Source organism: Taurulus bubalis (genome assembly GCF_910589615.1).
Source record: "Taurulus bubalis genome assembly, chromosome: 12".
Lineage (NCBI taxonomy): Eukaryota > Metazoa > Chordata > Actinopteri > Perciformes > Cottidae > Taurulus > Taurulus bubalis.
In genome coordinates this window covers 10,943,069-11,015,157 of record NC_136600.1, presented here as the reverse complement: position 1 = coordinate 11,015,157, position 72,089 = coordinate 10,943,069, and the positions used below count along the sequence as shown (strand labels likewise).

At 42.2% G+C, this 72,089-nt stretch overlaps 2 protein-coding genes across 3 annotated transcripts; both read left to right on the top strand.

Moving 5' to 3' along the window:
• Positions 1–14,898: 14,898 nt before the first annotated feature.
• ube2e2 (ubiquitin-conjugating enzyme E2E 2) lies at positions 14,899–55,427 on the top strand. Of its 2 annotated transcripts, none has more exons than XM_079228089.1 (6): positions 14,899–14,965; positions 16,289–16,472; positions 17,469–17,519; positions 32,883–33,015; positions 36,146–36,293; positions 37,316–38,746. In XM_079228089.1, exons 2-6 carry the CDS (start codon positions 16,297–16,299, stop codon positions 37,411–37,413), a joined length of 606 nt encoding a protein of 201 aa, XP_079084215.1. In that variant the 5' UTR covers positions 14,899–14,965; positions 16,289–16,296; the 3' UTR covers positions 37,414–38,746. The 2 variants fall into 2 exon arrangements, with proteins under 2 accessions (XP_079084215.1, XP_079084214.1); XM_079228088.1 differs by lacking the exons at positions 14,899–14,965; positions 16,289–16,472; positions 17,469–17,519; ... (1 more) ...; positions 36,146–36,293; positions 37,316–38,746 and adding exons at positions 42,131–42,266; positions 43,696–43,879; positions 45,346–45,396; ... (1 more) ...; positions 54,167–54,314; positions 55,289–55,427.
• A 7,220-nt stretch (positions 55,428–62,647) lies between these two features.
• Positions 62,648–68,389, top strand: nr1d2a (nuclear receptor subfamily 1, group D, member 2a). The gene is made up of 8 exons (XM_079227042.1): positions 62,648–62,848; positions 64,800–65,018; positions 65,141–65,229; positions 65,331–65,475; positions 65,603–66,276; positions 66,396–66,581; positions 66,868–67,078; positions 67,215–68,389. Exons 1-8 carry the CDS (start codon positions 62,818–62,820, stop codon positions 67,412–67,414), a joined length of 1,755 nt encoding a protein of 584 aa, XP_079083168.1. The 5' UTR covers positions 62,648–62,817; the 3' UTR covers positions 67,415–68,389.
• The last annotated feature ends 3,700 nt before the right edge of the window (positions 68,390–72,089 follow it).

Genomic DNA, 72,089 nt, shown 5'->3' with positions numbered 1-72,089 from the left:
AAAGCAGATGAGTGCACACAGACTTTGACAGAGGCTGAGCAAAGGACGGCAAAAAAAGCTTACAAAACGTAAAAAAAAACCTTATTATTCATTTGTGGGCTCACAGAAACCCAAACACAACCATTTTAGCCCCTTCAAAATCCTCCCCCTTCTGGAATAGCGTTGTGTTCATGCATGTGCACGCCGTCTTTTGTTCGGCCTCCAGTTAGTTTGCAGTGATGTGCTTTAATTTTTCTATTGCTCCGCTCTCCTTCATATGGAAGCCCATTAATACTAGTAAAAGAAAAAAAACGATGAGATAAAAATAATCATAAAAAAAAAATAGTCATAATAACGAGATAGAAAGTCGAAATTTCGACTTTTGACATTATTATCTCATAATTTTGACTTTTTGTCGCATCATTCTTTTCTTTTACTGCAGACATGGGCTTCCATACATTGACGGCAATCGATTAACAACTTTTTACGGGACCTTAGAGAGTCATGGGAGCTGAATAGTACGATACACAATGTACACCATGTTTTTCCTAATTTGCGCCTGTCTTCGGTACGCCTCTATCGCTTACATGATGCGACGTCACAGTTTAGTTTTTGAGTTAGTGGTGAAGTCTCCCCTGCTGTCCAGAGGTCAGCAGCTAAACACACAGAGAGAAATCTCACTGTAACCTGAACAGAAACATTATCTCATCTGTTAACAGCACATCCTCCTCCCTTCTTCATACCACATTTATCTTTTATTGCCCCTGTATGTATACAGCCGTGTGTTTCAGCTCGCAGGGAATCCAAGCACACCATTAATCTCCGCCTGCCGCGCAGGGAAACAACCCACTATGCGAGCATTTCCAAAATACTCTCGCCTGCTTATTTAGATGGTGTCGTTAAGGCTGTGAAGATGATGCAAACGATGAGGCTGCGGCGTATTTGCAGAAAAAAAAGAAAAAGGAGCCGCAAACGGAGAGACGGGGAGGACGTCTGTGTGGGGATATTAACAGCGCCCCAGTGTGTGTGTGGGGGGGGGGGAGTATGAATAAATAACTACAAATAGCAGCAGCGCTCCTCGCTCTCAATTACAGTCACAGTTGCAGCTTTTATTATTGGCCTGTAAAAGCACCTGTGTTGCCAAAGTGTGAATAGGGAAAAATAATAAATAAATGAAGGATAACGAGAAACATATGTTAGTAACAGTTAAAAAAAAAAATGAAGATTGTACTAAAAGAAAATACACAACTATCACAATGTATATGTGTTCTACTTCAATACATCTAAAGTAGGAATCAACCTTCTGGAAAATGACCAAGGCACACATGAGGAGCAATCAGATGTGATTTTGTTGTTAATTGGAGAGGAGTTGTGTGTGGCACAACACGTTGATTGTGTTTGAATAGCCGCTGATTGATTGCAGCCTCGCTGCCGCCAAGCTGTGCATGCCTTGCTTCCCGTATAAGGAGAAAAAGAGAAATTAAAATATTGTGTTCCCACTTCGAGAACTGACACACTAAGCTTCTTCAGGCCCAGAAGTTTAGCCCCGACCGCAGGAGCTGAAACGACTCCATTGAAATACATTTCAAGTGGGTTTTGTAATGGAAAATGAGCAATGTGTAAAAGTAAAGCATCACGCTGGGTCAGAAATAACACTCACAGTGTTCACCTCCAATAGTGATTGCAGTAAGTAAAAGACATAAAGTAAAATCAACTTGTTTCAACTTTTACTCTCATGTTGTTTTTCTTGATTCAGCTCTGGGAAACTTTCTGAAACATGAGCTGCAGTTCGATGATGTATAATAATCTCACTCCTTATTGAGGGACTAATCCAAATAATTCAGGGTGAAAGTTGCTGAAGTGTTTGGTTTTGATTATTTTCCTGAGAGGGTTTAATGTGTATGGCAGTGTATATGCTCAGTAAAGCAATAAGCCATGAGAGCCTGTGATTCACAAGGTTTTAACAACAGCTAAGGGCCGTTATTAAATCCCTTAGTTGTTGTAAAATCACTGTGAATCACTGCCTCAAGTGGCTTACTGCTTTTATAAAACGGTTACTACATATACTGGGCAAGGTTCCATAAAATGAACACACCGCAACAAAGAAATGTGTTAATTTTTATTGTAAAAAAATATAAGACTCTTCGTTGTAGTTTGGGCGCCAGCGAGACTGAAAGGGGGACGATTCACATCGGCGACATCATGACATGAGTTCTCTTCACTCGAGGCCAGCGTCAGAACGTTTTTGTTCAGCGGTGCTTTGCACCTAAAGTGGTTGGTGTGGATTTTAGCGACGGCGTTCAACCTCCGCAGGCTCTCGAGTCGAACGTTAGGAGAATTCATGTTGCCGTTACGTTACAACCACATACGTATCCACTAGGGGTGGGAATCACCATAGGTCCCACGATTCGATTTTATCACGATACTTGGGTCCCGATTCGATACTATCACGATATTGCGATACATTGATTATTGCGATGTATTGAGTATTGCAATTTATTCCCTTTTTTCAACCGCAAATTGTCCCCTTTGTCAACATATTGTATCTAAGAAGATACCGTTTTCAGTCTGTTCATCTCACTTTCATAATTTTTATTGCAGCAAAATGTGATTGTCAAGCAGACAAACTGACCAACACTGTCATAAATATTGCACCTGACAAACTGAACTGTATTACAGTCTACATAGTCGCGTCATTCGAGCTGGACGCGCCGGAGAGGGGGCGGGGCTTATCTCTGTGCGAGCAGTTTTAATTAACCACTCTTTCTGCTTCATACTTGTTGTGGAAATCCCCAAAACGTTGTAACATCAAACGCCCTCGTGTCTGGGTTTATAATATTATCCGTAGCCGCAGGAAGTGCGTCTGAATGACGGCCGCTTCCAGCGCTGCTTGAGGACCCGTTTGATGCAGTTTAGTGCTTTTTTTCCAGCGGCGTGTGTCGTCCCATGTCGGCGCATGTCGACATGGGCGCATGTCGTCCCGTGTTTCGTGCAACAGCTATGCGAGCAGCGGCGCTATAAGTGACAGGAAGTCAAGACGTCTGATTTAAACACGGATGGCGCATTTCTAATTTCTTTCTCGAAAATCTCCATGTTTGTTTGTACCAACTTCCTACCATCACGCTGATCCGGGACCTCTGCTGACCTCACCAGAAAACAACACGGCACCATCTAGTGGGCTGAAAAAGCAATTGAATTTTATTTAGATTGTATATAAAAGTTTTGGTGCTTGAAAAATAAAATCGATACTATGCTGCTCCGCTTTACCGAGCTGCTGTCACTCTCCTGCGGCGGCATTTTTTGTCATTATAGCGTAGCTTCGGCCCGTTGCGACCAGGGCTCGACAACTTTTGTGGGTCTGCTACCGAGACTCTCATGTGATCCTTTCAGATTTCCTCAATGACACTCGTAGTCGATACTAGAGGTTGGAAGGAGATGTATATGTTTCCAAAATGTTACATTTCTCTGTTAAAACTTGTGCTGCTAACATTAGCACATTATTAACATGCATTAGCACTTATGTCTATTGAATGTATGCACATGCTGCTTTTGCTTTGTAATGCTTGTAACAGTGAATAAAAACCTAACCGGCTTTACAGGAACAGTGTTGTTTCTTAATTTCATTGTTTTTTAGCACGTTATCTCAAAGGTGTCCATCAGCGTTGGAAAAATCACTATTTTTTTCCCTTATTTAAAAAAAAAAACTGAACCCACTTTTTTCCTCTTTCTTTGACCTCTCTTTTTCTTTTCACAATCTAACCAGCATGCGGATGATATTCAGACTCCTGCTGCCGGTTTCACATCTCATTTCTGGACAACAGTTGGCAGTGGCAACGTGCAAAGAAGTGTGGCAATGCACCAACAAAGGAGGTATGATGGAGATGAAAAGGACTGACAAGATATGTAAACCTGTCTTTTCAAGAAAGCTCCACAGTGTATCTTTAACACAGTAAACTGACACTATAGAAGAAGAAGATACAACACATTATTAGAGGGCTCTCCTGTTAGAGACACTGGGGAAGATGCTTTTTGGTGGAGAATGGGGAGGTGAATGCAGATAAGTGCAGGATTCTCGAGGAGCTGACTGGACAGGACTTTGAGTTGAGTCACATTTTGGGGATGGAAAACACTTGAGTGTGTCAAGGAAGCAGAGAAATGGCAGCTGAAAGCAGTAAAGAGCTATTTTAAAGACTGACAGTAACAGTATAATGGTTTAATCAGAAGGGTTAGAGGAGTGGATCCTCAGATGACAGCACAGGAAATACGCGGCACTATGTCAAGAGCATGCACGTGAACTTTAACTGAGCTTTTAAAGTTCTGCTTGTTTGAAGTTGAATCCCTTTTGATGGTTGAATATGAGACTAAACTGCAGTGATGTAGCACAACAGATGTTTTTGCTGGGCTGGGACACTGGAGGACAGGGTCACTGGTTTGAATCCAACACCCAGCTGCTGCAGCAGAGATACAGCAGGCCGCCAGGGCTTGGGAACTCCTAGCTGTGGTTGTGTGTTGAGCACATGAATTTAAGAAAAGCATGCATGCTCCATAAACCTGCTGCCTGGATGCATAAAGGTGAAGAAACACAGAAAACGCATAATTTATTCTGCGAACACAGCCTCGGGGAATAAGCAGAAAAGTTAAACACCATGTGTCTCAGTTGCGATAAACGCAACACAACCCCCTTAATACCAATAAAGGAAGAATTTTCTCACTTTTGCCCCGCAACAAAGTCTTCAGCACTGATTCAGAGCGAGTTGGAATGCATCCAGCTCCACTTGAAAAGTGCGTTTCACATGATTGACCCTAAAATAGAACAAGACAGCCATAAAGAGCTCTGCTGCACCGCTGGTTGAGGGCTGTTGTGGGAGAAAAAAACCCTCATGTCTCCAGTTTTGAGTAAGGTTTTTAGGGACTGATCAACATTTCTGTCCATTCTGGGAACAGAAATGTCAGAACTGGGGATTAGAAAGTGTACCAGGCAGAAGTCAGACTCGCTCTGTTGGCCTTGGCGAGTTGAATAGTGTAAATCCACTTTCATACCAACGTATGGCTGATTTTAAGGACTAAATACTATCAAAGAAAAGCTATAAAAGTCCCCTAAGACCAAATGCCTTTCTGTGACATTTCAGGGGGGGGCGATTACACCTGGTAAAACAATTTAAAGCCTTGAGGGATCATTGAGCATCAAATGATTCTGGACCGGGAGTTCATTTTTCCACGCTTAAGGCACTTTGAGGGAAGCTTTCACGCAGCCCGTCCTCCCCGTGCTTCTCTGTCGAGCCTGTCCTACTCTGAATAGAGAGATGATGGGTCTGAGTGACCTTGACGTGCTGTGGTTTGTCTCGTCACAGAGCGGTAGTCCAAATCAATGTCTCCCAGACGCAAGTGCTGCCATCCTCGAGAAAGACAAGACCCTCGGGAATCCACACACTCACACGATCTCCCACCCCGGTCACGCCTTCACCGCTGTGACATTAGGATGACAGCAGCACTGACATCACCACATGGGAGGAAGAAGTCTCCAGAGAGATGAGAGGCATGAGGACGAAGAGAATGGTGATTAGCACAGGTCTCACAGCCCCACCTTGTGTTCGAAGGCAGGAAGTGACATATACGCACACACACACACACACACACACACACACACACACACACACACACACACACACACACAGATCAGGATGAAGAGAGAGGCTGAGTAATGCTTTTCCAATAGTGTCAGGAAAGCTGATTGGTCAGTTGTCGAATACGCAGCAACAAGGAGGGTAAGTAGGAAATGTATTTTGGTCATAACAGCTGATCCAGTTATTCCCTTAATATTTAAAGCCAAATATTAAAAAAAAACGTTGGCATGTTAACACACTCCATCAAAATGGTGAACATGGTAAATATTTCCTGAAATGCCTCCAATATAGCATTTTACTGATAACATTGTCAGACTCACATTGATCAAAGTCGATGCCGCAGAACCAGTTATAAAACTTTTTATTCTTCTTCCTTGTCAAAATCTTTCAGAATGCAACTTGACCACCAACAACTGTAGGAAATGTAGGTGTTTTATGCCAGTGGCAGCTAGTGTAGCCTCGAGCTGCTGGCCTCAAGCAGAGAAAGGGAGGAGCCTATGGAGCTCTGGTAGCTCCCTTCTTTCTAACTCCACACAACCCAGATTTATTTCCTTTAAAAACTTTTCGTTTTCTGCATCACCTGACACTGACTCAAGTGGCATCACTTGAGGCGATTTATCAGACCTCACCGTTCCCTCTGGGGCCACAAAAGCCTTTACACAGCGCAGTACTGTTTCCCCCAAGACCTGTAAACAGACTGATGTGTAAAATCCCCTTTAAGATCGCCAGCGTGAACGTGTCAGCATATTCTGCTCACAGTGCATCCTCGCAGAACCGCTAACACGGCTGTCGACTCTTTGTTTTCTTCTGCCTGCACCTAAAGCTGATCATATCATCAGTTTTTTAATGTGCCATTAAACAGCAAACAGTCAGCTTTGCACAACGCAGCCTGGAAATTTGATTGCACGCTGCTGTGCAGAACAGAGGATGAGATCATAATGAATCAGCAGTACAGTAGAGCACATGAATCGTGCTCTTGGCATGAAAAACATTACAGTCAGCGAACTGATGTGGAACAGATTCATTTTCATATGAATAGCGAGTATGTTTCTGAGTGTGTGCAGAGGTATATTTGATGTCTTTGCTGATTTTACTCTTCCAGCAAGCATAAAACGAGCTGAGCTGCAGGGCGTATTTAACTTTTCCCTCCCAGGGGAACTTAAGGCCGGGTGGTCCCAAGATTTTTGAAACGTTCTTCATGTGTGCCACTGTGGGACTGAGAGCCTTACTTTAGCCTGTTTCCAATTTGTACTCCTAAGTGAGTAATCCTGGCACCATCATATCTTGAATTATATGCGTGTTTCTTATTATTGTTGGCTTAAAATGGGCACAAAAGTCAACAGCACATGAATCGATCACTCATGCACATTATTACCGATGGATTTCATTTCCCCCCGCTCCGTCTCTTTCCCCACAACATCTGTGTCAAATTTAAATAATACAATGTCATCCCACTCAAGCATGCTTAACACTTATCCATCCAATCTGCAGGCAGGTCCCATAACAAGGATCTGCCACGGGACTCACAGCCTATTGCTTCTGGATTGGAGCAGGGGTGACCGGGGGAGGAGAGGGACGGGGGTGGGGCAGTGAACACGGAGGACCAGGCCTTGGATTGTTCTAGGGGTTAAACTTTATCCACAGGATTTCCATCACAAAAGCCTCCTCAGCAGCGAGCAGACGTGACCTTGGGGCCTGCCAGGGACAAACAGAGGAAGTGAATTCACTGAAGCGTCCCCCCATTCACGTGTAGGCCTTATAGGTCGCTGTCTATCACGCAGAGTGCCCGACCCCCGACCCACCTCCTCCTCCCCTTACACCGGCCAGAGTCCCTTTATTATGCTGATCTAATGACTGTGGAGGGTAATCCAAAAGACCTTCATTAGAATGAGGGTGGCGCGTTAGACACTCAGCCAGATCTGAACTGACACTGGGCGCCATACCTGCCAACTTGGGTGAGCTTCAAAGGCAGCAGAAGCAGCAGAGGCTTTTCTTCTTTATATAATTCATCGATTCATTTATTTCGATCTCACAGTTGGCAAATACCTTTTATCGCTGAAACACCTCCAGAGATGCAAAGAGCGATCAATACAACGCCCACGCAGACAGAAAGCAGCAGCAGCAGCGCCACACAGAGATAACGCGTTGCCGGAAGGCCACTTGGCAGAAGATGTCTTTTCTGATAAGTATGTATAGATAGGCTGGGTAATAACACAGAGGAGATACATATCTCAATGGGAACAGTGTTGCACAAATATTTTATTATAAATTGGATAGTACTTGAATGTCAGTCAACAACATTGTATTTATGTTCTTGGATGCTCAGTATGCTTCCAAGTAGAGTACCTCATTTTAAAAGGACCAGTGTCAAGGGGGGTGGGGGGTCTAACAGATGGAAGATAATGTTAATACATATGTTTTCTTGAGTGTACACCTGAAAATAGGAGTCTTTGTGTTTTTGTTACATTAGAATGAGACATTAATGTCTACATTACGCATAAAAAATAGGAGTCTTTGTGTTTTTGTTACCTTAAGTAGGTACGCCGTCGACCTGACGGAGAACCATAAATTAGGCTTTAGAATGAGACATTAATGTCTACATTACGCACCCGCTTGGCACACGGGAGAAGTTTCAGACGGTTGCAACCGTTAGATTCCGCCAAATTCAACACGGAATTTGCATGGCACACGATTTGCGCGATTTCTTATCCAGCCACATCTGAAGGTGTTGCTGTCATAATAAATGGGAGTGATGTGATGATTGTAAAACACTCTATCCTCGTGTTGCAATTTCATGAAGTCAAAGTTCAAATCCAGAACTTGTTTCACACCTCCACACGCCTGACCAAGTGGCCGTCATAATTGGATTGTTGATATCTGGAAGTTACCAAACTTGCCTGAAAGGTGTAGAGGGGAGAGGGAGTTTCCAGACGCTCTTCGGTGATCCAACAAGCACTTTTGTTTGAAGCGCACTGATCCCCTTACGCAATGTTTGTTCAACCAACTGCAACACCGAGGGGAGACTGTCTGGAACTGATATCCCTGTTTGTGCAATCAATTGCAACAGGAGGACAAAGACATGCAAAAGTCACGGGTTGTTAAAGTTGGGACAATGGGGACACAGTGGGGTGCAGATTGCATCGCCTTCAAGTGTGGAAATTTGGAAAAGACATAAATACTTTTACCTTTAAGAAATTATATTTTGGTCGGACTGAAGTATGAGCAAACAACAACTAACTATTAGATGGATGGCCATCACATTTTAGACAGACATGTATGCTCCCCAGAGGATGCACTCTAATGTCTTTTGGTGATCCTCTGACTTTTTCTCTCGCGCTGCCAACAGGTCAAAGTTTTCAATTCAACTCAACATCTACTTGATGGATGGGCACAATATTTTGCACAGACATTCGGGTTCCCCAGAGGATGTATCCTAATTACTTTGGCAATCCCCCTGGCTTTTCCTCTAGTGCCACCAGGAAGTTGATATTTGGGCTTCTTAATTGAAATACCTCAACAACTATGGGATGGATTGCTGTGACATTTGGGAAAGACATGTATGAACCACACCAGCGTTCATCCCAACCTTTAATTAAAAGCCTTCATCAGGTCAAAATTTCAATTTACCCAAAGCTAAAACTAATGACATTCCCATCAGCCTCAGCTGTACTTTGTATTTAGGGCTAATTCGAGCATGTTAGTAAGATTACTTCTTAACTTAGTGTTCTCTTAGTGTTGCAGCTCAACCTCATCGGCCATTTGGTGGGTCCGTCATTACAAGCTCATGCTGTGCAGGATTGCTCAAACCCATAAGCATATGTGTTCGTTTTAGTCTGGAGCCTAAGGTTTCCCAGAATACCAAAGATGTCATTACAGGGAAATGTGCTTATAATGATGCAGGAGATATCTAAGAGATTTTATGCAATGCAATGCTGCAGGGATACAATTAACAATGAGTGTAATAAAGCATCATTGGAGGATAATAATCTAAATACAGACTTTGCATATATTATATGATTGTATTTGTGAGGAGTGAGGAGAAAAGGTTATATATGAGTTTTAACATATTTACATTTATAGGAAGTTTATTGGATTATTAAGTAATTTTTTTTTCAGCCTCTGAAAAATGTCTTTGTAATACCCAATCAGAGAAGAGCGAGGAAAATATATATATATAAAGCTTTAAGGACCAAGCTGTATTATTAGCAAAGTGAGTAACGGCCCCCCGGCTCCAGACCCCAAAGGCCTCATACTCATTGTGTGTCAGTTGGTTTTGATGAATTGCCAATTTGTTTAGGAATGTGCACCACTACATCATGATATCAACTCAAATAATTAAGGGTCTCAAAGCGGATTGTGCATTAATACACGTCCTGTTTACCTGTGTTGATACGTCCATGTTGCATATTTCAAACTAAATTTGCGTTTAACCTAATTACCATGAACAAAATGGTCATTTGGGGCCCACGGCAAATGTCTGCCACGGGGCCCCTTGTGAGCCTTGTTTATGGGTCAAGCAAAATGAGTCCAGTTCATGATCAAGAGAGAAGTCACAGTTTAGCTAAATTAAACGCAGACTTGTTATGCCTCTGCACTCGATGTATTGTTTTAGCTTTGGCCGTCCTGTGAATGTGAATGTGATATCTCAGGAACACCTCCAGTAAATTACCTCAAATGTGGCACGAACGTCCATCTGGAGACAAGAATGAACTGATTAGATTTTGGAGGTCAAAGGTCAAGGTCACGGTGACCTCAAGTCAATTTCTTCAAATTTGCACAAACGTGGATTACATTTTGAACATGATTGTAATTTCGCGGTTCTCAAGAATTCATACGCTAATTATGACAATTTCACACAAAGGTCTCATAGAACTGGTAGTTGTAATTTTTCCATAGTTTTTTAGAAAAGCATGAAATCTGTTTGCATGATCGTTTGTCACCTCCCTCAGTCACAGATCTATTGATCCAGCTCAATAAATGCCTTTATTCACTGTGAGGTCAAACAGCGAGACTTTGACCTGTGAGCATCGACTACAAACTCCTTCAAAGTTTTAAAAGGAAATTCAAGACTTGAAAACTTTTTAAGAAACCACTAATGTTCCTGTTTCTACCTCTCAGGCTGGATTATTTCCCCATCCAGCACCATGCTCTTTTTCTTGTCTAAAAATCTGCACAGCTTTTATTTAGTATCGCACTTCCATTATTCGGGGGAGGTAATTATTCCTGGCTACTTCTGGCTGTTATTCTCGTGTTACACTCATTGTATTTCACTTGAAATGGTGTCATTCACTACGTAAAAAGACGTGGTAAGACGAATGTAACGACTAATGCACCATTCTCCATACAGTGTGGATTTTTTTTGACAAAAAAATCTAAATGCTGATTATTATGTTGAATTTGACCCATCACGGAATACATAACCTTTTGTAAAAATCATAAATTATACTTTGACATGACAAATACAAATGACATCTTTTACTGCCTCTAACGTAAAAGCATGTCGTCGCCACACTCTGTCAGACTCCGTAGCAAAGGAGGGGGAAAAAGGCTATACATTTCACAGTGAAAATAAACATCCTCAACCCACTAAATCTCTGTGTAAACAAAGCCAGAAAAGCATGCTTCAATAAAACACTGAGCCTGTATGTGTCTTATTGATCCTCAAACAATCAACCCACAGTGGAGAGGAGGGGGGATAATCGTTATTCATTCATTTCCATTTTTTTTTAAGAAATTCATAGCACAAAAATAAGCATAACTGTAATTAACTGACAAGTTACACAGGAGGAGTAGGTTTCACATCGAATGCTGGTTTGGAGCCAGTTACTGAACAATGTATTCCTCATAGTTTACGCCTAAGATTCCCCTCAGGCGCTACGAGAGATCTCAAAGGATTCACTGTTGAGAAGGAAGAAGAAAAGAACAGTGGCTCCAGTAAGCCATTACCTCTGACTATAGGGTTATTAATCCAGACAATAAAGGCTCAGGCTCTCATGTTTTACATTTACAGTGTGGGCTTTTAGAGAGAATTAGAAGACGGCTGTGCAGGCTTTGGTGTTTTACTCAAAGACAAATTGAGTAACAATGAGGGGTAGCAGTGGAGACTATTTATCCCACTAACCAGTGAAGAAGTCAGCTCCTTTTATTTAACCCTCGTGTTGTCTTGGGGTCAAAATGACCCATCAACACACATACATATACACTCGTACACGGGTCATTTTGACCCCCAAGACAACACAAGGGTTAAGTGAACGTAGCAAGATAAGATGACACTTTATTTATCTTGGAGGGAATTTGCTGTGCAAAGGAGTTCAAATCTAAAAGTTTAAGTCCCAAATGTTTACAATATGTACAATGCAAAATCAGGTTTACAGCGAGGATCGTAGAACTATGAACAGGTTAACAGTAGGGATTGGGCTATGATTGATGCAGAACAAGGACTTTTGCAATATAAATACTTGATTGTTCTGTAGTATATTCTGAAATATTATTGATGTACTTATATTATCTTAGTGTATCTTATCTTTTCTTATCTTAGTTTATCGTATCTTATCATATTATATCATATTATGTACACGTATCATTTGCTATTGTAGTTTGCCTATTTACTCTAATTTGGTCATGATATGTTTTGTATGGAAAAAATTATAATCTTTACTGTAACTATAGTAACTAGAGCAGTTAAAACAAATGTGTTGAATTCTTTCTGAATAGTGAGGTTGAAGTCTCAAGTAACATGAAACGGAAATGGGAAAAGTGCCTGAAACACTAAACATCAAAGATCCACAGAAATGCAAGAACATGGTATTTCATAAGTAATCATCTCATAATCTCGTTCAAATTGTTTTGAATGAGATTAATGGTACAAAATACAAACTACACCATGTCTGCACAGAACAGGCCCTGATAATGGAAACATAATCATATTTCTTTTCTGTTTTGTATGAAACATAATGGGGGCTGTCAAATGGCGGTGAAAGATGAGACGGAGGACTTCACATGGGAAACAGTATAACAGTTAGAAGTAAATCAGGCCGACATTAACGTGAATTGTTTGAACAAATGTCCTGGATTAGATCAGATGAAGCTTGAACGATCCCTGTGGGGAATTTGGGTCATTTCAGGAGCCAGAGCTGAGCATCAAAGATGAATACAAGACAACAAGTTCAGGGAACATCAGATACATAAATATGGGATAGATACGCAGAGCTGAAACCTGGTTTAAGAAGTATATATTTACATGTTCATATGGTTTATTCATGTGCTCTCTTTGAAAATAAACCAAGGATTGTTCTTCAAGTGACTTTTTCCAACCAAAAACACAATTATCCTTTAACATAACATTAAATAGTGTAATAATGCTATAATTGGTAAGAGCGGAAATCGGATTCTTAAAATGTTTAAATCTGTGTTCTGTGTGTACAATGTGTGACTTGACAGACACGTTAATTAACAAAATAAACGCATTAATAAAATACATTTGCTCTGCCACGACACACAAAAAGAAGCATCATCAAATAAATCATAATCATCAAATAATTATAAATTAAAAAAAACATTATTAGGCTACTACAGGTTATTTTTTTGGTTTGTCCAGAATATTCAGCGCCATGTGCTTGAAAGACTACATTTCTAAATATTTATTACTGTAACTGGATTTTAAATGACTCATCTTTCGAAATTGGATCGATAGAAATCTAAAAAGACTGCACAGAGCCTTCATCAAGAATAGAGATTTGTTGTCCATAAAATAAACAGGGGACTAGGCGACGTATGGCTTTTTCACAAAAGCAGTGATTTTATATAATGGTATGTACACTTCTCGTAATTCACCAGTAAAGTGGTGTGCGGAGGGACGTTTGAACTGAAATTATATGACAGAAGAGTGTAATTATTTACACATCACTACACATATTCGGGAAGAGTAATGGTTGCAAACTGGATCTATTCTTGTGTTTTTTCTTTAAACACCTTGCCTTGTGGTTGTATGACAAAGTGTGGACGTGAACTTGTGATGTTATAACTGTGTTAAAGCTTTCTGGGTGTTTGGCTAAGAGTCTGCACAGCGAGAGATCACATTAACTTAAAATATTCCACGAAAGTGCTGCGACAGCACAGTGTTGTTTGAACTACAAGAGAAGCGTTGAACAAAGTATTTAATTCATGCGTTGACTTTTCCACTACAGTTAGAGCTATTTCTTGGTTTGGGGACATTCGGCTCACCAGCCTCTCGTGGCGGCCTTCTGAAGAGAATTCTACGTCAGTTGCTCTAAGCGTCTAATGATGTCTCTTGGTTTACATTCAGAGCGCGGTGCATCTGTATCAGTCACCGAGGGGGAACTGACCAAGTGCCGGCATTTGACGAGCTGGGAGTGAGACCAGGTTGGTGTTAGCCTATTTTTGATCTGTGCAGTCCCCCCCCCCCCCGATTAGCCCTGAAGACTGAAACCTCAAAGACTTTAATTGATTTCACCTGTACCATCATTGATAATGTAATTATCGACGCACAGTTTATCATCACAATTCAAATTTGCACTTGAGGTTGATGATGGTAACACTTGTCTGTGGAGCAAAGAGGGTGGTTGAACTGTTTTTAAACTTGAGATGAAATGTAAAAAGAAAACAGTCATATATGTATATATTATTATTTTTCACGCAATGAAAAGATGAGTTATAATTTACTCTTGTATTGTGATGTAATTTTTTGCAACCCCAGGACAAGGCTTTCCTACTTTTTGCACTTTGGCCCTTCCAGACGTCCTGGGTCGCATCAATAAGCTGCGAACATATTGCTGCAACTCTTGCTTTCAAGGCACCATGCGTCAAACTCTGTAGATGAGTGGCCATGGAAGTGGCCCAGAGTACCACTATGTGCAGGTGAAGAAAATGCAGGGGGCAACAATAGATTGTATACAAGGGGGCCACATTTCATGCACATGGGGCCCACATCCTAAACACACACACACACACACATGAACACGCACAGGACCAAACATTGTCAACGTACACGTAACAGGACCAATATCTTCTATGTTATTTTGTGGCGTTTCAATTACTGATTCAGACCGTACACCGTGATCCCGCGCAGCCTACCTCGTTTTTTCGAATGCAGAGCACGTGCACGAGAACGAGCGACGTGCACGCGCGCAGGCGGTTCGGGAGCGCGCGCGGAGGCGGTCCGGGGCTGCCTCAGTTTTCTCTGTAATCGCTTCTCTGCTGCTGCTGCTGCTGCTACCTCCAGTTAAATAGCGAGGACACGGGAGCGAGCAGGCGGCCGTGTGAGAGGATATACTTTTCCTTTTTCTCCCGGTTACCTTTTGGGATTACGACGCGGAACTGCAGCATCGACGGCCAACCGCCAGGTAAACGCGACACCCGCCTTTAGCCGCTCGTAGATGCGTAGATAAAGTAAGTAAATGTCCCGTGAAAAGTGTCGGTTTTTCCCAGCGAAGAAGAAGAAGGAGGAGGAGGAGGAAAGAAAGAAAGAAGGGATGAGGAGGGTGGTGGTGGTGGTGTGGATGTGTGGGACGAGCCTCCCTTTGTGCCGAGGCAGGGTCACTGCACTTCAACGCACAATGTGGACGCTCCAGAAACGGCGAGGATCTCCGCATACACTCCGCACACACCCCGCATACACCCCCCTCCCATCAGCGCCTTCGGCTGTTTCGGACGAGTCCGACAGAAACGCCTTCTTCTTCTCTGCGTATTTTCAATGACTTTTAAAACCCCGAGGCCTGTTCAGCTTCTCCTCCTCTTCCTTCTTCTTCTTCTTCTTCTTCTTCTTCTTCTTCTTCTTCTTCTTCTTCTTCTTCTTCTTCTTCTTCTTATGTACGGTGACGTTAATGTAACAGAAACGCATCCTCCTCCTCTTCCTCACCGGCCTTGTAACGTTAGCTAGCCGTTGCCCCCCCAACCCCCATCACACCGGTTGACCCCTATTGTGTTTTCCATCTCCACTAATGTGGACCGACCCTGTTCGACCAGACGTCCGTGACTGATGTCCGACATCTTAACTCGTCCCCGGCAGTAGATCTTTTTTAGGGGGTTATAACGTCTCCGCTACATTTCAGCCGTCGGTGCCATGAAACCCCGTTTGGATTAACTTCACACATTTCCCGTAGCCCACGGCCCGGTGTTTACACGGCGTTTCCACTAACAACATGTCCATGTTAGCCGTGTCTTTGACGTGGCTCTTCTTCACGGATGGTCTCCTCTTCTTCAAGTGTCCTCTCTGATCCGTCACCGATGAGATGTGTGTTACTTTCCAATTCAATCAGCCCCATTTTATCTGCTCATACCATTGACTTCCACCCACAATAATAAGGGAAGGCAATGAGCTGTTTTATAAATCCAGGCCTGCAAATCTACTCCCATAAAATCATCAAAAACAATTAGCCAGTAATATATAACCCACAATAGATCATTAGGGGACAGGTTTATTATATTCCTTTTTAACAAAGGACCCATACCTGCGATTCACAGCACAGTTGGCTTCAACGAATGTCTTTTATATCGGCTCCCATCCACGTCCGTCTGTACATTGACTTCATTAAACCAGCCCTATCCACGGGCTCCCCCTCAAAGCCACCCAGTTTGACGTTATAACATCTTTATTGCCACCTGTGCAGGTGGGAGTTTGCTTCGCCGTGCTCACAGGTTGTGTGATGTGACATTTTGCTTTCCAGGGCCCACGATGTCCACCGAAGTGCAGAGACCGGACGACAGCCCCAGCACCAGCGGGGGGAGCTCAGATATCGAACAAAGGGAATCGGTACCCCCCGAACATGAGCGAGAGCAAGCGCAGCCCAAAAAGAAGGAGACCAAGATCTCGAGTAAAACCGCGGCTAAACTTTCAACTAGTGCCAAGAGGTAAGAAGAAAGGAGAAAAGAGCAAAAGGAAGCTGGCTCTAGAGAGCGGCACTTACACAGGGGTTGTTTGTTGAAGCAAAGGCCTCTCCCCTGCCCCGAGGGTGTGAAGTTATAAAAAAAGACTACAGTCCCAGAGGCATTGTCATTTCAAACATCCACGCTATTCAGTGTGGCACTAAACCCACAGAAAGGAGGTAGCTCATTGATGTCATCGTATAAAAGACATATTCCCATTCCAGCACTCTTGTCTCCCCGACACCTCCAACGCTTCCCTCCACTAGTCTTAGCACTTATTCCCTACACACACACACACACACACACACACACACACACACACACACACACACACACACAAAGACAGGCGATGACAGGGTTATTATGCAACCAGCTGAGCAAAGGGGTTGGCTGAGGCCAGCCGAGTCTTTCTCATAATAGCAACCCATGTTTCCAACGTCTTCCTTTTTTTTTTTTTTTTGCACGGCCGCGCTTCAGGTAAAATCAAGTCTCCGCGAGGCCCTACGGCACAACGTGGGGCTGCTGCGCGGAGAGGCGTCGCTGTCGTCCGAAGTGCTGTGTTTATGTCGACGCCAGCTCGGCGGCAGCGGCGCTCGCACTGTGTTGCCCTTCAACGTCTGATTCATCGTTTTGCACGGTTATCTGACATTTCCCACAGCGGCCGCGTTCATTCACCCTCATGCTTGGGTCCTCCTTTTTAAATTTTGCTTGTTGATGCACCACAGACAATGACAATGTGGATGTTTTAATTCGTATTGTTTATGCAGGAAAGATTTGCTTCATATGCACAGAGAATTAACTTGCATGGTGGCCTTTAGGTGTTGAAGGTGGGCTTAAAAGCAACACTTCCTTCATTACGTACTCCAAACACTGACTTTGTGCACATGCTGAACTGTTCGTTCCTTCGGCTTTTTATTATCCTCTAGAGACACCCCCCACCCAAACATCGATTTTAACAATACAAATCCTTCTCTTTTCCAGGATTCAGAAAGAGCTTGCAGAAATAACACTAGACCCACCTCCAAACTGCAGGTAAGAAGATGTTATCTTTTCACAGCATTTCTCTAATGACTCATAAGCATGCACGTACAGATGTTGGAGCTGCAGTGGATGTGGCAGAAACGGGCTCCTTTTCTCAGCTTCCTGTGTGTCTGAAAAGGGAAAGGCCACGCTGCAGTGCACCCGCTTTTGTCTCCGTGCGCGTAATGCTGTTGTTTGTGTTTTGTTTGAGATGGTAATCTCAGGTGAATTAGGGAGACTGTAGCCTATTCTGGCATTGTTGTTGTTGTTGTTGTTGTTGTTGCTGCATAATGCACGCTGTTGAAAGCACAGCCTGCTAGATCACAGTATTATGGTTGCTCTGAAATGGTGGAAAATGAGCAGCAGTGTGACTTTAAAAAGCCGTTTCGATTCTCGGGTGGTCCCCCCCCCCCCCCGCCGCTCTGCTGGGGATTTACCACAGACAATGGTTATTGTGCGCTGCTGCCGCGGCTCGCAGCCCTTTGAAGAAGAGATATGGTCGCGAGCGAGTGGCACACCACTTGTGCATTAGTCTCTTGACATGACAAAAGGCAAACCTTTTGGGATGAAGCCAGCTTTCATGCACACACGGTGACTCCGTCATTGATTATTAGTTTTTTGATACAGCTCAATAAGTACTCCCTGAATATCAGCACACCGCTGCGAAATACAGATAGGGTCAGTCATGTTGAGAAACCAACGAGAGTACACAAGATTTACAAAATGATCCAACAGAAACAACCCAACCCAGTGTTGCAGGACAGGGGTCCGCAGCACCGGCTCCGAACTACGCTAAATCTAACGACAAAGTCAGCAACACTGACGGCTCGGTCTCCAAAGCCACTCCCCTAAAATAATCATCATTGCGAACGTAAACAAAGAACGAGGCTATTGTCGGTACTCGTAGCCGTTCTCAGACTCAACGAGTTCACTGGCAGAATGCGTTCAGACAGGAAGACCATTTGATTTTCTGATTACTGTCTTGATCTAATGAGACGCCTTAAAAAGCTTTTTGAGGAACATAACCAACGCTAGCCTCAAGTAAAAAAAATATATTGGAGGCCAGTCTTTGCAGATTTTTGCAAATCCCATTTGCAGACCCATTTTGGATTGTGGGCGCATTTATTCGCAAGGCACCTGCTTAAAATGATAAAGGAACACTTTGTATGACTCATCTGGCGATTTGGAATTACTTCACCCTGGACGGCCGTGTTTATTGCATGAATTAATCACCCCTGCTGGGTCTCATCAGAACCCCACCATCATTAACGATAAACATTGAGCTAACCTTTTCATTCCAGCTCACAGACCGGATTTTGTTATTGTACCAGGGGCTAAAAGAGATGTTGTTTTCCTCGAGGACTCTAATCTATTTCAATACCCCGCTCCCCCTCCCTTCCCTCCCTCCTTCCCTCCCTCCTTCCCACCCCACCACACTACCCCCAAAAACAAAACAAAAACTAGGTTGGCTCACATAGAGGATTTAGCTGGAGGACACGAGTAAGTCATTTGAAAGTAAAATAATCGCTAGCGGAAATTTCACAGTCACCGTCTTAGTGGGGAACTAGTTGCCTGGGAAACAATTAAGCTTCTTCAAGATAATCCTTTTCGGTGTGTGCGCGTGTGTGTTGTGTGTGTGTTCCCTTTCTGTACCCTCGAAAATGATACCAAAATCTAATAATGTGTTTTCTGTGATGCATCCAAATAGATTAGCCCTCTGTTAACAATGACAGGGAGGAGGGTATGCACGCATCAAACATTCAATTTCCCAATGCAAACGATCACAGCCCCATTTACGTTCTCGCATGAAGGGGCGGTGGAGCGAGCGTCGGCATTTGCATGCCGCTCGCTCCCGGCCAGGTTAGCGTGAAAGGTTATTCATTTCTCTCCCTGCGACAAATGGAGTCCCGGAGACTGCCGGCCCCCTTCAGGAGGCAGGCGGAGAGTTGTGTTAAAGAGATTCATTTCGGAACATTCTCAACAGACGCTGCACTGGGATGAGAAGGGGGTGGGGGGGCGTTAATGTGTGTCACCTCATCTGTATCTCGGCTGAGGAGCCACACTGACTCTGCGGCCACTTTGTCCCGGTTCAGAGAGAATTTGCTTGTTAGTTAAAATCTGCAGTCTGCTCCTTAACAGCAGCCTCTTCAGTGTCACCTTTGTGTGTGTGTGTGTGTGTGCGTGTGCGTGCGCGTGTGTGCGCGTGTGTGCGCGTGTGTGCGTGTGCCTTGCTGCATTGATGGGGAGCTCGGCTTTGTGTCCTTTGGGTGTAGATGTGTGCGAGGAGCCAGAATTTACCATTTAGCACCTTGGAAGTTTCGAGGATCTATTTTCTTGAAACAGCTGTGGCAAGAGGGGCCTATTTGATAAGTCTAATAAAAAAGCCCCTCGTCCTCCAGCATCCATCGAAGTTTGTTAACCCTCAGCTGCGTTTAATATGACTAACTGTAGTTACAATAGCACGTCTGTGTTGATAAATCACATGTTTACTCATGTTCTCGCGACTATGACAAGTCTAATATTAATGCTTATGTTGTCTGATTGCAGTTATGACTGAAATCTGTCTTTTTCTTTTTTTTTTACTTTTAGTGCTTTCTCACAACTTGGGAAAACACATGCAAGTATTTAAAATGTGTCTCTGAGCTTTTTCTCGCTTTTGGCATTGTGACAGCTCGCTTGTCACCTTGGCAGTAGTCGTGCATCAAACGAACGGGAGCACGTTGAAGCCCAAGAGGATTTGACATGGCAATTATTCTCAGTGTCAAGTATTTACACTTCCAAGTATATTATACAGGCAGCTTGTGCTTATGTTATTTTTATTGATAAAGGCGGCATCTGACAGGAACAATGTTTTTTTTCTTCCTGGGCTGCACGTTATATTGCAGTAATATTACTGAGTATTCTCATTTGATCAGATGAGCTGAAAGAGAAACATGACAGTACATCCTCTGTGGTAAAGTTGTACACTGAAGGCATTACATCCTGCCATTAGAGATGCAACTGACAACTATATTCACAATCAAATAATCTGCACGGATCCATAAAGCCCAAAAAGTATGTCCCGTTAATGCCGGTCAAGTGCCAAAGATATTAAACATAACAATATAAAACAAAGAAAAGCAGATAATCCCCATAATTTGAGAAACTGAAACCAATGAATGTTTGAGATTTTTTGCTAGATTAAATGAGTAAAACGATTATGAAAATCGTTGAGTTCCAGCTTTCGCTGAATTGGTTGAAATCTTCTTATTCCCACGCCTGATGCGCTCCTGTCATACAAAAATACTCCCATCCGCTTCTCTTCATATTTCCACACGTATCTCTTCCATCTTGTGCTTTTGCACCACCGATGTTGTGTGACAGTAATAGTTGTGGCTGCATTTGTTATTGCGGCACTGCAACTGTTGTGACTCGTTACTATTCCTTCCTTGTACTGTTGATCCGCTGACGTTTCAAGGAAGAATCCAAAACAAAGACACTTTTGACAGTTGTTTTTTTTAATCGGGAGCTGCTGGTGTTCCTTGTGGTTCTGGACCACGGTGCATGTTGGATGTGTTTATCGTCTCCTCACAGATGGCCAACACAGATACTTTCATTACAGCCACAATGGTGTGATGGCAGAACAATGTTCAGCTGCCTAAAACATAATGCTACATGTCAGGTTTTGGTGTCAACCCATCCAGAGTCAAAGATTTTTTTTAAGCTGCTATTGTTCGCCGACATTCAGCAGAACAATCCGTTGCAGAAGAGGCAGAGACACCAATTTCTTATCCTGAGGCGGCTCAAATAGATTAAGTGCAATGCAGCCGCGACCCATGGTGCATTTTGGGTACCACGTTCACCCCCACCCCCCCGTCAGACTGTCACAAGTCGTTCTGGGAAATGTAAGAACCCACTAACTGAAGTGGAAGTAGATAAAGGTAGCCAGTGAGTCGAAACAGCAAGAAAGTAATTTACAAAACGTAATTACAGAATAGCTCCTGACATTACAAACAGAGAACACTTTAACAGAATATACATTGATTTACAGAGTTGGATCTTTATTTAAGACATAAGCTAAGTCCCTCCCCCCCTGAAGGCTTTTGCGCATTAAGACCGCATTTTTCACCTGAAATTGTTCCGCATTTAAGATAAATAAATACGACCGCCTGTTGTTTCAATCATGTTCGCACATCAACTCTGAACTTTTGTTGCGTCATTTAAGCTTTTTGAACAGGTTCAATTTGCGTTGTTTTGTCGCATTTCATCAAAAGCCTTTAGCGAGCGGTTTGACCACTCACGCAAACGTCCTCATCCAAAATGCCATCTGATGAGCTGAGATGGAGCGTTTAAAGACGGGTTGTGGCAGGTGATTGCAGAACAGCTTGGAATCTATTGGGGATGAGATGTTGGATTGTGCTCTCGGCATCTAAATGATAGCACCTTGCTAATGCAATTAATGTATTGACCTCGTTTGGGACAAACACCGTCCATTTAATCTTGTGTGAAAGAGGGACAATAAAACGCATCGGAGTCATTGTGCAGGATTTCTGTGCGTAACCAGTTTTAGTAGACGATAGATTAAAAAGAAAAATATGGACTTGATGTGTTGCAAACGACACAAATAACATCCTGGTTCTAGCTGATGAGCGTCAATTTCTGCCTATTAGAATGACTGCAATAGGCAGATATCCCCAGCTAGAGAAAGCTGGGTCGTTAAGCCAGCGTTAGCTCTGGGAGTTGGTTGAAAACTGTGTCTCCGACTGATTTATTTCATGTTTTCAGTGGGCTCTTTTTGATGTTGCTTCAGGGGTTTTGCGCTGTAATGCATCAGCATTGTTCTAGTCCTGTAAGGTAGAGCTAGTTAGTTCCTGTATTAAGATATCACACACTGTTTGCACTGTTATGTGGCGAAATCCAAAGTGTGACGGGCCTAATTACGGTTGCCAAGCTACAAATGGGTATTCGCCGTTCGGGGGAGGGGTTTAGCAAACTGTCAATTCCCTGTAGTGTCCGCTTCTCGATTGGAGCTTCAGCTGACCTCGAACGTCACTCCTCCTTTAGCACAGAGGTAGCGCATGGCGGGTCTTTGGAAAAAAATAGCCTTCTCTGGTACGTGAATTTTCCTGGTGTGATGTAATGCCCCCGTGATGCCCAAAAACAGAGCTTCCACTCACCGATGACATCATCATGCAAGCTGCAGGCAACGGCCTTTTCTCGAAAGCACATGCACACACACACAGCTGGTCACCACGACGACGCTCGCTAAAGCCATGAGATGAATATGTATCATCGTCATCAAGTTCCACCAAGACACGAGGCTCTCCTCATTATGGGTTCTGACCTCTAATTCTCTTCCCGCTGATGGGATCGTCTCCATGCCTGTGATGGCTGCATATTGGTTTGTGCCAGGCCTCTGGGGGCTTCTGTGCCAGTGACAGACCCAGCATCATTTTTCACAGCTTTACCATTAAGCACAGCAGGGAGGGTCATCAATATTCATGAGGGGGCGGAGGGATGTAGCCCCGGAGGCACGGGGAGGAGGGGATGAGCTGCAGGAACATCTCCCGATTGTTCGAGCCGATCGCTGTGTTTTGTGCGTCGGATCTTTTTGCAACGTGAAGCGAAAAAACAAGCGAATGCTTTTTTCCGCTGACGGCTTCATTTGACCTTGAAGTAGTCGGCCCCTAATCGATGTCTTGTTCCATAATCACCACCTTTATAAATATTGATGAGCTCCAGGCACCCATCTGTGTCTGAAGCTGGCATGTTCCTGACCTTTTCAGCGAAGGTCTTGTTCATCGACTGCAAAAAGCTCAAGACCTTCATGAAGGCACCGCTTCAGAATCCGAATCGCTTTGTTCACCGAGCAGAATAAATACAAAACAGGGTCTTCTTCCTGGAGACGTTCGTGTTGAAGTGGATCAGACATTCGCATCGACAACAAAGCGGAGTCCGAGACTAATGAGGAAGTTTGATCGATATCGACCTTTGAAATTGATTCAATGCTTTTGAAAATAGCGAGCAAATGCAAAATGGAAACATGGTTTTATAGAATCTACACATATAAGTAGATCACTACTGACTACTGAAATATTTTAACCTAAAACGGGGCTGCAGGTTAAGCTTTTCCTTATTGATTAATCAAATATTTGCTTTGTTTAAATTGTCCAAAAACAACGTCCGACCGGCAGTACATAACACAAATGTATTTAGTACGCGATCGTATAAAACAGAAACGCAGCAAATCCACCACCATGTTGCTGCTAAGGAGTTGTTGCAGTAAATGTATTATAGCGTAGATGACGAAGAGTGCCCTCAAAAAGGACCATTAGACGGGAAGAAATATGCAATCTGGAAAGAAAACATCACACCTAGAAATAAACAAAGATGTGTTTCTAGCTGGTACCGGAGCAGAAGGACATTACAGCACACAGATGGACAGCACCAGACTGGGTCCTGCCGGTTTGTCGTGGCCGCCATTCTCTCCCCGTGCACCTATGAAACATCTGCTCCGAAATCATTTCCTCCCCGAGCAAACCACTCCGCCCTCATTCATTTTTTCCTCACACTAAGTTTCGAGTGGGGAAAGAAATACTCTGACACCGAGCCCCGGGTTTAATTTATCCTCCGTGTTTTCCACCGCGCCACTTGTTTGTCAGCGAAGCACGGCCCGGCCGTGATTCATGTCTGTCATTTGAATTGTCAATGTCCTCCTTCTTTTTTTGGCAAACATTTGTCCAGAATGTTTGGATGAATGGGTTCGTAGGTAGGGGGGGTGGACATTTGGTTTCACATAAAGCAGTTTAAGGGGGTGGTTGAATGGTAATCTGACACGAAAGAATCAGAAGAATCTTTAGCGAGCGAGGAACCACAGAAACTTTTAAGTAAACAATTTCCATGAGACCCGATTGAGACCCTGTGAGTTCTCCAAAGCTTATAGATGTGCCCCACCCCCTGAAGTCACAAATCAGAGCTCCTGCCAAGACGGTGTCTTAATGATATTCGCGGCCAAAGGGGGCGAAATGTTAACACTCGCTCTGGTCGCAAATGGTGAGATGAATAATTACCAGTGGGATAACATCTCATAGGAATGCCTATTTTTCTTTGCGCTGATATGTTTAACCCGCTGCTTAAAAAGAACCGTGTCACATTTACCTGCAAACCTGAGCGCTAATGTGGGCTGACGGGGGAACGCAGCAGCGCGGGATCAGCCTCGGCAGCGGATCTGGCAGCTCAGCTTGTTCTGATCACTGACCTTTCGGTAATAAGTCCGTTCCGTCGGCCCGCGGGGGCCAAATGGCTGCCCGGAGTGCTTTTGCGGAGGGAAGCTAAAGAGGGTCTCTAATTATGGCTGAATAGACTTCGGTGCAGGGCTGCGAAATTAGAAAATATTAGCATCATACTCTCGACTAAATTAGTTTTCTAAATTGCAAGAGGCTGCAGTTTTGTCTCCGAGGCAAATCAGTTTTTTAGGCAGTTTCCTCCCCTGAAGCGCCGTTCCTGCGAATCCCTGGACTGCACGCCAATTTGCATGTCAGCAAAAATGTTACCTCGTTTTTCTTCATGCAAAGCAAATGTTTATAATTACCCCTCGAAACAGGACACACACGCACACTCTTTTACTTTAATGTTCAGAAATTGTTTAGAAATAGGCTACTATCCGCTGCAGTTGTGATTAATATCTCTTTAAATGTTTATTTTGTTACACATGTTCTGCCAAATTGCACAACTTTGCGTGGAGGGGTCACAAGGTCCTCATTAATGGGACCACCGCTTGCCGTGTCATCCCTTCACCCCGGGTAGACGCTACGGCAACGCTCAGTTGGTTGGCTAAGTGATATTTCTTTATGACTCATGATTGTTGTGCTGTTCCCTTTTATGCAAAGCCTGTGTGTTATTGCACAGCTATATGCCCCTGCATTATTCATCTTTAGCCAGAGGCAAACATTTGCACTGCATCAGACGCCGGCTGCGTGCAGCGGCTCAGATGCAGAGAAGAGAAGAAAAAGAAGAAGAAGAAAAAATGCTTGGCGCGCCAAAATCTCTGCCGTACCTCAGAAGCCTCGTGCTGAATTCAAACGGAAGGCTAAGGAAAATATACAGATCCCCCTCTGTTTTACTTACTGCTCTGTTAATGTGACTTTAAACCTCAGTGGGGACAAACTTCCTGAGCGAAAGGCTGCTCCTTCAAACCCTCTCCTTTTTAGAAGTACACTTCCTCCACTCAATACCGACTGTGGTTTAGATTGATTCAGCCCAGCATGCGAGGTTGGCCTCCTGTGAGAATAGAAATTGTGCTGTTCCCTTTCTACTTCCAAAGCACGCAACCACCTACTCAACCATTTCCCCTCGCTGCTGGATAGACCGTCCGGCCAGTAATTGCTGATTTCATTGGACACATGAACAATAAAAGGCTTGATTAAAAAACAAACCATGTCATTTGAGACAATAAAGACAAGAGCGCAGAGGAAGGAGGTGTCACCTCGGACCGTTGAGCTGCACAGTAATTGGTCTTGGGGCTCTTTCGCGGTCGGTGGGAGGCGGGGGGTGGAGATTGCTTCATTAAAGTTCCTCTTCTGATAACGGCAGCGGCCACGCTGATAGAAAAGAAGATCTTAACTGAACGACGGTGCCATTAGGGGAAAATGCCGCCCGGGGGGAACGAGCCAGAATGGCGAATAATGCAGATAATGGCTTTTATTTGTGCGCGCCGGCATTCGCAAGCTCCAAAACACACTGATTCACATTCAATTTACTGTTTCTCTCCTGTTTTATTTATCAGCCCCTCGGAGCAGTTCCTGGCTCAGACGGCTATTTACCTGCTCCTGTAAACAAGCTCGCCGCTTCGGGAGCACGCCGGTGTGGCGCTCGCTTGTGTTCGATGTTTTCACCAGTAATGTTTCTTTTCTTTCTCGAATTATTAGTTGTTCTGACCTTCTCATGTTGTTGTGTTGAAGTGATATTCCGATCTGATGTTTTGAGCGTAACCTAATCTTGGCGTCTTGAACAAACACCCTCTGTAGACTTGAAAGGCGGCCGTTTAAGAAAAGTGTTTCACAGAACACCTGTGGTCGGCGAGGATTCATGTCAGGTACAATGTAGCAGGGACCTTTTTTTATTTTACGGTGTCCTGCAACAATGTTCTTCCACATGATCCGTATGTTTAAACATAGTCATATTTTCACAGAGATATGACTAAAAGCTGAGTTCAACAAGGTGAATCCGTTACAGTGGCTTTGACAGCTTTCAAAGAAAATAGAAATCGTTATTTTGTGATAAATCTCATCAACGGCACCAGAGCTCCTCACATGTCTGCAGGTTAAGACGATTAGTTTGATCGCACCGGACAACATCCTCTGCGTATTTATGGACGATGAAGCCTGCGGGGAATTAAACTGTGCGTTCGGCCTCACACTAACAAGACTCGTCTCTGAGGTCTTACCAGCGGAGCGGGCAGTTTCATTAAAATAAACCTCACACACACACACACACACACACACAACTGGGACACGTAACTAACTTGGATGTAAAAGGACACGTCGGGATAACACAGTAAAGCCTTGGGGCACATTTCTGAATGTCTAAATGAACGTTTCTGTTCGGCTCTTTTACTACCACACACACACACACACTCACTCACTCACTCACTCACTCACTCACTCACTCTAGGTTCACATGACCGCTTGTTCCCGCTCGGTTTGGCGTTCTTTAACACTGGTTGCTTCCAGTGTCTTTTCTTTGCTAGAGTTTATTCTGGTTTGTCGTTGCAGCCATTGGCTAAATTCCCAAAATGAAACCAGTTTGGGTATTGAAAATGTAGTTTCATCTTTTTTGTACCTTCCCTTTTAAATATGATCGGAGTATATTAATTTACCTTGTGAACTTCCCCGTGAGTGGTACAGGCCCGTCTCATGACTACATCTCTTTCATCAACTTAACCCGAGCTCTGATGTCTGTGGGAATTGGCTCTGGGTGACAAGATTTTTTCCCTAGATCAGCCCAGCTCTCATGCCGCAAGATAAACGTTATCTTTTTTTTTTTTTTTTGCATTGGCACCAATCTGCAGATTGCCCTGTATGTGAAATAAGGCGATGAGGATGATTAAATGGGCACCCTGGTCTGACATACCACACTGTATCGTGGACAGGAAAGGCCATTCAATATATATGGAAATTATTACTGCTGTCTTTAATACGGAGGTCACAGCTTGGATAGTTTTCAGAAACATTGGAATGTTAAGTAAAAAAGTGGTAAAGTGTTCCTTTTTATGTTTAAAGAAGAAACCGTTTTCTTAATCCTCCTCCTCTGAAAGCTGTCTCGGTGGTCCAATCTTTCTCAGCCTCATGTGCGAGTCTTTGTTGAGGTGAACCGCTGAGCAAGGTCAGTGTGGGATGCAATTACTGGCTCCCTCGCAGGTTCCACCAACACCACCCTACGACACGAGCTGCTGCTGCTGCTGCTGCTGCTGCTGCTGCTGCATTTAGTGAAAGATAAGGCTGAACAAACATTATAATCACAGTTTATTATCAGGATGATTTATCTGGATTATTTATTGATTTTTGTAGAGCGTTCACATTTCAATCGACAGAATAAAGAAACCAGGATGTGCTACCTTCCTGCTGAAGTACTGTAAAGACTCCTCGAAGCAAAATGAAAGTGTAAGAAAAACCTTTTACCCAAAATTAAATCAACAAATCACTGCTTTCACTTTTAAGTTGTGCTACATTCCTGCTCATTAACACATCATTGCTTCAAAATAAGACTTTAAATATGGTTCCTTTACACCTGAATGTATTATTAATTGCTCTGCAGTATTTTACTCTTCTACTCTGGACTGCTTTTGACCAACTTCCTGCCAGTCAGCTGACTTTACCCAGAAGAAAACAAAAAAAGGCCATTGTTACCAAAAGGTTTCACTTGTATTTACAATACATCACTTCAAACGTCATTATCGATATCGCAGTCGATCCCATACATCTGAGTGTTAGTGTGTAGCCCTAGTGAAGGATCTGGACTGTTGTTTCTCTTAGAAATATATGATAATCGCAAGATGATTAACTGTAAGGGAAAAAACTCAAAGAAAAACAACTCTATTTTGGTGCTCCGTTGTGGAGGAAGCAGCCCAGCTGTCAAAGTGGGTCCCTACTATGAGCGTAATCTCTGAGGACAGGGCAGCGGCGAGACTCTCACGGACACCCGCACCCTAACGGATCCCAGACCCCTGAAACAAATGACCCAAATACCCAGTGAATCAAGGCATTTGGCTGACGGTGCGCTGCAGATGTAGCATTGCTTACGCAGAGGCTCGTATTATTGCAGCCTCCAACTGAAGCCCATAAGCAGCGCTGTTACACCGGCTCACGTTGCATGTTTGTGTTGACCGGATCTGTCTGCTTGAAGGGAAGATAGTTGAGAGAGAGCAAGGAGAAAAAGATGCATGAAATATTTACCCCACTGTCTTTTTGTTGAGATTATCGTGTGTTTGCTTTCCTTAACCCCTCCGTTGACTTCACATCGATCCGATGGTGCTGATTTTTCACGGCACCAAAGAGGGCTCTGCATGCCGTGCACGGCGAGACGAGGTTTGCCCTTGCAGAACATAACTTCATCCGGCGCCTTGATTACCCAATGATTGCCCCCGAATTGGATGCGTCGGCTGCAGAGTATGTGCAGAATATTCTGCATAGCTATTAACCAGGGTCAAGGAGTCATCAGCTATTTAACTCCCGTCATTAAGCGCGCATTAATTAAAGCCTGGCGAGTGGCATGTGGTGCAAACACTCACTGGCTCTGCGGATTTGAGTCCGCGCCGCTCACCTCTCCCGAAAACTCAACGGCCGAGCAAGAGGCCTGTCAGATGCTGAATGAGCTGGCCCTCACCCAGCTGCAACAAAGCGCCACAGGAACGCCCGAGCCGGTGGGAGGGGGGATGGAGGGGGGAGAGAGGGGGGTAAGGTCTCCAAGCAACCGCCAGCGGTGGCATGCACATTCGGCTATTGACTTCGCCTTTATCCACAGCCCTTGTGCGGTTGTCAGATCCCCTACAGCAATCTCACCTCCGAGCTGGGGTGGGGGCCTCTCTGCCACGCCCGCTAATCTCTATCTCCCCATCGTGCCATCGAGCCATTATCACGGCTGTAAAATCGCAGGCCTCGAAAGGGAAAGTGAGCATCTGCTTTTATTGGATAAGTTTGGAAATGGAATAGTCGGCCGTCTCTTTCAGCGCGGGCGTCGAGGAGGCTTTTGAAATAGTGCGGCGGTAATGGAAGTGTTACCTTGAGGGCGTGGGTGGCACAGAAGGGGAGATTGCCTTGAGCGAGGAGAATAAGCCTTCTATGGGGTTCTGTCAATAGCGCGGGAAACATATAAAGTAATGTTTGAAGAGCTGGAGAGGGATCACAACCGGTTCAGTTGATATTTCTATCAGTCAGGATCCCGCTGCCTGATCTCGAGCCAAGCAGGACTCGCTTGAAATTAACTAGTTTGTACATCATATCGGCCGACTACATCAGAAGTGTTTATAGTTGTTCTGAATGGCCTCGCTTAAAAGGCGAGGTGAAACAGCGGTCGCTGAAGGCTTTTAGAAAGGCTTTCCACCGAGGCATTCAGAGTGTGGCACTCTTTTTAAAATTGCTGAAAGTAATTTTGTGAAGAATGGAATAAAGAGAGCTTGACAGAGAAGTTTAATCTTTGCCTACTTTCTCGCCTCCACATACCTGGTTGATCACTGTTGGATGTGGAAGATCATCCAGGAAGACCATGTTTAAATAACGGATCCATGAATCAGAAGTTTTACACTTCTCAGAGTCTTTTCACTCATTTGATTGGCCGCCGCAGCATCTTGCTGGATCGTTGTGGTTAAAGTTAAAGCCAGGATCAACTTTATTTCGGCAGAGCCCTGCGTTTTTTTGCTTTTACACCGGGCGGAGACCTCCGGTTCTGAAAAGTGACACCAATAAGGAAGTGCCTTCTTTCCAATGGCCATCAGGGGGCGACTCCTCTGGTTGTATAGAAGTCTATGAGAAAATTACTCTTCTTCTCTCTTGATTTATTCCCTCGGTAAACATTGTAAACATGAGTTTATGTCTCAATCTCTAGTTTCAATTCTTTCTCAATACATCATGATGTTCATTTAGTAAATGATGGTCCATTTAGACTAGAGTCAAATAGACCATAACGCAGCGTATGCTTTAGGGCGGGCTTACTGTGATTGACAGGTCGCTACCACAGTCCTGTCTGGGAGTTAAACCCTTTCACGGTGTGTTTTCAGTTCAAGAAAGTTAACTAACACTTTGGTCATGTAGAAATGTCTTAATCAGCGTTCTTGTGTACTGAGCTCCACCCTGTCGTGTCACTTTCGGTTGCAAAAAATACAACCAAGATGGCGACGGCCAAGACAACAGACTTCGGGGCTTCTAAACCGCAGTGCACAAACCATGCATGACTACATCAATCTCTTAAATACGGTCTATGATTTACACCGTACTGGTTGCATTCAAATAAATGGGCTGAATGAGGCTTTAGACAGTTAACTGACTGGTGGGTTATCTTTTTTTTATGTTCTTTTCATTCAGATTTGGGTATTTCTAACCACACAAAAAGTAGTCTCATCTACAGCTCTTTCATGGGCACGACATCTAAAGAGATCTGCTTGCATTCATCGGCAGAGGGACAATAAATGCTGAAGAAGCAATCAGACAGATTAACCAATAAATCAAAGAACTCCTGTGACTCATTTCAATTTCTTCAGTCAAGGACAGCCCTTCGACGAGGTCATTTACTGATCATGTTTATTTTGGCGACCTGACAGCCTCGTGTCAAAACTCATCCAATCCCATCCAAGGCATGATGGAAATATTGAATCCCTCCGCTCCAATTTAAGTTCACTTAAATGCACCAGAAGAATGTAGCTGAACATGACCACCAGTTCGCCCTCACTTTATATTGTTATGACAGGCTTTCCAAGCTCAAGTAACTGTTGGCTATCAGACGTCAACATCTGTCTCTGGGAGCCTATGACTCCCTGTATTTAGAGGTCATTTCCTGTACTTGGTTCGGATCGCACTCTCTGTCCGACGAAAATGCAACACAGTTTGTTTTTGGGAGAGAAACCAATGTTGTTTGACGAGAACGTGTCTTCAGCACCTGTTTTGACAGCGAGCACCCTCCATGTTATGTCCCAGTTTTAAAAGTAGGTCTACAAAGAAAAGTACTCCGTACATGTCTCCTTCAACGACGCCCGGCTTGCTTTTTTTATTGTCACTCTCGCAAAGATAAAAGATTTTCCTTGTGCCTGAACGGGTCCAGATTGACGACGTCGCTGTCGACATTGTATTTGGAAGAAAATTCCCCGGAGAAGAAGTAATCATAATCGGCTCATTAAAGAAGGCTTTACGGAGGGGCAGCGTGTGAAAGAGTGGCAAAGTAGAATTTACATGTGTTGATACTGCAGGAGGAAGGAAATGTCTTATTTTTTATGGAGAACGATCAGTTTTTTTCTTTTCTTTCAAGGGCATGCTTGAAGCCAGACGCTGCTTTTATCAGTTTGCTGTTTGAGGTTATTACACCGGAAATCTCTGTCTGAGATTATTGGTTTATGTCTGAATAAAAGTGAACAGTAATGCAACAGCCTTGTGTGTGTGTGTGTGTGTGTGTGTGTGTGTGTGTGTGTGTGTGTGTGTGTGTGTGTGTGTGTGTGTGTGTGTGTGTGTACATTTGTAAGTATGTGCCAGAAAACTACGGGTTGGCCTTAAACACCATCGCAGGTAATTGCATGAAATCGGAGGGATTGTTCGTCGTCCCGGGCTTTGTGATCTGGACATTGTCCCCGTCTCCTCCTGGCTCGCTGCCAGCTCAGGGTCTTACCACAGACAACAGTGGGGGGGGGCTTAATATGGAAATAGCTTTAATTACTGGGCCTAAACAACAGATGTGACCCTCAGACTCCACTTCAGCATAAATACTCATCTCATGCATGAAGACTGGCTCGAATATGAAATCATGTTGCGTCTCTTGGCCTGTAAATATGTCTGAGTTATACTGGTGTGTGTGTGTGTGTGTGTGTGTGTGTGTGTGTGTGTGTGTGTGTGTGTGTGTGTGTGTGTGTTTCCACTTAGCTCCCAGTAACAGGTAATCTAATCTTGTAATCAAAATGTAAAATAATCTAAATCCTACTAAAATAGCCACAAACTGAAAACGCCTCAAAAACCCCACGGCATCGGCGTTTCTCCAAATTCTTCGTCATTAACTTGTCAGAAGCTGCCATTCACCGCCTGAGCTCCTCCCCTCCCACCAATCTCTGTCAGCCCGCTGGCAGTTTGAACACCAGGCTGTCGAGGCCAATACGCCGCGCTGATTAACATATTAACACGTCTTTTGTTTCAATTCTCCCAGCGCCGGCCCGAAAGGAGACAACATCTACGAGTGGAGGTCGACCATCCTGGGACCCCCGGGCTCTGTGTACGAGGGAGGCGTCTTCTTCCTGGACATCGCCTTCACGCCAGACTACCCCTTCAAACCCCCCAAGGTCAGCAGCCAGTAGGCGCAACTGTTAAATAATTTGGATGTTTTGAGTGAGCTGACCAAGTGTCAACTTCCTGCACGGGCTAATGGAGGAAGTGTGGAGGAAATATCTGGGCCATTTAATGATCTGGAAGAGAGATTGTGATACACACGCACGCACACACACGCACGCACACACACACACACACACACACACACACACACACACACACACACACACACACACTCACACTCACTGCAGGAGCACATCTTTTCTTCCACAATAGAAACTCACTTTAATATTTTAATATATTTTTTGTGCTGAGTAATTTGCGGGTACTCGAGGTCGTGTGGACTGCTATCGTAATTTTTTAATTTCCGTTGTCAGAGATCAGTGCTATAAGTCAACTTTTCTGTGTGGTTTTACAAATATTTATATCTGAGGTCACTTTGGCCACCTGATGAATCATTCACTATATTATCGCCGCCTTAACAGGGTTCTTTTATATCAAAACATTATCAGAATTGTGCCAGATGTCACACACTCGTCTGTCTTGCTTGCCCATGAGTATCGAGGTTATCGGAACAGTCTCTCATCTTCTTACATTATACAGCGCATGGTTTGACTGGCAGCTGTCCAGCGTCCACACTTCCTCGTGTTTACTGGTTCCGCCTCCAGCCACAAACTGGTTTTTCAGTTGTCATGACGCAGGGCTCTCCGTTCATTTATTTACAGGTTCTCACACCTGTTTATGTGAGTTTCTTGGTCCAGGCATGACCAGACATCTCTCCAATTATCACACAATGAAGCCTCGAAATAAGCTATGAAACGGCTGAGCACAAGCGAGCATTAAAACAAAATCATACCTCCACCCCCTCCCCCAAAATGACCTTTTATTTGTTCTACGTTTAAAAGTAAAGTCACAGCTACACGTCTCAGCTACAGTTAAGAGTTCATGTGCTGCTGAATCCAGATGACTGACCAGATGCCTCGCCTACTTTAGTTCAAAATCACTATATAGTTTTTTCTATAAAATAGCCTGTAATGGCCAATAAAGTAATGTAATTATTACTCTTGGAAAGTGAGATGGCGGCGCTCATTAAATCACAACCGATGTCGCGGTACTTGTTCGCACTGCTGCTTTTTTGTTCACCCTTTTGCGCCACGGTTTACACATTTTTTCTTTTAATGAGGAATCGTTGCGATTTTCAGCTCAAATCAGCTCCTGAGCGGTTCGTCGCTCGCCGTCTGCCGAGTAGTTTAAGGAGGTTGAGTGGACGACACGCAGACGGTCTGGGCCCGTCGCCCTTCAGTTTGCACTGCACTCATTCACTTGGCCTTCATGTTCTGTCCCCCTCTCTCTCACTCTCTGTTATGGACACCCCTCACATGCTCGCTCGCCCTCCTCTCTCGCTCTTTGTGCTGTGTATCCACCAGCTCTGTGTTTGACAGCAGACTCAAACAAATCCACAGGCTCCGGCCCAGCTCTGTTGCCAGAGGGACTTGAGTGTTTCCGCCCCCCCTCTAATACCTTCTACCCCTCCGACACACTGTGATCTGCAGCCAAAACCCCTCCACACACACACACACACACACACACCAAACCCTTCAGCCTGTAGCTGCCACACACTCCCTCGCTGCTACAGAGACGCTCCAGTGAAGCTGAGTTGCTGAATGCACTCAAACCTCAGGGTCGGCAGTTTTAGATCCAGAATCAGACTCTCCTTTAAAAAAAACTCCTCTAAAAGAGAAACAAGAGCTGACAAGTCCACCAGGTGGATGCGTTTCTGTTTCTGAACTCAGGCCAGGAGAGGAGCTGAGGCAGGGGAGTGGGGTTATTTATAACGTCCTGCCCTTGTGTGATTTTTGGGAATGCCAAGGCTCATTAGAGGTTTCCTCTGGTGGGTCAGAAGGGCCAGATGTTGGTGATTGGCGCAGCGGAGGAAAACAGTGGTGTCAAGTGTCAGAACCAAGCAGATGTGAAGCTCGGTGTCTGAGCCGGGACGGGCGACATAAACAGCGGAGGGTCGGTTGTTTCGGGGTGTTTGGGGTGAGCACAGTTGTGAGCACGAATTCCTAAATTAATTTGTTTAATACTCGACAGGTTGATCATCATTACCTTTTTTAGTTTTTTAACGAAACTTGGCCAGATGTGGAACGGTGAAGTTCACGATATCAAGAGCTTGGTGTTGGAACATTTAAAATGGAAATTGTCATTTTCCTGATTAATTATTTCTTGACGTGTGTATTATTCATCTTATTTTTTCATGTATTTTCTTTGCTTCTTGTTGTCATTTCGTTTTGTAGTATTTTCCTTTTTAAATAATGTTTAGACTTTTTTTTCTTCTCCTTTTTTGTTATCGTTTGTGGCGTCTCGAGCACTCGTTACGTTATTTTCTTCATTTTTTCATTATTTGTTTTTTATGAAGTCGTAAGTGCAAATAAAATAAAGGAACAACAGTAAGCAACGTTAATCGGCATGTGATGGGTCACTGTTGTGAAGCTGTGTGGTTTGGGGAGGCAGTTTACTGTGACGGGTGAAGCAGTGAATTCACACTCGGGAGCTGGGGTCCAATATTCAATGTGGCAACAAAACTGTTGTTGTGTTGTTTTGATTTTACACCATGCTGCCCTCTGTTGGTCTGATTTATTAAGATATGGATATTAGAGCGACTACATGCAGTTTGAAGAGTATAATACAGTCATTTTATGTCCAGCCTTTACCTGTCCTCCGTGTCTCACCTGTTGTTACTCAGTTATAACAAGTCAACTCTCCAAACCGTCTTTCTTCACTTAAATCCACTGCAAACACACACTTTTTTTTAGATTTGATCAGATCTCAACTCTCTGTGGTCGTACTAGTGTTATGTAACTTAAATGTGGCAAAACATCTGTAGAGCCGTGGTTTCCGACTGCTGGTGGCACTGATGGAATTAATTTAAGCTCATTTCATTATTCCATTACTATTAGTAGTAGTAGTATTATTGTTATTAGCAAATTAATTGTGTAACAATGTCAACATCCTTTTATTTTAGTTGTTTTCCTGGTTATTCTTTTCTGTGTGTTTAGCGGCATATAATTAATTATAAATCCTTCATGCAGCACATAATTATCCCGTGAAGTCTCTAAAGCTGTTGTGTCTGTGCGTCCTTAGGTGACCTTTCGTACGAGGATCTATCACTGCAACATCAACAGTCAGGGTGTGATCTGTCTGGACATCCTGAAGGACAACTGGAGTCCCGCGCTCACCATCTCCAAGGTGCTGCTGTCCATCTGCTCCCTGCTCACAGACTGTAACCCAGGTGAGAGACACTTCTTTGACATTTGTGTGATGCTTTTTTGTTATTGTGAGGTCAGTAGGTCTCTGCGATTGCTTTTACTCGAGGTCTAATAACGGAGCATGAAGTGCCCGATTCAAACCCTCGTTGTTGCTCAATGGCGTATGAACGCTGACGGGTCATTGGCACAGTCGCTGCCCCAAAGTTGTAAATAATAAAACTGCATTTCCACAGCAGAGAACACCGAGTCTTTGTGTCGGCTGTCCACCTTTTTTAAAGATGGAAGACGAACATTTTGTGTTATCATGAGAGGTTTTGTGTCCAGGGAGTTATCTTCCAAGATGGTGGCTCTCCACAACTCTCTCTCTCTCTCTCTCTCTGCAGTCCTCGCTGCTCCTGATTGGGTTGTCTTTGCCTTTTAATCCTTTTAAATAGGATTTAGTGGTTATTGATACAGCTGCATTTTAGACTGTGTAATCAAATCTATGTGAAGGTCACCACACCATAATAAAACGAATGTTGCAGCTGCCCCTTCCTCCCCAGCAAGAGTCTTTAAAGTTTGCCACCAGCATGCCTCAGTGAGATGGCTTAACGATCTGGAATGAAATGGAATTGCATTTATATAAATAGTGGTTAGTGTGGAGGGGAAAATTTAAGAAATCACTCGACCATAGTTCACATGATGTTTATACTTAAACAAAAATGCTATTATAAACTACTAACTGTACATTTATAGAAACTTGGGCCTTTAATTACATTTTTCCATGAACCGATATGCACTACAATAATTATGAGGGTGTCACCTGCAAATTAATAATTAGATATGCGTCATAAATAACAAAAACACTGCTTATTGGCATGTTCCAATAGATCCACTTAACATTTTTATAATTTTTGTTCTATAACTTATCTTCACTTGCACAAACGTTTTACGTAAACTGGGTTTAAGAGGGTAAACATGTTGGAAAGACTGTTGACAGTAGTTTTTTCTGCCCAGCTGATTGATTACACTTTAAATATTCTCTCTCTGTCTCTGTACCTTTCAGCCGACCCTCTGGTGGGAAGCATTGCCACACAGTACCTGACCAACAGAACGGAGCATGACAGAATAGCCAAACAATGGACGAAGAGATACGCCACATAGACCACCAACCATCGCCTCCTTTACCCCCCGCCTCACACTCCCCCGTCACTGTACCTCTCTCTACCTCTCTCTCTCTCACCCATGAGGCCTTCACACAGCAGGGGGGCGTGACCAACGAACGGCACAGAAATCCGACACTCGTGTGTAAAACATTTTGCCGCAAAACTTCTCAGTTGCAACACTTTTTCAGTAAAAGGCTCTCATAGATTCACGCAGGTAAGACGACCAATGACCAGGATCCCATTGCTCGTTGATCCTATTGATCACTGATTCTATTGATCACTGATTCTATTGTCTGTCTGCGGTGAACTGTTGCGTAGACTAAAACTACTGTCAGCTGTCTTCTTCAGTTTCCTTTTAACGTGAAATTGAGTTCCCTCTGGTAAACAATTACAGTTTAAATGCCTCGGGCTTTTATTGTGAAAGGTAAGAACAGAAGGAGTAGATCTGGTTTGTCTTTTGATCAATGTTGAAAAGAGTTATAAAGTTCTTGATTCTGGAGCCTGTGTGCCGTTTCATAAATAACTAAACTCTTTATCACCTTGTTCCGGGGGGAAATTGCGATGCTTTTTTCCCCATCGCCGTTTAATATGCGTGTTCTGTGCAAAAATACTCAACAACAGTTTGGAAAAAAGAATATTTACGTGCACAAAAAATAACAAATAAAACGCCCCCAGTGTGTGCAGGCCTTTAGTCTGTCAAAGCACATTCACTAAGTGCAACAGTAATCCTGCCCTCCTATCACCTTCCTCCTCCTCTTCCTCCACCTCAACATTTTATCTACCTTTTCTGTGTTTAGAAAAAATAATCAATGAAGACAAAAAATGTCCTTTTGTTCCTTGTTGACTTGAAAGTTTCTTTTTTTATACAAAGAGTAGATTGGGATTTTTATTTTCCAATATCTGAATGTTGGAAGTATTGTATTGGAGAAAAAAAAGAAAAAAAAACACAGAATATTATAAATATCATACACATTTGTCCTCCAGCTATACAGTATGTATTCTCATTTTTCTTAGTGGCACCTGGAACAAACATGCAGAATATTATGCTTTTACTTTGTTTTCCTTGTTTTTTTGTATTTTGTCATCAATATGTTATCTGCATGGAACAGGAAGGTTTGCGTCAATGGATCCTTCATGCTTTTTAAACTTCCTCTGATTTTGTTTGTACTGTATGTATTTTTTCAAAGGCTTTTGAGGCAGACCACACAAGTATAGGTCTGCCTGTGAAAGAGGCAGGACTTGTATATTTACTGGCTACCCGCCACCTCTGCAATTGCAGAGTGGTTTGTTGTGCACTTGTATTACTGAAGCACCCAATAAAACACACTGTGGTTGGCTTGTGAGAAGAAGAAAAAAAACACCCTCAGGTCTGTCTGGGATTTTGTGTTTGACTGTGGCGTCAAATATTTACACTTCTTCACTCGCTGATCTTCATCCACGCTGTCACGGCCCGGGGATGCTTTCACGTCACACACACTTATAAAACTTTACAGTCTGAAACATTAGCTACATTTTGTTTTTATCAGATATCTGCTTTACTTCGGACTCCTGTCATATCTCGTAGCTTTTTATTACCTCCATGAAGGAGGTGCGATTGTTTTCATGTCTTCAGCCTCTCGAGTCTGCACGTTATCGCAGAAACGCATGAATGGATCTCCATGAAATTCTTCTCTTCAGGAAGACTGGCAGTTAGTGGAAGTGTGGGCTCCATGCTAAAGTAGTGGAGGGGGCGGGGCTATGTGAAGGGTCAATTGCATTGATTGATTGAACATACGGGAGACTTCCTCGTTAGATGGAGATCTAAGATAACACCGGTGTGCAGCAACACTTTCCATGTATTTGAATAAACAAATGACTGAGTTATCTTTATTTACATTCACCATCATAGTGACATTACTTAGTAAAATGCACCGGGACAGAGTCAATACAAACATATGAGTCTACAGATCAGGAATGGGCGTGGTTTTAATATTTATAGCAAAGTACAGACTGTGGGCTAAAAAAAGGCACAAGAGCGCTGTAGGACAGAGTTGTGTTGGCCAACCCAGAAGTTACTCCATATGCTCGTGGGAAACACTGTTCATGTGTGTTGCAATGTCTCGTTTCAAGGTATTTATCATGTTTCTTAATCTGTCTCGATTCCCTCTTATGATACGCCTTCAGTGTAAGTGGTATCTTTTAGGGTTCCCCCTGTTTGCTTGTGGTGAGCTGGTTTGGGCCAAAATGCATTTGGGATTATTTAATTTTTGCATCTTAAAAACTATTAGATGGATTGATGATCAATGATGTTAGCGTTGTAATTATGACATGAGAGAGCTCAACCTCATCCAGAATCCCATAGAGACTCTCTCCTTTGATCTTTTAGGATTACAATTTCAAGTAACACTGAGATGTAAATGTATCGTCATGGCAACACTCAGACTCAGTTTGCATTTGGTCCCGGGGGAGATGTGTGTTTTCCTGTTGGCCTCCTCACCATTCGGTTATCACAGGCGATGTGTAAGTTCAAGGAAGGGTTGGTAATCATCTTCAAAAACATTGAAATTCTCATTACACCCTACAAAAGAAAAGAGAAAAGAATCAAATATCTGTGGCAATACGCAAAATGACTAAAAAGAGACAAAAATACGACAAATGGACACAAATTGATTAAAAGGAGACACAACATGACAGCAAAGAGACACAATCGGCTACAAGAAGCCACATTACTAAGACACAAAAAAGTACAAACAGCCACAACATGACTATAAAAAGCCCAAAATGACCACAAGCGGACACATAAAAAGACTAACCAACTATAAAGTCTGTCTGGCTCCTGTGAAGGAGAGGCGGTGGGGCCTTTAGCATGGCTTGTGCCCAGGGGCCCATTGTCTCATAATCCAGCCATGTGTACCTGCATGTGACGATATCAATAAACTTAAAGCAAAGCCGCCTGGAACACAAGCTCCAGCAGAACCACGTCGGAGAGCTGTGGTCTGGGAGGCAACCGATCCCCCGGGGTTTAAGGTCAAGACAACAGAGGGCAGCCGGGACCAGGGCAACGAGAAGAACGTGTTTTTAACTGTTCAGCTCGGGGGCCCCTGCTGCTTCCCCGCCCACCATCCCAGAACCGACACCTCCTCCTCCCCCCACCCCTCATGGTGTCTTATGGTGTCTTTATATATGGCAAATATGGTATTTCAATGAGTGCCCGATAAAGGGCTACAGGTTGAGGTGCTATGTGGGCGCCATACAGAGAACATGTTAAGCCCCTGTATGTTTCTTGAGAGGTTCTCTACTGGTTCTCCATCTTGTTTCAGTTTAGTTGAGTTTACTGGGGAAATAATAAAACAAATCAAAATAGCCAACAAACAACCGTTTTACATTCCCCCAGTGATCTTTTGGGAAAGTCACAGCGAAAAAAAGTATTAAAAACAGAAGGAACAGGCCACTCAAACTCAAATCCTCACGCACAACATGTTTCGGCTTTATAAATTAATCATACAAAAGCTTTTAAGCAAAGCACCAAGTCAGCTCTGGGTCTGGTTATACAGATTTGAGGTTCCAGATCCAGGTGCAAACAGCATTACCCCAAAACAAATGTAAAACTACTTTAGATTTTTATGACAGTTCTGATTGGCCGGTAGTCGGTGTAAATAATAAGATGGCCATTAGTCTGCAAGAAAGTCATGGCTGAAGCCTGCATGCCTGCATTAATGGGTGCTGAAATAATAACACCATATATACCAAAGATTGAAGGGCTCATGTTAATGAATAAGTGGCTGGATCTTAAAAAAAATTCAAATTGATCTTCCATGATGAGGAGTGTGTGCATCTTCGGTTTCACTTCGCACTGTACAGCCTCAAGATGAGATGACCTGTACAAAAAATTCAAAGAAACCGAATGGTATATGTGTGATGAGCACATGCTCACATGCTAAAATATTGACACAGTAGTGTTCCCAGTTCTAGATCACCGTGTTCCCTTTTTAAACTCCCACATCCACCTGCATAATGTTCTTCGTGGCTCATTTAACTTCTGTGAGGCCCTGAACAAATCTCTCACCGTGTAATGTATCAATAATTGCACCAGGTTAAAATAAGGCTTTTGAAAGTGCAGAGAATCGATGCCCTTCGATACAGAAATAGGAACAAGCTGCATTGTCCCCCTTGAAGCTGTGAGAATGCGCTCTTAGGCTGCAGCATGCAATGAAAGATTTCAACTCACAGGCCCTAAAATAATAATAATAACACCTTGTTAGTCATGAGTCAGACGTGGTCAGTTTACGTGGTTTTTCAGTTTCTGTGGCCAGCAATTTAGTCATTGCAGAGGTTCTATTAGATTAACCGCCTTGAATGTAGTGAATAACACATCACACCCTCCAGATTGTCTTCTTTAAATTATAAAACTGGCATTGAATTTGAGGCTTAATTTAATTATCCATCCATCCATCCATTGATTTAATTATCACCACATTAATTGTGAGATTATTTTGTTGTTGTAATGCTGTAGGTGTTGCTGTCTGTAAAAAAAGATGTAGTAATGTGTTTATTATGCATTGGTTGTAACCAGGTGGCATACAAAAATCCTCAAATAAAAAATATTTAAGTTCATGAAACCAAGTTAACAAGTTCGACGACAATGTTGCAAACACGTGTGACGTAGCGAGATGTTGTATTCTAAAGATAACCTTTAAATCCAGCACAATACAATGTAACTAATATGTGTGTGTGATGTAGGCTGTTGTGTTTCCAGAGGAGGACCGGGGCCGGGCGGCTCGCTGCAGCCGCGGTAGGCTACTTCCGTTCCGCAGAGGGCGACAGCCACCAGCCAGCCGAGACTGTGGCGGAGGTCCAGACACAATAGACTGGGTAAGTTTTAATAGCGAGCGAAATAGGTGGTTTAAGACCGATGTTTCACCGAGGGGGCAAAGTGTACGACTCGGTCCGCCCTCTGCGTCTGTTTCTCGGTGAAGTCGAAGGTCAATTCATCGGCTTTTAAAGAAATAAACAACACGGTCGTGGGTTTAGTTGGTTGCATGGAAAACGGGCTCCGGCTATGTGCTGGAGCGGAAGCTGTTCCTGGCTGCTGTCTGACGCGTTTCATGTCCCGTTGTCACGTTCGGCCTTGAAATACGTGTTTGTACGCTCCGTTTTAATATAAATAGCCGCGACGCTACGTTAAAGAAACCCCAAGACAACCCGAGATGTGCGTTTGTATCACGGTCACCCGGTTGTTGGTTCACTTGTGAGGGATGCCTAGCAAAGCAGCTCTTCCCCCACGCCGTTCCAAGAAGTAGTCGCATCCTCCACTACCACCCCCGCCCCCCACCCCCGAAGTCATAGGGCCTGAGCGTGCGTTGCCGTTTGGAGTTAAGGGGGGGCTGTTTTGCAGGTAGCTGTGTTTATGGGTTGTTAAAGGGTGGGGGGTCACCGTCATGATGACCCACACAGCGAAACATTTCCATTAATTTGTATTTAACGACTACATTGTTCGCAGACTGGAGTTCGCGGGTGTGAAATAGTTAATTTGAGCGCGTGCGGGTGTGAACTGTGCACTTCGCTAGCTAAACGTTCGTCGCGGCTAACGGCAGTTCGCTCACCGTCACGGAACCGGTGGCGAACATCGGGAAGAGCTTAACGGCTTTTATCTGCCTCCTCACTGCCGGAGCGACAAGTTGAACTGATGATTATCATTGATTTTAATATATGTATCATCGAGGTTAAAGACACAGTTTCCCCGTCATAATCATCTCCACTTAAAAAGAATTACAGGATTATATAAAGCAGTTAAATTACAGAGAAGTTTGTCAGTATTTCTTCTCTACAATCTGCTGCATGAAAACATGCACATTAACGTCCATAAATCGTGAGTTAAAATATACATTTAACGTTGTCACAAAGTTTTCCTGAGTAACTAATAATCATCTTCATGAAAACTTTCATTGCAAATACACAAATGTTAAGTCAGGGTTTCTTCTCCAAATCATCTTCCATTATAGCACACTCCTTTCTGAGTCTGTTATCACCAGTTTAAATACCAGACTACAAACAAGTGTGTCAGTATTTCTACTCGCTGCTGTGGCAGATACAGCATCAGTTAAAGATACCAATGAATGTTTATGAATAGTGAAAGTGACTTGTATTATTATGCAACTTTTCTGCCATTGTGGCCGCTCGGAGGCCATATTAGCATCTTCTTAGAACTCATTCTGAAACCGCTCCACCTACCTTGCAGCTGCAGTGTGAACTTATGTTGTTGTTTGTTTGCTGTTTTCTTCTTCTTCTTCCGCTCCCTCAGGTTCCAGCTCATCTCCAATCCAAACCGGTATGTCGGATGAGGATTCCCGTGCCAGCACCAGCTCTTCTTCATCGCCACCTTCCTCCAGCCAAAACAGACAGAGGGACATACTTTGCAAAAAGAAACGGGAGAGCAAAGCCAGCATGAGCAAGACCTCCAAGCTGCTTTCCACCAGCGCCAAAAGGTAAACAAATATAACCCCCCAGGTTGTTTATGAATAATCCGTTATATTCTGTCAGAACTCAGGTTGTATGCTACAATCGGCCAGTTTCCTCCTAATATTTTGCTTTAATGAAGGTTTTTTTCTTGTGGGAAAATTCCACTTCAAACACGAATCCCAACAACTTTAATTGCATTTAGATGAATCTTGCAAATGTGACGCCACATTGAGATTGCAGAAGAAAAATAAATACAGAAGCATTAACTTTTAAATGTAGTGTTGTCTAGTACCTCCAACATGCACCATTGTTCAGCTGTCACACAAGAATAAATCCCTTTTAGAAGAGGAACACATGCGAATTTATCCTCCAGACAGCAGCTTGAACTGACCACAAAGCACACAGTCACGAGATAACAAAACCGTCTCTCACACTTTTTTATTCATAGCCAGGTTTGGGAGGATTACTTTAAAAATGTAATCTGATAATACTACCTGTTTAAAAAAAAAAAAAACGTATTCCAAGTATCACAATCAAAAAGTGATGTAATCTGATTATATATTGTTACTTTTTGTATTACCTCAATACCAAATATGCAAACGATGACTATGGAAAAGAAACCTGTTGAAATTTCTCACATTATTTTGTGTATAAAGCAGAAAAAAGGAACAACGTCACAGTGCAGTGCGAGTTCTGCCTCCCAGCTGTGAAAATAGTGTCATCGTCCAAGGACTCAAATCATTTGGCACCAGAGTGTCACAGATTTGAACATGGAGCAGCAATTGTACCCGTATAGGTTAAATCAAATTAAGCTACGTGCAGATTTCCAGGTTTATCCTGTTGCTGGACCAGAAATGTGTCGCTTCCCACGAACCATCTTTTCACGCAACCATCTTGAACTGGAAAGTGTAAAAGTATTGTTGTAACTTGGACTTTACTCTGATGTTGTTTCCCTTTTCTGTTTTACATACACAAACAATAGTGAATTTTCCGCCCTGTGAAAGTATTATTATTTTTTTACTAACATAAGTCTCACCGCCAGTGTTGCTTCTGCGATCGAGTGAAACTCATGTCCTCACTTGTTGTAATGTATCTGCATAATCTATTGTTTCTTATTTTAAATCTTAGTTTTTTTTATTACAATCCTGGTCGTAATCCCCATTTTTCGCAAATGTTTCAGTAATGGGATGTAACTGTGAGGGAATGCAATCACCTTTTTATTTGTGTCCTAATGTTGTAATGTGGTTCCATGTGAATCCGTGACTCCCCGAGTCTGATCACAGTTTACTTTACCGATTAGCGTTGCTTCGTTGACTTATAGCAAAAATGACTTCACTCACAAACTAATGCATGTATACGATTTGAGTAAGTATAGCAAAATGTAAATCTCCTTTCAGATCAGTTTCAGTGTTTATTTGTTCCTCACAGTTGAAGGAAGAGTGATGTTTTTGCCAGTGACTGATTATCATTTTTTTCTTTCTTCTGTGTGCAGGATTCAGAAAGAGCTGGCTGATATTACTCTGGACCCTCCGCCAAACTGCAGGTGGGTTTCAGTCTTTGCTTTAAACACACTGATTGTGTGTGTATTGTTTTCTCCTGAAACCTATTGTAGTAATACCTGAACTCAGATACAAAGTACTCGCGCAACTCCAATATTTCTATTATGAATGACCGGGATTGTTCCTCAGCAACACGACGCTGTGACTACACATCGTTTCTCAGCGGTGGGTGGAGATGTTTGTACACCAAAATACTTTTATTTTATAACAATCATGTTACCCTGATTCCATATCTGTGTAGTGATGACGGTATGAAGGGTATTGAATACTTGAACTTGTATGCTGGCAAGTGCAGTATTTCTTTTTCATTAATTAAGACCGAACGTGACAGTGAAGTCCAACTGATACAGGATTGAGTCTGATCTGACTGATAGGGTTGGGCCAGGGTTAGGCCAGGGTTGGGCCAGACAATTTCACACCGGTTTGATATTAAGCCGCACATCGGACCAGTATACCAAATCTGACCACTAGGCGTCGCACTCGACTCAGCAGCCAGTCTGTTAATCCCGCCGTCGTTGCTCGCTACTAATGCAATGTAAACTGGATTTAGCACCCTGACAACGTCGGCGCAGGCTGCTGATGCAGACTACGCTTTAATTTGACAGAAGAGGTGATGTAAGGACAAATGCCAGTTGTATAAAAATCAACTAAATCTATTTTGAGCACATTTTCAGTTTTTCTCTCCTCAAACTAGGAACTAAGAATAAAATCCCCCCACAAAAAGTTTACATCTGATTTATATTTGGTTTTCTTAAAAACAGACTTGTCTACAAAAGACAAAGAAATGATGAACTTCACCAAACTTCAACTTTTTTATTACATTACATGCCTCTTTAAACTCTTTGGTAAGAAAGATCAAACATGTGTAATCGATCATGTCACATCGCCTCCAGCTCCTCACTTTGCTGCTTTTCTTTGTTTTATATGGTAAAAACATAATAATGTTTGGGTTTGGGGTTTTTGTCTGTACAACACAAGTACTTTTCATCTGTCACTTTGTGTTCTTGGAGATTGTGACGACCATTTGTTTTTTATTTTCAAGGCAAATTCAATCGCTTGGAAAAATAATCAGAAGCTTAATCAAAAATTTAAATAATGGCTAGTTGCAGCACTAAATTGATGTGGTGTTCAGCATGAGGACGCTTCAGCAGCTCGGTTTACTTCAAGTGTTGTGATTCGAAAGATTATCCTTTTACAACCAGACGCTCTGGGTTCAAGCTGCCATCGCAGCCGGCTGTCCTCCCTCCGTCGGTGTCCTGAGGCAAATCACTGAAGCCCTCCGTGCTCCAGGGAGCGGTTCTGCAGCAGAGCCCGACCCCTGACCTCCCTGTGAAAAGGAGAAAACAGAGGAATCTCTTCCATCATGGCTCAGTAGATCAAACGAGCCTCCTCAGGCCACAGACCATCCCAAAAATTAACCCCGTCTGGATATCTGTTGCTAACTGGCATGAAACAGTTTGGTATTCACGGTCTCGTTGTTACTGCTGCTTGTCTTCAGACTTCTCCTCAAGTAGAAAGCATATTTTCAGTCTGGGTGGGTGAAAACAATCGATGTATTCTATTGTCTCTACCTGCAACATTACAGCCAGCCAGCCTTCATTTAAAAGTCTATCCATGCAATCAAGCTGTTCGCTGCAGGGAAGCACATGGCATGTGTGAATGTTTAACTTCACCACAAAGCAGGGATGTTTTGTTTTAAATGTGCGTTTGAGTAATGGAAAAAGGACTGTTTTGTATTATACTCCAGTTACTTAATCATGTTTTCATTTTTCCATTCAACATTTGGATTACTTTAAAAATAGCATCTATCTTTTTATTGAATACAATCACAAAACTTGCGTCCAGTTCTTGCAAGACGGGAAACAATAGAAACATTGAGGCGTGTCGTAGTCTGGCCCTGTTAAGAGCTTTCCATCCTAAATAAGTCTGTCTGTATCACGATTACAGCGCGATGGTGTTCTTGGTTAAATTAACGGCTTAAACTCTGGATTAAGGACGGATGACTGCAGCTGAAGGTTCACTCTGAAGGACAACAGCCGTCACAGGTTTCAGCAACAGGCTTCTGCCATTTTAAGTAAATTCACAATGGACCACCTAATTACAACAGCTTAAAGCACAACCTGTCCCAGGCCGGCACTCTGCCAATTACATGTTTTTAAATGAGCACCTCGTATTATGTGATCATGTATTTTTGTAATAACTCAAACGTTCATAATGTGAAAATACACTCGAGCTTAACTTGCTATTGAAGGAGAAGGTTGCACGTGTGCATGTCGCTGATATCAATGAAACGGAAGTCATTAATTCTTTGTTTCTTTCTAACTCGTATCATGAAAGTTAGAAGTTGTTTATTGTACAGATATAAATCAACAGGAAAGTACTAGTTGAGACTCCCAGAAACAAGTACTGTGCAGATTATTTATTTTGGGTTAGGTTGATTTATTAGGGCTGCAACTAACAATTATTTTCCATATCAATTTATCTCCAGATTATTTATTTTACCGAAAAGGCCAAATACAAATCTCATTATTTCCCAGAACCCAAAGTCACATTCTGAAATGTGTTGTTCTTTTTTTTTAACCAGTAAACCAAAACGCAAAAGTCATTCCGTTTTCAACAATATAAAACGGAGAAAAAACACAGCAAATTCTCACATTGGAGAAGATACTGTCAGTACATAAGTGATTGATAGTCTGTCGATCAATCAAACCACCGATCATTTTTATTGAATTAAATTAAATCCATCTCGTTAAATAAAACCACTTCCTCTGGGTTACTGTCCCTTAAGGGAGCTTTTATCTGAAGTTGTATTTTAATGAGTTTGGCTGCTGCCCCTCTGGAAAACTCTTGAAGTTCAAGCTGTTTGACTGTTGAAAGTCTTTTGGTTTATGGAAAAAGGCTTCTTTGAGAAAGTTTAAAACATATCTGATGTAGTTAAACCAACATATATCTTATATGATATCAAAATGAATTGCTCCTGCATCCCTTAATGGATTATCATGAATGCTGATGAGAGAAGACGGGTTGTTTTGAGGCTATGTGTGTCGGAGGGAATGTGTTCCCATCATTACAATGAACCATTTAGAAGTCTTTCATAAGGAGAAAGTTTCCATTCGTCACATTAACACTTATTTCTTTTCACATTTGTCCAAACTGGGCTGCCTGGATCGATCTTTCTACGTCGTAGCTGGCTGAAAACACTGAAAAACGTCCGCGTTAGTGTTCAAAAAACGCACAGCGGAGCACAACATCTGCCCCAAACCATTGTGGATCAATAACACTGTCTCATACTCGTGACCCCAGAGGGGTTCGAGACCACATGTTCTGCATGTAAGAGGGATAAAAGCCGCGGATGCTTTGAGCAAAAATCAATACAGATTACAGATTGTGACGCGTCGACACATCACCGGGGATTTGCTTTGAAGGGAGGCGTCTGCACAGGGGACATGAAACTTTCGAAGGGGGAAAAATTACAAGCTTTGTGACCGCTAATCTGTGAAAGTCACTTTGCAGGAATGTATCGGTGTATTTTAGGCCCTAATTATTGCCTAAATCCACTGGAAATGTGATGTAGGTGTTATATAAAACAATGTTTTTCGCCTTGATACCTTTGAGCTTCAGAAATAAAGACGATATTTCACACGGTATCGACTCCGACAGAATAGATTTACTTAACTTAGGTGGAATTTGCCCTTTTTTTATGCCACATGCAGCAGATCTTGAATGAAAAATGTTCCTTTCATAATCCGTTTCAGTTCAGCTCTTTACTGAAGAAAGAAAATAAAACGCCCACGTCCTCCAGAAGGCTGCCAGGAAGCTTTTAGTTGTGCAGCGATTCATCAAGTTCTACACACAAGTACATGAATGAATATGTGACTTTCATACTGTAGTACACACTGCGTTGCTTACTCCATTGATGTAGATGCAGTTGCATCTGCTCGAACCAACAGAAGCATATCATCTATATTGACAGTCCTCCTCGGTGTGTGTGGGTGTCTTTTCCACCGACTGTTTATTCATTATCATGCTGCATTTCCTGAGAGATTTACTTAGTAATGGTGTTTTCCCCCTGGCGATGTTTTTCTGCTGTAAGTGAACGTGTTTTTTGTTTTGCTGCCTACAGCGCCGGCCCGAAAGGAGACAACATCTATGAGTGGAGGTCGACCATCCTGGGACCACCGGGCTCTGTGTACGAGGGAGGCGTCTTCTTCCTGGACATCGCCTTCACGCCAGACTACCCCTTCAAACCCCCCAAGGTACTGATATCAGTACTATGTGTCAGTTACACTCATGCAGACTGAACAAAACCTTTACTGTAGTGTAAGCAACCGTGTTTCCTGCCGTGGTTATAAAACAAGACAAATTTATATCAAATCTGCTTTACGGCTGCACTTCACATGTTGATCCCAGACATTAATATCCAAAAGAACATGAGAGCTATATTACAAAGAAACCCTTTTACGTTGATGTCGGTAAACGGCACCAAGCTGACCGACTTTCTGACTCATGCTCGATATGAAAGTTAAGTTCTGTCATGGGGGAGTTTCTGCTGAAGTCACAGATGTTGTTTTTAAAATGTTTAGCTTTGAAAGTGTTCCTGACACGACGAGTCTGGTGTTTTTCTATCTCTGTGTCGAATCCCCTGAAAAGTCCATAAGCAATATTGTCTGTGTTCTTAAGACTTTCTGAATTCACTAACTTGTCTTTGGCACTTGCGTCAGTTACCAATGAAGAATATTACATGGTTATAGGATTTATTTTTCAAGGGAAAATATTTGTTTATATTCGTTTTAAAAGGCAAAATAATTTCCTTAAACTGCTGCAGTTGTTGGTCGTAACTTTAACAGTTAAGGGTTAGTGTGTGTGTGTGTGTGTGTGTGTGTGTGTGTGTGTGTGTGTGTGTGTGTGTGTGTGTGTGTGTGTGTGTGTGCGCGTGTGCGCGTGTGCGCCTCCTGCACTTAACTATGAGTTGTAGATTTTGCTTTTGTCTGACGTGTTGGAGCATAAACAAAAGTGCTTACTGGCTCATCCTGAAGCAACACAACAGCACAAAATACGATCTTCTGGAGAACGTGCTCTCTCTAGTTTAAACACAGATTTACAGTCTTACTATGTCAGGCCTGATTTAATTTTTTTGTAATAACACTAGTTAGTGTGGTCAGTCATGATGAACATTTAGCATCTGTTTTCTTTTTTGTTTTCAGTTATGTAGAGGGTGCCACAGGAAGCCACTTATCACACATCATGTGTTGGGTTTTCTCTTTCACAATAAAAGCTTTCTTTTCTTTTTTGCTCACTCCTGATTTGTGAGAATCAGAATCAGAACCATTTATTGCCATGTATGTTTACACATACAAGGAGTTTATCCTGGTGGAAGGTGCATAACATTTAACAATAACAACAATAAACATTTAACGATAAATTAATTATTTGCATGTCTACAGTGGTTATAGTACACAGTCAGGGTAGGAAATTTACATATTGTTTGGGGGGCAATTTTTGCCCCCACCGACTGAAATCCAGGGGCATTTAAAACAAAATTGGGGCAATTTTTGAAACTTGTGAAATAACATTTAACCTTTGTTCAAAATAATAAATATACTTATTTAGGCTTACAGTATATGAGCAAATGGCAACAATAAGCAAACAATTAGGCAGTAGTAGGCACAAAAGAACAAACAGAAAACATACATCAGACATTCATATTTAATTTTATTCTTATTTCTTTGTGGTAATTTATTGTTATTACATCTTTTTAAATAACTATTAACAATTCTAACTTTTTTTATAATTCAAAATTATATATATATTATAATTTTTTTGTTACCTTAATCACGTTGTACCTATTATGCCGTGTTCACACCGGACGCGACGCGAATTTGCGTCGCCGCGTCCACCGCGGAAGTTTACTCGCGCGAGTAGAAAGAGGGTGTTCACACCAAACGCGAATTCGCGGCGTGACCAAAGGGGCGTGGCTTAGCTCTGTTGCTTGCCTCTGTGAGAGACAAGCGACGAAGCTTTCATTTCCGCTATCAACCATGGAATAAATAACCACTAGTTCTGCTTTATATTTGTTGTGGAAGTCCCAAACATGTCGGAACATGAAACGCCCTCGTATTTGTGTTCATAACATCATCCGTAGCCGCACACAGCTCGGTGAATTTCACCGACTCCTCCAGGAACTGCGTCTCCCGTATCTCCGTAAAACGATACCGATTATGCCATCCATCATGGAAATAACCACCAGTTCTGCTTTATACTTTTTTGTGTAAACTCCACATATGTCGGAACATCAAACTCCATGGTGTCTGGGTTCATAATATTATCCGTAGTCCCACAACAGCGTATCAATGAAGCCGCTGTCAGCGCTGGTTCAGGCGGAGCAGCAGCAGATTCATTCAGAAACGGGGAGACGGCGGTGGTGACGGGCGGAGCTTCTCAACGCTGATTCTCAACGCTGATTGGCTGCCGCAACTTTGCGTCACGCGATTTCTCCGCCAGAGTTGGGATAATTCAACTCACGCGAATTCGCGCCGCGTCCTTCGCTTTGTTCGCCCCAGGTCAAACGTTCTGTTCGCGCCGCTTCCAACGCGTCTATCTCGCCGCAAATTCGCGCCGCAGCGCGTCTGTGGATTGACTTAACATGTAAACTGGTCGCGCCGCAAATTCGCGTCGCGTCCGGTGTGAACACGGCATTAAGGGTGGGAATCACCAAAGGTCCCACGATTCGATGTTATAACGATACTATGATATATTGAGTATTGCAATTTATTCCCTTTTTTCCACCGCAAATTGTCCCCAAAGGAAAACTTTGTCAACATATTGTATCTAAGAAGATAGAGCTTTCAGTCTGTTTATCTCACTTCAATCATTTTTATTGCAGCAAAATGTGATTGTCAAGCAGACAAACTGACCAACATGTCATCAATGTTGTCATTCGAGCTGGATGCGCTGAAGATGGGGCGGGGCTTATCTCCGTGCAGTTTTCATTTACGTCTTCCACCATGGAAATAACCACTCCTTCTGCTGTAAACTTGTTGTGGAAATCCCAAAAACATCGGAACGTTAAACGCCCTCGTGTCTGGGTTTATAATATTTTCCGTGGCCACACAGCTCGCTGGATTTCACGCGAGGAAGTGCGTCTCGATGACGACGGCTTCCAGCGCTGCTAGAGGACCCGGAGCCAGTTTGATGCTTTATTTTACGTCCTTGAGCAGCGCCGTGTCGCGCATGTTGTCCTGTGTGTTGCGCAACAGTTTTGAGAGCAGCGGCGCTACGAGTGACAGGAAGTCCAGACGGTTAATTTAAACGCGGACGGCGCATTTCTAATTTCTAAGTTCATTACATTTCTTAGTTCATTAAATTATCAGAATTATTAGAGGAAATTATGGGGGCATTTTTTGCCCCTCTCCTAGTGATATCAGGGGCAAAATTATGTTTCTTAGGGGCAGTTTTGCCCTTTGCCCTCGTTTCCGATGCTGCAAAGAGTAGATACATAGTGGGTCATTTGTTTGTCCCCACAGGTTTATTTGGACCAATTAAGTTATATTAAGGCATTATGATGGCAATCTCCATAGTAAATAGTTTTGTTGGTTTTACCAAGGCTCATTTCCAGTGGGATGAAATGTGTGTGTGTGTGTGTATATATGTGTGTGTATATATATATATATATATATATATATATATATATATATATATATATATATGGTGATATTAGTCTCAAAAAACGCTCAGTGTGAACATAACAAAAGATGTGTTTCAAAATGGAAACAGTAGTGTGTAGACGGCCTGAGAAACAAAGCTGCATCTGAAGATTTATCTGCATGAAATGCATCTCCTCTTTGCCGCTACATGTACTGCAGATACACACTAACGGGGAAACACACTGAATCGCTCGTTTTTCCCACAGCTCACTTGATCTAATATAATGTTAGTTTTTTTGCAATTCATCGAACATTTACAGTAAATAAATAATGTGCTCTCACTTCTGCCTTTAACGAGAGATTTCTAGCTCCTGGCATTTAAAAGTACCTATTTTCAGCCACTAGAGGGCTTTCATGTCCTGCAGATGAAAATAAATGCTTAGATAAGCCCTGACTGCAGGTTTGATACTGAAGGGCTAGGTTTAGAGCCTTAATGTAATGATTATTAACAACATGATAACAGCACAGAAGTGGTTTACATTCAGCATTCATACCACTGTGTCAAGTGTTTCTAGTCATAACTCTGTATCTTATTCAGGCGCCCATAAGAGCTTAGAGCTTTAAAATGTAAGTATATGATAACATTTAGGTTCTCATTTATGTCTCAGAAGTTTTGGGTTGACACCATTTAATTTGGTGCTAAATTTTTATCATTTTTGACCACTCAAGAATTTATATAAATGATCAGAAATCCTTCCTAAATGCCACATTAAGACACAAAGACCTTGAGGAATTCCTCAGAAAAATCCATGCAATAAAAGTATGCAGAAATATTCAAATACATCATTATAGATCTTTATATTGCATGTTTTTTCCCAAACTGCATGTGATTACCATAAAGCAAGCATGTCTTTTTTTTTGAGACACCCCTTTGCTTCAAAACCGAGCATGCAGATGGTTTAAAGTTCCTACATTAATACAGACAAACACATCTTTATTAAAAGACGACTGCCAAAGACTTCATTCTTTTGAGGTCGTCGTTGGCTAAACAATAGTACGACATGTTTTCTCCCCCCCGACTGTGAACTGCTTCCTGTCTGTGCGTCCTTAGGTGACCTTTCGTACGAGGATCTATCACTGCAACATCAACAGTCAGGGTGTGATCTGTCTGGACATCCTGAAGGACAACTGGAGTCCCGCGCTCACCATCTCCAAGGTGCTGCTGTCCATCTGCTCCCTGCTCACAGACTGTAACCCAGGTGAGACTGAATGTGAGGATGTAAGTGTTTGAGGTGGACTTCACAAGTTCAGTTATATTTTAAATGTTCAGCATGCTGCAATAAGTGGCTTAAATAAATGTGTCATAGTGGCAGCCATGAACTTAAAGAAAGCTTTTCTTTATGTTTTTGTCTCGCCGGCATTCTTCAAATCTCACGTTTTCCGCGCTACTATGTGTCCGAGTGGAGAGACGGGAGGATACATGAATATTAATCGCACCGTTCAGGCTGAGGTGTCGGAATGAGATTGAAGTTCACTTTTCAAGCGCAACAAATTTGGCCTAAACAGCTTCTCCATGGTTTCACAAAACAGGAATCTGAAACTTGTGTGTATGCAAATGCTGTTCAATTTAGCCGGCCCTGCCACTTTGAATACTCGGCGTCATCTGGACATCCTATTCAACTGCACGTTGCTCTTAAGTGTGAAAGCCGAAAGGGCGTTTTGGCATTTTACCACCACAAAGTTAAATTTGTACCGCAGAAGATTCAATGGCACACGTTGATTGTTCTGACGGCCAACTGCTGCTAAAGATGGGGACAGGGCTCGTCTGATTCTGTACACAGATTTGACTCTATAATGTACAAGAATCACGACCTTCTAACCCCTAATAGGTATTCAGAGTAGATTTTGAAACGGGTAAGTTTAGGTTGTGGAATCGGTACAAAGATTTCTAAGGGAACGAAATCCTCGGCTAAAACAAGTAATTATAGTTTATAAATAAAGAGAACTAGCAAATGGTGAGAGCCAGATGTTAATGTGTGTATAAACTCTTCTGTGAGTTGTTCCTCTCTTTGTCTGTGTTTTTTTAATAAATATATATATATATATATATATATAGATAGATATATATATATATATATCTATCTATATATATATATATATATCATTTCTTTGATCGTTTTCAGGCGCAAACCAACTGAACTTAAAAACCTATATTGTTTTTTTTCCCGTTCAGCCGACCCCCTGGTGGGAAGCATCGCCACCCAGTACACGACTAACAGAGCGGAGCATGACCGAACAGCCAAACAGTGGACGAAGCGATACGCCACATAAACCCACAGAGGGCGGCGTCGGCGGTCGGGAGGAAGAGGAGTAAGGAGGGGTGGGGGTCTCCGGGGCGTTTGTGTTGGGGGTGTGGGGGGTTTATTTCTATCTCAGATTTTTAGTACTTTATTGTCTGGTATATTTTTTGCTTCCTGATTAAGTTATCTCAACGAATATGGTAATAAAGGAACACAATGGAAAAGGAAATCTTGCCTGCCTTTTTTTTTTACCCTTATTGTTATTTAAAGGTTGGATTTAATGTGTAAACCTGATGAACAATAATCACTAAACACTTCAATGAGTATTCCAAGTTGTACTGTGATGACTGTCATAATGTGTAACTTTATGTGATAATTTGGTAACACTTTACTTAAACCCTCCATATTTAGAATCCATAAGATGTATACAAACATTTAATAATTAGTATAATAAGTGTTCATTAATGCCTTTGCCAACAACTACTGTGTACCTCGTGTGGGCACACATGGTGTGTAAACATTGTAACTGTTGACAAATGTCCGGAGATAAGAACATTTACTAATCTCCTTACAACTACATCATGTTACAAACCATTTATTAAATAGTATTATAGTGCGTGTAAAAGATAAGGGAATTAACGGTAGTTAAAGTACTGATAACGGTTTGTTTCCTGGCTACAGCTTCCTTTGATGCAGTTAAAATAATAATGGTGCTGCCAACACTCCTATATCGTTTATAGTGACGGAGTAGTGTATATATAATTAAGATTACAGTATATATATCATATATAAAGAGAGTGCAGGCCGTTTGTATATCGTTGGGTGAGGTTTCCATTTAATTATATATTCATGGTTATATAACTTGTACATTCTTGGTCTACTGAAATGTTGCTTGCGGTAAAAACCGTGTGATCTCCCCATAGCCCATGCATCATTACCCACCTGGCTGTTGCACCTGTGCCCCATATATAAACTACCACAATAAAATACACACTACCAAAATAAAATACAGACATAACTAATGGCTCCTACATCACACATTAAGTTACTCTTTCACATGTTAAAAGCTTTAATATATTATTATTTTGTACAGTTTTGCCGTTTGTCAGTCAGACAACAGAATTTTTTCAAGATTATGAACTTTAAACATCACTAAACGTTTCTCACAATGCAAATCCAGTAAAAGAAATAAACTAAATAATATATTTTTTCCCATAGATCACATTTTTCTTTTTTTCGTGACCTTTTGCAGCCCGTGTTGCGAAATAAGACAACTAATTCAGCTCCATTACTGGTAACCAGTTAACAACCAGCACCAGCTCTCCACTTGAGTGTTCTCTTGTTTTAGGCATGACATAATAACCTCTGTGACCCCTTTTTCACTTGGTGTTGGTTCATGTGTTGCTGCAGAGACGTAACGCCTGAATGACTTTTAATGTCAGAGTGACATTGAGACATTTTCCATCTCATGTGGGTCAGAGCAGGCCAAAAAAAACTGGATTATTTTCCCATCTGTTGGCAAATATCTGCCCTTTTCTTTCTGACTCTCCACTTGAAACATTTGACTCTTCACAAATACAGTGTTCGTTGTCAGTGATACTAGTACACAGTAGAGTACATTTACCATTTGGTGTGTACTGTTAGACAATGATTGTTGTACTTAAATATGAGAGAGAGAGAGAGAGAGAGAGAGAGAGAGAGCGCTCTGCTAATTTGAGTGAGTAGTTCAAGTACAAGCCGGTGTTTTCATAACGGATAAAATATAAAACAGTTTGAAGAACCAAGAAGCTGTTTAAATGTTACAAATACTCTATGAACTATTTGTAGGCTCTGACATCGTGACACGACAGGTACGATCAATCTCCCGTCATTTGGAAATAAATGGTACTCAGTTGTACTTTTGACAAATTATATTAATTAAATGTACCAGCTCAAGAGGCACAATCAAAACATAAAGTTGAAGTAAACGTTTGACCGACATCACAGCAGAAAAATAATTTCCCACAAAGACATTTTAAAGGGCGCACCTTCTTCTTAAAGGGCCAGGCAGGGATTTAAAGTCTCCCTCCTGAACATCTGTCCTAGTAGAAAGAATAAACACGTGAACGAGTGTCTCTCGAACATTGCAGGTGCACCACACATGTAACTGGGTGAGCGGGAGGAATGTTCACCTTCCTCTCAGAACATACCAGCCTCGAGTCAGGGAGATTACACAATGGGAGTGGAGGAAATAGGCTCTGGGACAATGGTAATTATGATATGAAAAATATAAATATATGAAATATTGCAGTTATTTACCACATATGCAAATCCCTACAATAGGAAACAGGCAGAAGCATCAGCTCAGTTTAAGTGCATAACGGGTGATAAAAATGTAACTTTTAAGATGGAAAACATCAAGATAATACAGTACTTTCATGTAAACTTGACAGCTAATGTTTGAGTATTCCCTACAGAGGAAATACGGCTACATAAACATACTTTTTGTTGTATTAACAATATATTATGTATGTATGTATATGTGTATTCAATTTGAAGAACACTTGTAATTAGTTCCGAGTCGATTCAACACCTACTGACAGAAAGAAAAGAAAATAAAATATATATATATATATCATTTTTTTTTATATATATATATATATATATACATATATATCTGGCATGTCAAGGCTTTTGTTGTATTCGAATATTACATCTTTGTAACGTTTTCAATGTTCGGTTCTTAAAATACTTCGTAGGATTAAAAAGGTGTTGATGACCTGCCAAGTGAAAACTATTCCCCAGAAGTATGAACTCAGGCCAGACGGCTGAGTCGGGTAAATAAATACACCCTAAGCTATGTGCAAGTGTTGGAGGTGCACGTGTTCGCTAAACTGACTAATCTTAGGCTCCCTAACTTCTTTTAATAATCTTCTAATGAAAATGTATTTTCCAGGAAACCAATATACTAAACGTGGGCCAAAGTTAACAGTTAATTAATGTCAGAAACACAGCTGGTTTTGTAGACACTGCACACATAACACATCCTAAACAAGAAAATGCCTCTGGTCAGCAGGAGTCAATGTTAATCATTTACATCAGTCATTCAATGATTCAAAACCGATAACTCTGGGAATATCGAGGCATTCAGAAAATTCACTGCTTCTCACCAACATTTGGCTAATTACAGAAATAAAACTACTATAATTCTGGGGGAAAGACCCTCAGCCGAAGCTGTGGATCACAGAACTAACTGACACATTACAACGAGATAGAAATGTGTCTTTTATTTATTTATTTATGAATGTTTTCAGGAACAAGACACGCATTGAATACAGACTGAAATCACACAGAGTGCCTGGCGGCTGGGTGAACGATGTAGTAGTGTGACGGGTTTATTCCCCATTTTCTGTTTTCCATTTTCCTCACTTTCTCTCCGTCTATCCTACTTTATTTGGTAAATGATGCCAGAACCTAAGCCGCTTTCCATTTGGTACAAATGCTGAATATATTGTTCATATTTTAGGTAAACGGGTGAGTCTGTGAGGTATAATGTTGTGACTCATGCTATAATAAGCTTTTAACATGACGTTATTACAAGTCATTATAACAAAGGTGACTAAACGTCAGGAACATTGTGTGCTGCCAAGAATATTACAATACAGAGAACACGTTTTGTTTTGATAGTACATCGATAGTACATTTCGTACTCATAAGTGACCTAGTACATATCGTGATCACATTGGAATGTCACGTTTAAGAATCCAGTTTGTTGAAGTTGAAGTTTCAACGACTGTATTTCATAGAAAAATGTATATTCCTGGGTCCATGTTTACTTTTGTTTTGTTTTTTATTATTATCTGTCGATTAATTCTTTGAATATGTTAAAGTTTAAAATAATTTCTTTCAGAAAAACAATGAAATATTTTTTGGGAATTCAAAGGTGTATACATACCTGTATCCAATCAAGTGGGATTTGGGTCAACTATCTAACCAGGTTGTGTAAAGTTTAACAAGTTAACCATTTTATTTAGCACTAAACACGAAGCCCATCTGAGGCTGGTGGTGACGTCATTAGTTCTGCGTGTGTTCATTAATCAGAATACTGAACCAGATGAAGGTGCTGGATGAAACGTGACGGGTTCAGTGAATACAACTCATCTCGGGGGAGAAGATTTTAAAATGTTATGGCAACACATCTGATTGTTATATATCCATTTCACTTCAAACCGTTAATGCCGACCTCAGCAAATGTGATATTCAGTCGTCAGAAACTTGGTCTCCGAATAATGTGGTTGAGGTCTAACTTCGTCACAATTTGACAACGCAATGCAGTGTAGGTGGAGGCCAACGGTAATCCATTCCGTCTCCGAACTACTCTAATGACTCATAATGTTTCAACAGCACTTCAAGTCACAGCGAAACCGCCATCTTTCACCTTCACGGCCTTTGACCTGCGCTCACCAATTCTGGGGGAGTTTGGGGACTTCCACGCAAAGCAGCAGTGTGATGTATTGTAATTTCACTTTCACTTCTCAGAAGCCAGCCCAACGACTGTGTTCACCTCTCACTACATTGTCTTTAGCGTCAGTCTTGTAATTCTGCTGAGGTGTCATCTCGTCTTGCCTTGTTGATCCATAATGGACTCGTTAAAGCACAGTGAAAAGAGACACTGATGTCAGTCTGCGACATATATTTCCAAGTAGTCAACACAATTAAGATAGTAATTGAGCTTGTGTGGTTGTAAAGGAAAGATACACATGTGGAAAGCCAATGTCAGCAGCCCAAGATAATAAAAATCCACATCCAAATCCACCAATATGACACAAAACATGCTGAACTTAAATTTAAAGCTACTACGAGGACCTTCAATTGAATAACATCGAAACAATATTTATTATTACAGATTTCCAATTGAACTGGATTAATTATAAATAATACATAATCTAATAATAAATACAGTATCTTCTCTTATTTCAAGTAAAAATTATGGCTCGATTTAAAACAGAAAGCTTTTGAAAAATGTGAATGTGAAATAAAGTAATTAATTTTCGAAAAATGAATTTAACTGAATTGTCCTGCAGCTTTAAATTCAGTTAATTTGGGTGTCAAGTGATGTGGGGTTAGGGACTTTTTATGTTGTTATTAAACCACTCTGACCTCAGGGTTGTATTTTTGAACTGGTTGTGGAAAAAATAAACATATAAGAGTTTGTCCATTCTTAGTTAAGCGGTCTACATTTCTCTTTTTGGAGCGCCAAGTGAAATAACTTCTCTGACTCATATACTTTTTCCAACTATCGGGTCTCTCTCCTGTCGCTCCTGTGTGTGTGAATATGATAGATAGATAGAAGATAGATAGATACTTTATTCATCCCCAAAGGGAAATGTGTTTGTCACAGTAGCAAGACACAAAAATTATAGGAATTAAAGATGCTCAATATATATATACAGGACACAATATACTGTATATTGAGCACCAATACATATGGCACTCGAGTCGAGGGCGGCGCTTAACGGAATACACACATGTCATTGGTCGTGTAGGATCACGTGAGATGATTTACAAAGTGTGCAATTGGTCGGTGTGTTTCCTGGACCGCTGAATCAGAGCTGTAAAGGCTAGAAAAGATACGTCGGTGAAATAGAAGTGATCCATGAAAATGTCATAATTCTCAATTATCTATCGGTTTTTGGTCCATGGTCCAGAGACAACGGCATCTGGGTCCGGACCTAGTTAAAAGTAAGTACAAACTTAAAGTCACAACTGCGTTGATTCTGGTGCCCCCTGTGGACAGAAATTGCAGTGTTTTTTTCTAGTAGTGAAGACCTCTTTGCCCATAGTCATCATCACCGACTCTCGTCAAGATGTTGATCTGAATAGCGCTTCCTGCCGTTCATTTGGTATTTGAAGCAAAAGTGAAAAAAATAAGCTTCTTTTCAATACTATTTGAAAAACAGATATAAAACCATCTCTCCATCTCCTGAAATGTGGACCAAGGTTGACTCTTGTTTCCGCTCATGCTCCCATTTTAGCTTTTCTTTGTTTTTTTGTTCAATTATTTTCTTTTCTGCACCTGTTTCAATTGTACAGTGCTACCCTGATTGCAAATGCCTGACAGCTGACACCGGTCTATATATATATCGTCAGGAGAACACAAAACCAAGTGACAGCTCACAGATACATACATATATACATATATATAGTTTTTTAAATTTCCTGCAAGGAGCAGATTTGAGTGTATTCTTTCATATGCCGTTTGTGCTCCATTAACAAACACAATGCCCCTTTAAGTTCATTTTGATCCCCAGCTTTCGTACTTTTACCGAAGTAAAAAGTTGAATGCATGAGTTTTCTTATATTTTTACATTGCGATATTATCATATACAAATCTGAATGCTTCTTCACTACATTTACATTTATGGTTATTCTTTACATACAGATTCTGTATCATCTGCTTATGAAACACTGTCATCAATAAAGATATGTACAAAGTTTTGAGGGGGGTAATTCTAATAGCTGTTGACAGTATTTTCCAGATTTAAGGAGTGATAAGAAATCCCCTCCTCTCCTCCTAAAACCCCTTGACTCTGAAATGTCAACAAACTCTGGCTTTATCCAAAATCCAGATTTCTGTTCTCTAAATATAATAATAATAATAATAATACCTTGTATTTGTATAGGCTTTAAAACGGTACTCAGGGCACTTTACATGATATATATATATATATATATATATATATATATATATATATATATATATATATATATATATATATACATATACACCATGTTTTTTTTAAATGTATTTATGTTACCCCTTCTTCCACCACTGTACTGTACTGTACTGTAAGGAAATGCACTTTATAACCTGCAACATTTAACATTTACAGCACACATCCCTACTCCCATGTGCGTGCTTCTTGCACGTGTGCCGCTGCAGCTCGTTACCGACTGAAGGAAGTGCCCTGGCCGTCCACGGGCAGCGTGACCGCGCCTCTCCCCGCTCCACCGCTCCTGTTCAGCCTTCACGTTGTACTCTGCAACGTGACCTGCCCGTGTTACTGTTCCTCTCTGCACAACCCACGAGGCGCGCGCGCTCACGATGTCCTGAAAGTGTGTCACTAGGTTAAAGTGGCTCGAAACGCAAAGGGCGGTGGAAGTAGGGGGCGTGGCCGACAAATCGGTCACATGGGCGAGGCCACAATTGGAACATTAAGTTCTCCTCAAGAGCTGCTCCTCCTCACACAACAAGCAGGAGCTCATCGATGCAGACGCGTCTCACTCGCTCTCTCTCGGACCCAGAATATTACTCTACTCAAACAGAGTGTCGTCTCGCGCACAAGCCTCAAGTTTAGTCGGATACTATTTTTTTCTTCCCACCTCTGTGATATTTTTGCAGACGTCGTGACAAGACAAAACAAGTTGAATCATCTGTTTGGGAGATTTGTTTTAAATTTCTCTCCTATTTCCTCGATCTGAGATGCCTGAGGACATGGGGACAACCAAGCCTGGTAAGAGGACACTTCTGTGATTTCACGATTCATGCAGTGACATTCAAAGAATGTAATGTTGTCATTCATTGCACGCACTGAGCTGACGTTTAAGGAAATAGACAGAAGTCCAAAATCCATTCTTAAAATCCTTTGTTGGATGATTTGTTATGTATGGAGCTCGTGGAAAAGGAAGTTATTTGTCGCGTGTTATTAAAATGTGTGTATGTATACATGCATACATATCTGAAATGAATGGAGTCCTGCCATTGAAACTGTTTATCTTTTCTTCCTGCTGTCCGAAAATGACACAATGTTTCAGAAGTTATTTTCATCACATTGCCGCAGTGCTTTAACTGTAATAACAACGTTAATGTATTCCGGAAACCTCGAGTTAAAAAAAAAAAGAAAGAACGGGGTTATGAGTGCCACGGCTCCTCCAGCGCGTCGGCGCTACATTTACATCTGACACAACAACAGTGTTTATCTGCGCTGTCCCCGCTCACATGCGCAGCGTAGCCGAAGCCATGTGTTCCGTGTGTACGCGCTCTCATGGAACACTGCTCTGATTGGCCGAGGGGCGTGTCCTCCGCGCGCACGTTTCTCGGGTTGGAACTCTGCTCTGATTGGCTGGAGGGGGAGCCCGTGACGCACAACGTTGCATAAAACCACGCGGTACACAGGACAGCTCGAGGTACATGTACACGTGAGTCCGGAGGGGGAGGAAGGGAGGGGAGACAGCAGCAGCTACTGACCTAGATTCTTTTATTTTTTTTCCCTGCCCCTCGCTTCGGTTTCACAGAAATTCATGACAGGTCCACGTGTGGGTGGGACGAAAAAAAAAAAGAACAGTCATGGTTGCCGTTAGGAAATCAGCTGCAGTGTGACTATAAATACTGCTTATTTTAAAGAAGAAAATCAGGCTTTTATTCAAATGTATAAAAATAATATATATTTAATTTGAGGTCAAAGTATATTTGAAGTGTTTTTTTTGGGTTTTTTTTTTTAATGTAAACGCCCTACATCGTTCCCTCAGGTAACCTGGAGCAGTTGACTGTTATATTCTTCAGGGTTTTAACGGTCTTTAAAAAAAAGAAGAGGAAAAGTCATGGACTTAAAAAATAACTAAATAAAGTAACCCCTACAGTTTTTGGACAAGCCATCCGAATTTGCTTCACTAATAACTTTATGACTAGAGTACATGAGGGGTTGGGGGGGGATATACACATTTGTTTAAATGGCATGGCAGGTACCTCATTTTGACTACATTGGTGTAGAAAGGCACTCCCTCTAACAAGCTTGGTGTATTTCATCACATGTTAGACGGTTAACAATCCCTCGGTTTTGTATCTTGGTCGCAGGCTACAAACTTCACATTCCAGATGCTTGTAACCAAACCGCCACAAAACTGTTATCTGCCCAAACCTGTCATTACGAAACGACCGGTGGTGGTTGTTCCTTTTTCGTTCTTGTCTGCGGCTGCGTTTGTTGTTTCCGTGATCTGGTGTGGAGCCCACTCCCACCGAGCGGAGACCCCATGTTTGTTACGTAATTCTGTTATCCAACCGCAAAGCACCCTGGGTGATAAGAGCAGGTCAATCTAAGCAAACCAAACCAGGAACAAAAACGCACATATTCTGGGTGTCTAGGTGTGTCAGTTGACATATTTGCTTTGTGTACTTGATGTTCTGCCAAGTGTACTTTTACTTGATGTTCTGCCAAATGTGCTTTTCCTTAAGTGTACTTGATGTTCTGCCAAGTGTCATTTGTCACAGAACAATTTTTTAAATAATTGCTGCGGTTTAGTTCCTGTTATAATCTCTTGGGACACAGTAACTGGCATGTTTGGTTGTTTAGTAGGGTGTATGTACTTTGGATACCTGCCTCTGGGCGTGTTTTTGTTTCTCTGAGGCGTCTTTTTAAAACGCCTAAGTAGTTAACCTGCTATAACAGTGTTGCCATCTCTCCACAGGAGGAGTCATTGCCTATATTTCCTCCGGCTCTGCATCCAGCCCGGAGTCCTTCATGTTGAGCACTAGCCCCAACAGAGGCTTCCTCGCGACGTCGGCGTCCCGCTCGGCGCTGCCCAGCAGGGCCGTGGGCATGGTGGTGGACATCTCCCCGCCGACCAAGCGGGGCCACGGCGCCGAGAAGGCCGGGCGCTCCACGTCGACCAAGAGCAGCATTACCAGTAAGCGCAGCATCAAAAGTCTATTATTATTATTATTATTATTATTATTATTGTTGTTTCTGAGATGTTGAGTATCTGATCCGGTGACACACAAATAAAAACAATTTTCCCCTCTCTCGCAGAAATTAACGGCATGGTGCTGTTGTGCAAGGTGTGTGGAGACGTGGCCTCGGGCTTCCACTATGGCGTCCACGCCTGCGAGGGCTGCAAGGTGAGACAAGTTCCCTCAAGAAAAGAAGCTCGATTCACATCCTGTCGCTTTTACATGACTCATGCTCACCACTTCTGTTTTTGTTTTTTTTTATTTCTCAGGGCTTCTTCAGGAGAAGCATCCAGCAGAACATCCAGTACAAGAAGTGTCTCAAAATGGAGAACTGCACCATCATGAGGATCAACAGGAACCGTTGCCAGCAGTGTCGGTTCAAGAAGTGTCTGGGCGTCGGCATGTCTAGAGATGGTGAGCAGTACTTCCAGTTTGATTTACTCCACAGCTCGTTAAATGTCGTTTTTTTTTTTTTTTTACTTTTTTTTTAATCTCGACACTAATGGTATTTATTCCTTTTTTTTTTTTTTTTTACTCACAGCTGTCCGATTTGGCCGCATCCCAAAGCGAGAGAAGCAAAGGATGCTGCTGGAGATGCAGAACGCCATGAACAACATGATGAGCAACAACAGCCAGCTGCACTGCATGCTGCACGGTCACCAGAGTACCATGGAGGTCATGACCAGCGACGCCGGCTCCTCGCCTTCTTCCTCCTCCTCCGCTTCCGACTCCCCATCATGTTCCAACCCGTCCTCCCCACAGTGCCCCCAGGACTCTGAGTCCGTGGTTTCCATGGACACCAACTGCAGCTCGGCCTCCTCCTGCGCATCGGACAGTGGCGAGGACGAGGCCGTGACGGCGAGCAGGCGGCAGCAGCATCAGCAGCAGCATCATCAGCAGCTGCAGTGCCGCGATGCCTTCGCGTACACCCAACAGAGGTCGCCCTCGTCGGCGACCGTCGCCCTTGAGACGAGGTATGACGGCCGGGTGGAGGAGCAGACGAGTAGCTGGAGCTGCTGGAACAACAATGTGGTCATCGGCAGTCACCAGCACGTCGCCAACTCCGCTTACAGGGACGAGAGGGAGGTTTACCAGCAGCAGCTCAACAGCACCCCTAGCTGTAAACTATCAGAAGACAGCCAGAGACAACATGGCTGCAACACACAAACTGCCTCAAGTGGACCAACCAGCTGCGTGAACAATAGATCACACTTGGTGAGTCATTTATTTATTTAGTCATTTAGTTCTTGACATTTATATTAATATTCTTGACTGTAAAAGTAAAGTTAGGCGCCTCCTTCCCTGAGTTGACAATCGACTTGTTTTTAATCCAGGTCTGTCCCATGAACTCGTCACCCTATGTGGACCCCCGCAAGCCGAGCCAGGAGGTGTGGGAGGAGTTCTCCATGAGCTTCACCCCCGCTGTGCGGGAGGTGGTTGACTTCGCCAAGAGGATCCCGGGCTTCCGCGACCTCCTCGAGCACGACCAGGTCGGCCTGCTGAAGGCCGGGACTTTTGAGGTGAGAACGAGCGAAACGTAAACCCACTGTTTTGTGTTCGCCTTTTTAAAGTCGAACACGGCGGGCTGTTCAAGGCTTTTCCCAAACAGATAAAATTTGCTCTGATAACAGTTGGAATCTGGTGCAACTAAGCTTTAAAAACCCAGTCAGATTTACAACACAGACGGTATTAAATACTTTTCTAGTTGTTCGAGATGAGACTTGGTTATCACAAGCTGTCTTTTACCTGCACAAATCAAGCCACTGGCTAAATATCTAACCCTACCTCCCTCCTTGCTCTCTCCAGGTTCTCATGGTCAGATTCGCCTCTCTGTTCAATGTGGTCGAGCGCACAGTGACCTTCCTGAGCGGCAAGCGGTACAGCTTAGACACGCTGCGGTCGCTGGGCGCCGGCGAGCTGCTCAACTCCATGTGCGAGTTCAGCGAGAAGCTGGCTGCGCTGCGACTCCACTCGGACGAAATGAGCCTCTTCACGGCCGTGGTGCTCGTCTCAGCCGGTAAGAAAACCAGCTCCACTGTTACTTTTATACCGCAAAAGTAGTGTTGTTACTGCTGTTGCGATCTAAAACATCCCCAAAGCCCTTTCCGACCTCCACCATTAACCCTTTCTCTCCCTCTTTTCTTGTGGCACAGATCGCTCAGGGATCCAGGACCTGAACTCTGTCGAGGCCCTGCAGGACAGACTGATCCAGGGTCTGAGAAACCTGTTGATGCAGAACCACGGCGAGGACTCGGCCACCACCTTCACCAAGCTGCTGCTCAAGCTCCCCGAACTGCGTTCCCTCAACAACATGCACTCGGAAGAGCTGCTCTCCTTCAAAGTGCACCCTTGAAAATGCTTCCTGCGGGGTGGGGATGCACCCACTCCCCCTCCACTATATCCACACACCTCCACCAGGACCTGCCTCTTGCTGCGGCCCTCGGCCGCCTCCGGACCCGACCAACCCAGCCGCGTGTTCGTCTCTAGAATGTATCCAGAGTTATTTTTTCTTCTATTTTTGTTGAGTAGACCCGAAGAGAGGATAGAATACAGAAAGTACTGTATTTATAGGACTCTAACAGAAGTGCACGTGCGTCGGAGGCTCTTGGCAACGAAGAGTACGCAACCGGCTTTCTAGAAACCAATCAGCCGGTCGGAGAGAAAAAGAAGCCGTTTGATTCCAAAGCTTGTCCTCTGATGAGCAGGCGACTGGGAGAGACAGTTTGCACCGGACACACGCATGTTGGTTTGGTCCAATATTTCTTTGACTGATGTCGGCGAGCTATCAGAAAGACGCATCGACGAATGTGTGACGACCGCTGCTAATGCATGGCTGTACTTAATGCAAACCGTTTTTTACTTGGATCTTCTCCCTCTCGTCTCAGAAAGCATCAGTTCACTGTAAATAGTGTTGAATGTTTTATTTTTATTTAAATGCATTTTATTTTTTACATGTTCATGTCAACTGCCTGCACACTGCCTGGTGATTTCTTTCTGGGGGAGTCGGTCACGGCGTATATTTTCCTTTTATTTTCAGCAACACTACATTTGCAAATGTTCTGGAGCAGAAAAACCAAGTAACATGTCAAAGCTACATGTAAACATTGTCACACGTGTCTGCTGTATTCACACTTTTGTTTTTTGTATATATACATTTATTTTTATTGAGCTTTGTATGCTTTCAGCATAGCACTGAATTTTAATGTTTGTCATCCATTTTGTTGAATTATCTGTTTCTTCAACTGGCAACACTGCCATATGTAAATAACTATATAAATATCAGATGAACATAGAATATAAATGATATAGTATGAATAAATACAAGTGAAGAATACTCTTTGTACTTTGTGTGTTAATTGAAAAGTATTTTTGAATGAATGAAGCTGACTTGAGATCAGCACTAATGAATCTTCAGTGTAGGAGTTGTTCTCCACTAGGTGGAGCTGTTCACTAGCAGCATCTTGATTTCAACTCACTAGTTTGTCTTGTATATGAATGAGCCGATCCTCTTAACGATCCACCTGCAAAGCAACCTCCTAATTTAATGGCATACATTTCAAATCAGCTGAGCTCCAACAAATTCATTTTAAAGAAGACCTTAACGTTTGATTCTCTCACATTTCCCATCATCGCATAGTGTCTCGATAACCATTGTTCTACCACAGTAAGCCTGTTGGAAATGTGCAATTTTACTTGAGTTTCAAATTCCTCGGTGTTAAACACACCCAACAAGAGACAAACTTAAAACAAAATAATGTAATCAAAAAATAGAAAAGACCTATCAATGCAGATTTCCCCCCTCCCCCAAAATGCAAAAAAGGAAACGTGTCAAAAAAACGTTACACTATAAAGAAACATACGAGGGAAAACCTCATTTCACAACACCAGACATTTGGGATCTGAAATTATCCTTTAGTAGGGGTTGCGTTGAGCCCAATGTTTTTACAAGCAGCAGAATTAGATGTGGATATATAAAACATGTATATTTTATATTCATAGCATCAAAACAAAACAGGGGGCCATTTTAGGCTTGATTACAATCAGCTTGGTGCACAGACTTCCAGACAAAATTAAAGACCCTGAATTTATAAACGTCTCAAATCAAATGGGTGCAGAATACAGTTAATACAGAACACATGCACACTGGCATCATGCCGTATATTTAACGTCAAGAAAAATAACTAAATATCAAATTAGGTGAACAGAGATGTACAAAACAAATCTTTAAACAGCTGACTTTCAGCTCAGATTTTAAACTGAAAGCACAATTTTATATCTGCATCTGAATTTATTTTCCACAAAAGCTCAATGTTTTAACAAGAGATTGTCCCTGTATTCAAAACCCTCCCAATGTAAATTGTCAACGAATACTAATGCGTTTAGAGTCCAGTGATCCATGAGCGGCCTGCAGAACGACTTTCTGAACTTTTTGAACGTCAGGAGGTGCTTCCTCCACGCTGCCTCAGACAAACTATGAGCAGGTACACATTTGACTGTGTACACTGTGACTTAAAATATGTTATTTTATTACATTTTTTCAAATAAAAGTCCTCAATGATCAGTGTTTTTTAGATGTCTTCTCTACAGTTGTTTTAACACAACGTTCGTCTCTGTATTCAAATCTCTTTAAATGTATCATTCAAATCCAAGAGGCCGCACAATATCAACATTCACTCCGAGCTGATGACGAGCATGTGGCAGTTAAAGAGACAAGTAGTATGTCGTTGATCTGGTGTAAAATAAAGTGAAGGCAGGTATAATTAAACACATTTGTATTAAACCATCATTTCGTCCCAAGAGCCCTGATTTAGAAACCTAAATGTGGCACACAAGGAGTGAATCCATCGGTTTGGTCTTACGATCCAATACTCCAGTGGTGCACGACTCCAATTGTGTCTGATTTGTGTTGTTTCAGGTAAATTTCTCAGACATGCTACAAACTTTAGATTATTTGCATTCATGACTTTCCAAATGATTCATTCAAATCTAACTGAGCACACATGCTATCTATTTCATTTTCATTTCTATTTATTTTGTATATTCTAAAGTCACGAATTTGCCTCAGAGGGCTTTACAATCTGTGTAGACTGTATGCTAAACTAAGCTAGCCAGCTGCTTGCTGTTAATTCCTACTTTAACATACAGACATGTCCAAAGTAAAAAAAAAAACACTCAATAATACACCAAATAAATGTAATAATGATGTTGCATTTAACATTTCATCAAAGGCTGGTGGATTTGAGGAAAAAAATGAACCTTCTTATAACCCCCAACTAAGAATAAATCTCTTCTCAGTCATATATTTATTTTAAGATCCATACTCCGAATAAGACTTTTGGGATTTGTGAGATTTAACGTTAATTGTTTTTTGCTCTGTTAAAGTTTAGAGATTTACAGATAGTTTCATGTCTTTTGTATAAAGATCCAACAAAGCTAAATAATCTGTACTGGTATGATGTGTGTGTAATAACGTGTTCAGACTGCGACAGAGGTGAAGTTGTTTTCTCAGTGAGGGAGTGTCACGGTCTTCGCATTCAAAGTTGATCATTCGTCTAAATTCTACTGAGCTGATTTACATTAACGTATAAAAACAGCCTCAAACACAACAGTAGTGGTCAAACACTGAAGAGGACAGACAGATGCTCAATCAACTGAAGACGTGAAGTTTGGTAAGTGGGCATTTTAGTAAATATAGTTTCAAATATTGTTTTTGTTCCTTTACTGCAAATTGTTTAAAAGTGAAAATATTTGTATGCAGCTTGTTATAATAAATGCATCCCCACAGGATACAAAACTGACTTCTTCTTTACTTCTCTCTACTGAGAAAAACATAAATATTAAAATGTGTGGTATGAGCATGAAGGAAAAAATGGAAAATGAATATGAGAAAAGACTTTGATGAATAAATAAAGTACACAATTGTTTACACAGTTACACAGGGTACAACATGTTTTGCCTAAAACAAGAAGATAGAAAGGTAAGGAGAAGTCAGGTCTAAAACAGCCCAGTGTTTTAAGCAAATGATACTCATTTAAACTTGAGGTTAACTGTTTGTTCCAGTTCTGTGCATCATTTGAGCTAAAAGCAGCTTCCCGATGTTTAGGTTCCATTCTGGAAACGATTGGGAGGCCGATTTTTGTAATATTTTTACTTCAAAGTGACAAAGTGACGAAGTGACAAAAGACAAAATCAATCAAATCTCTACAAGCCAAATGTGTATTCACCTCAGTTCAGGTCACCTGTTGATAATATTAGTGTCAAGCGATGGTGGAAAGTACATAATACTCAAGTGCTGTACTAATGTACAATACTAAGGTACTTCCACCTGAGTATTTTCATTTTACACTACGTTAAACTTCCACTACATTTTGAAAGCAAATAATTGTTCTTTTTATTTGATAGTTACTTTGCAGATTTAGATTAACAATACAAAATAAATGCAAGACATAAATTATGATGTGATGTAAAAATAAGACTTTATGTTCTAATGTTCTTTGTCTAGAGTTAATGAAAGTCAGCATGGACGGAGCCGTGTTGGCGATACTCCTGCTCACAGGTGAGACGTGATTTATGTAATCATTGACATTCAGTAAAAATTAATGTTGGGCGAATGTAAAATATAACGTTATCATGGTGTGTTCAGATGTAATCTCGTAAAATATAGGGTTGGTGAGAAACTTGAATAAATCCAGTTGTTTGAAGGAGATGTTTTCAAAGCAATATAAATACAATACCTCCAAGTAACATATAAATATATCATTAAAACTACTAATGACAAGATTTGTTTCAATCCATAAAAAGACAATCCTTTATTTCTTAATCATTTCAACTGTGTTTTTAAGAGAGAAAAAACACAAAAACATTGTTTTATGCTTTCCACTGACTTCAGAGCAATTGAAAATAATATTGGGACAATGGATCCTTGTAGAGCAGCTACTATAATCAAACAACAAAGGGATCTGCATCTGCCAATATGGATCATTAATGATTGACAAATTAGTTTTGGGGCAAAAACAAGGTGATTGGGG

Bases quoted from the DNA above. Each gene is read 5' to 3' on its own strand.
- ube2e2 (XM_079228089.1), top strand. From the start codon at position 16,297: ATGTCCACCGAAGTGCAGAGACCGGACGACAGCCCCAGCACCAGCGGG. The intron at 17,520-32,882 runs GTAAGAAGATGT...CAATTCTCCCAG, and splicing joins GACCCACCTCCAAACTGCAG to CGCCGGCCCGAAAGGAGACA. The intron at 33,016-36,145 runs GTCAGCAGCCAG...GTGCGTCCTTAG, and splicing joins ACCCCTTCAAACCCCCCAAG to GTGACCTTTCGTACGAGGAT.
- nr1d2a (XM_079227042.1), top strand. From the start codon at position 62,818: ATGCCTGAGGACATGGGGACAACCAAGCCTG. The intron at 66,277-66,395 runs GTGAGTCATTTA...TTTTTAATCCAG, and splicing joins TGAACAATAGATCACACTTG to GTCTGTCCCATGAACTCGTC. The intron at 67,079-67,214 runs GTAAGAAAACCA...CTTGTGGCACAG, and splicing joins CGTGGTGCTCGTCTCAGCCG to ATCGCTCAGGGATCCAGGAC.